Source organism: Magallana gigas, chromosome 2 (genome assembly GCF_963853765.1).
Source record: "Magallana gigas chromosome 2, xbMagGiga1.1, whole genome shotgun sequence".
Classification (NCBI taxonomy): Eukaryota; Metazoa; Mollusca; class Bivalvia; order Ostreida; family Ostreidae; genus Magallana; species Magallana gigas.
Genome location: NC_088854.1, coordinates 22,226,631 through 22,298,719, shown reverse-complemented (window position 1 = coordinate 22,298,719; position 72,089 = coordinate 22,226,631). Strand labels below are relative to the sequence as shown.

At 32.1% G+C, this 72,089-nt stretch overlaps 4 protein-coding genes across 9 annotated transcripts; 2 read left to right on the top strand and 2 right to left on the bottom strand.

Annotated features, from left to right (window-relative positions):
• Window positions 1–9,021: 9,021 nt before the first annotated feature.
• On the bottom strand, window positions 9,022–14,419 carry LOC105343936 (prostaglandin E2 receptor EP2 subtype). The gene is made up of 5 exons (XM_034446142.2): window positions 14,020–14,419; window positions 13,350–13,585; window positions 11,501–11,624; window positions 11,034–11,221; window positions 9,022–9,806 (listed from the first exon to the last, which is right to left on the bottom strand). Exons 1-5 carry the CDS (start codon window positions 14,207–14,209, stop codon window positions 9,582–9,584), a joined length of 963 nt encoding a protein of 320 aa, XP_034302033.2. The 5' UTR covers window positions 14,210–14,419; the 3' UTR covers window positions 9,022–9,581.
• A 7,020-nt stretch (window positions 14,420–21,439) lies between these two features.
• LOC105343929 (glycine receptor subunit alpha-2) lies at window positions 21,440–46,539 on the top strand. 6 transcript variants are annotated; one of them, XM_034446140.2, is made up of 12 exons: window positions 21,440–21,561; window positions 29,935–29,999; window positions 35,873–35,941; window positions 40,080–40,182; window positions 40,304–40,360; window positions 41,879–41,943; window positions 42,554–42,621; window positions 42,851–43,077; window positions 43,330–43,412; window positions 43,872–44,003; window positions 45,167–45,540; window positions 45,723–46,539. In XM_034446140.2, exons 4-12 carry the CDS (start codon window positions 40,088–40,090, stop codon window positions 45,891–45,893), a joined length of 1,272 nt encoding a protein of 423 aa, XP_034302031.2. In that variant the 5' UTR covers window positions 21,440–21,561; window positions 29,935–29,999; window positions 35,873–35,941; window positions 40,080–40,087; the 3' UTR covers window positions 45,894–46,539. The 6 variants fall into 6 exon arrangements, with proteins under 6 accessions (XP_034302031.2, XP_011449752.3, XP_065931695.1 ...); XM_011451450.4 differs by lacking the exon at window positions 21,440–21,561 and having other exon boundaries at window positions 29,774–29,999; XM_066075623.1 differs by lacking the exons at window positions 21,440–21,561; window positions 29,935–29,999 and adding an exon at window positions 35,406–35,582.
• Window positions 46,540–57,500: 10,961 nt separating this feature from the next.
• Window positions 57,501–63,115, bottom strand: LOC105343928 (cyclin-I). Its single transcript, XM_011451446.4, has 7 exons — window positions 62,956–63,115; window positions 62,474–62,618; window positions 60,944–61,072; window positions 60,598–60,672; window positions 60,311–60,451; window positions 59,934–60,164; window positions 57,501–59,772 (listed from the first exon to the last, which is right to left on the bottom strand). The coding sequence occupies exons 2-7, from the start codon at window positions 62,585–62,587 to the stop codon at window positions 59,482–59,484; spliced, it is 981 nt and encodes a 326-aa protein (XP_011449748.3). The 5' UTR covers window positions 62,588–62,618; window positions 62,956–63,115; the 3' UTR covers window positions 57,501–59,481.
• Window positions 63,116–63,246: 131 nt separating this feature from the next.
• LOC105343927 (cyclin-G1) lies at window positions 63,247–66,582 on the top strand. Its single transcript, XM_011451444.4, has 9 exons — window positions 63,247–63,395; window positions 63,675–63,892; window positions 64,058–64,117; window positions 64,391–64,522; window positions 64,643–64,717; window positions 64,826–65,068; window positions 65,228–65,332; window positions 65,528–65,742; window positions 65,896–66,582. Exons 2-9 carry the CDS (start codon window positions 63,773–63,775, stop codon window positions 65,996–65,998), a joined length of 1,053 nt encoding a protein of 350 aa, XP_011449746.2. The 5' UTR covers window positions 63,247–63,395; window positions 63,675–63,772; the 3' UTR covers window positions 65,999–66,582.
• The last annotated feature ends 5,507 nt before the right edge of the window (window positions 66,583–72,089 follow it).

Below are 72,089 nucleotides of genomic sequence, written 5' to 3'. Positions count from 1 at the left end.
TACGAAATAGGTACATCGACATACCTCATTATTGACATTTACATAACAAAGCTATAAGCCTACAATAATGCTATTAATTTCACTACACTTTCCTTAGTTTGAATAAACTGTGTCTCGGGAGAGGCCCTCACCACAGTTAGAATGCCTCCCTTATACCCGTAATGTAGCAGAATATTGCAGAATCGCTCCGGAACGATTTTGGAGAAAGTTAATGAAGTTGCATTGAAAATAACAGTCAAATTCATCACAACAAACCTTTTTGAGACTGCAAATACCTTTCAACTAAAAATGATAATCCATAGAATGGAAGCCAACGTACACGTATTTTCTTTGTAAAACTGGGTCCGTAGGACATTATTCATTTTTACGATAAAACATATTCTATCTTCACTCTCCTTACGAATATAATGTAACTTTTTTGCATGTAATCAAATATTTTTTGTCATCACGAAGACAAAAGTAAGTACTTAGTTGAAATGTATATTTGTTATTTATACCTTTTCTCATGAGAAATTATTAATGTATATGAACAGAATATTTAGCAAAAGTCCAATGAAAATTTACCCGTATATGTTTTATCATTTCTGAGTTTATTCATGGAGATGTGATATTGTGGAAGCATAAACTAAAGATCCCGTGAGCGTGAATGTATTGCGCAAGCGCAAGATTGTAAAATCCAAAAAATCCAGGTGATTTCCGGGATTTTTTGTGGAATTTTCGTTGATTATTAATTAGCGAAGCTTAATTGAGATAAAATAAAAACAAATTGGTAACTTCCAAGTATCAATGATGTTTATAATATATAATACAAAAGGCAGTATTCTTCCAATTTCTCGGTATTAAAGACAAAATATTCGAGTCTATTATATTAATATAGTAGTATAGATAAGATTGATTCGACCATACATCCTGTAACCCGTCATTTTAACGTCTTATCTAGATTCTAACGAAGTATCTAGCCAAGATCTAGTAACTGATTTCAGAGTGTCTTTTTGGTGCTAGAACCAGTATGACGTCATCATTGATTTGAAGAATATTTTTCCCGTACTTTACGGCTTTAAAGGAATTATGTAGGAAATTAAACAATTTCTTAACATTCTTTGTTAAATCATTGAAAAAGTAATCCCGATACCTATATTAAATTTGACATCATTTAAAAGAGAAGGTCAAAAGCTTGTTTAATTCCGTTTTTGGGGAGACTGTAGGCATTATAGATGTATTTCATTAGTCAAAAATGGACAAAACTCCGGAATTTGCTCTTATATCCTTTATATCTCATTGAAAATAATAGTTTAAAGCATGATTTTTCAATGTGTTTACCAAAAATTTTAGGCCCGGTACACCCTATCAAACAAAGCTATTGTCATGAAGCATCATTGAAAGAATTTATATCTTAAATTTTATGAACCTGTAGGCACCTTTCATTTACTAGATCTTGACCTTAAGACGCTAAGATAATTATCACAATAGCTGAGCGGTTTAAACTAGTAGGAACTTGTTTTTTATGATAACTATTGCAACAGGGTGTATTTTAAGGATATGATAATTAAAACTTTATCATACTCATCATTTTAAGATATAACTAGATGATACCACGCGCAAACTTTACACATTATTATCATATAATGCTTAATTTGTTGAACCATATTTTTGCATATACTTTGTCCGATTTTTTCCTTTAAGTTTCCTTAATCTTTAAAATTGAAATAAAAAACAAACTGCATTGTTGGATATTTAAGGGAGCGGGCAGGGATAAAAAATCTAAACTGAAATTGGTAATATATACATGTGCGTGGCCTTAATCCTGTTAGTTGCAGCTGACAAAAAATAAACTTTTTTATTGTATTTTTTCAAATTAGTGAATGGAAATTCTCGAAATTTGTTTTTTTTTGTCAATTTTCAATATAATCTGTAATACTCTCTTAAATGATTATTTCAGATAAAAGATAACAGATAACAATCTGGAGGTTAACCCATTAAACTTATAGACGTAGATTACAATAATCTGTTCAAATTAATGTCTAAGGTTCACAACCAATATGACGTGGTATAAAAAAGCATGAAATTAAAACACGCTAGGTTACGCATTATTATCCATTTGCATGCATATTTTAAACCAAAGTTGTCAGATTCAATGTATCTGGCCGATGGTTAACTCGCCCTACACTTTCTGCCATGATGTCAATTAGTCAACCCATTTCTGGACACCCCGTTCTGGAAAGTTCTTTCCATTGAAAATATCGCATTAATTATTCCATTTTATTTATAAAATATTAAATATTAATAAAGTCCGATCCAAGGTATTTGCCCGCGATACATGATGAACTCGACCTACACTGTTCGTTATTTATCTAGTCAATCCGCTTTCTTGGTTACCCCATTCTGGAAATTTCTCAAGCGAATGTTTATTTTAAAAACTAAACTCGCCCACTAAAGAAACGAATTGACTCATTTTATTTATTCAACATTTGTCAAATCTTAATTTCAATGTTTTCTTTAAATAGGCTCACTGTGAGTAAATTGATCCATTCTTTACGTAATCATTTAATATCATATCATTGCAAGTATATATTTCGATCCGCCAAAGAATGTCCACCACCTTACTTTACTGTCATTTTTGCTATTTCGGGCTTGTGTAGCGAAAATGAAAGTAGGCTTTTGATAAATTTCACAATAATAACTTATAAGTAAAAATTCAATTATACCTTACGGACATAATCACACACGTATGTTTGGTTCGGATTCAACAGGCAACATATACATATGAATGCCCCGAAAGCATCGGGGGGGGGGGGGGTATTTTGGTAAAAGACTGGATATTAAAAGTGTTCGACATCTCAGTGATAGACAAATCATTTGATGGAATTTTAGGTCTTAAAGTACGACATCGACACAGCAAATTTGAATTCTTAATTTATTCATGCTATCTGCCACCAGAAAATTCCAACAGAGGTCGATATGCTCAGACGTTTTTCAGCCACCTCCTGTCCCAAATCTATATCAATAGCGATACTGATAACAAGTTCGTTCTAGGAGACTTTAATTCTAGAATAGGGTCGCTCACTGAAAATTTGTGCGATGAGGACGATATGTGTCTTAGAGAACCGCTAGATAAATGTATCAACCAACACGGTCATGAGTTTATGGAATTTCTAAATGAAACAAAGTTTTGCGTATTGAACGGCAGATTCAAGACCGATGACAATTTCACGTCGATCTCGAGGAAGGGGAAAGCGGTGGTCGACTACATTTGCATTCCTCAAGACTCGTTTAAAAACATTTAATCATTTGCTGTGATGACGATACAATCAATTGTAGACAGGCTAAAGCTCTATACTCTTATCAATGAAAAATCAAGGCTGTCCGACCACTCTGTTCTTGTGTGTGAGCTTATGGTCACGGGTCATACCATTTTTTCTCGCTCGCCAGGGGGAAAAATTGAACAACAACAACAACAACAACAGAAAACCCGTTTCAAACTAAATTGTGTACCTGCTGATTTTATGAGCAATGAAACAAACAAACTTGCATTAATAAATATTATTGAAGAAATCGAAGCGTGCAGGGAGACACAGACCTATGATAATATATACAATAAATTATGCACTACTATCATAAACGAAATGAACAACACTGTTCCTAAATTAGAAACCAAGTCGGCAAAAAAGCGTCTCAGACACACAAAACCTTATTGGAACGACCATCTGACGGACCTATGGGAAAATATGTCATCTAAAGAGAAAGAGTTCCTTATATGCGATGGAAATCGCAATATGAGGGCAAAACTACGTTGCGAATACACCCGGGCTCGAGATTTGTTTAATAAGACATTGAGGCGAACAGAATGAGAAGACAGACGATCAAGTGCCGTAGAAATAGAAAACATGTGCACGAAAAACCCGAACGATTTCTGGGCAAAAATTCGCAATCTCGGTCCGAAAGAAAAATAAACATACCACTTGAAATCATAGACGAAACGGGAATGATTATAAAATGATGAGGAAGTTGTGCTAAACAAATGGTGTACTGATTTTAAAAACCTGTACAACGGAAGCGACAGCGATGATTTTGACCAAGGACACTTTGAACAAGTGAGGGCACATAAACACTTCATAGTCAAGAATGGACAATCCGACATATTGAAACAAATGAAACACTGAACAAAAATATTTTATTTGATGAAATAAACCGTTTAGTTTTCAAAACCAAATCGAAGTCGGCAAGTGGTTACGGCGAGAAACCTTATGTAGTGTTAAAATCTCAAAAGTCATAGAAACGTTGACGCGACTATTTCAGTTGATCCTTGATGCAAGTATTGTTCCATTAGTTTGGCGTAAAGCAATCATATGTCCGATTCTCAAAGATGCATCAACAGATCCTAGAATTCCTATGAACTATAGAGGAGTTAGTCTCCTCTCCTGTATCAGCAAGATCTACAGTGCCTTTATCAATCAGCGTATTACAAGTCACTTGGATGCACATGAAGTATTAGCTGATGAGCAAAACGGTTTCCGAAAAACAGGTCGTGTGAAGATCACGTATTCACGTTGAATTCTGTTATTCGAAACTCAAAATCACTATTCGTAGCTTTCATTGACTTACGAAAATGTTTCAATTTCATTGACAGAGAAATGATGCTGTACAAATTATTAGTACATGATATTGATGGCAAAGTGTACAACTCTGTGAAAAGTATTTATTAAAACTCAGAATCGTGTGTGCTGTTAAATGGCCAGCTTACCAATTGGTTCTCTTGTAACACTGGAGTGAAACAAGGAGATAACCGGTCTCCCACATTGTTTTCGATATTTATAAATGACCTTGTTCAAGACATTAATGAACTCGGTCTTGGTGTGGATGTAGGGGAAAAGAAGCTGTCGCTTTTACTGTATGCGGACGACATAGCAATGATAGCGAAATCCGAATCGGAACTTCAACGGATGTTAGATAAGCTTCACCACTGGTGCAAACGCTGGAGAGTTCTTATCAATACGAATAAGTCCAAGTGCGTTCACTTTAGGAAAGGCAAAATTAAAAGATCGAACTGCAATTTCACTATCGGTAGTAATGCCCTAGAAACCGTGGATTATTACAAATACCTAGGAGTGACATTCAATTACAACAGCTGCTTTGATAGCAACGCAGAACTACTTGCTAAGAGTGGCGGCCGTGCACTCGGACAAATCATCGCCAAAATACATAATAACAAATATTTTGGTTTTACGTCGTACGAAAAACTATTTTCCTCGTGTGTTGCCCCTATCCTAGACTATGGAGCTGGTTTGTGGGGCTACCGTAAGTTTCAGGCTGTAGACAATATACAGAACAGGGCAATAAGATACTTCCTGGGGGTTCACAGATTTACACCAATTTTTGTTCCTTTACGGTGACTTAGGCTGGCTCCCAAATCAATTTCGACGGTGGTTCTGCATGTTGAGGTACTGGAACAAGCTAATATGTTTTGAAGATGACCAAATAACAAAGATTACCTTAAATCTTGACTATGAACGATGCCGTGATAACTGGTGTAGTGAAGTGAAACACATTATGAACCAGATTGGAATAGGGCAATATTACGACACCAAATGCACTATTGATTTGGGCTTGGTGGTGTCACATCTTACGAATTTCTTATCGGAAATATGGAAAGACTCATTGAAAAACGTACCAAAATTGCGAACGTACAAGACCTTCAAGTCCGATTACGGCTTAGAAAATTATACATCGTTTAATCTGAGCAAAGCGGAAAGATCTCACATGGCTCAACTCAGAGCAGGGATCCTACCATTAAGAATCGAGTCAGGGCGATATGTAGGAGAACCTCCAAACAAGTAATTGAAAATGAACTACACTTTGTGTTTGACTGCCCGTTTTATAACCAATATCGCACTGAAATCCTTGGCGAACAGCTGCTATCACCTGCACTATTAAATCGTGATAGACAATATGTGTTTACCTATTTAATGAGCCATAAATTTAGACAATTTTCAAAATTCATTGTAAAAGCATTCCGAATTCGGAGACAATTTCTTTATAAATAATTTATTCACTGTATGATATACACTTTGATGTAACATTGTGATTTAATATGTACCATAACCCAAATATAAGTAAATAATTGATACACCTTGTATAACGCGTGACTTATAAGCCCACTGGGCCGGGAGCCCAATATTCATGTAAAAGTAGTTTTTTTTTTATAAAATTTGTATCATATGGCACAATTGTACAGTATATGCACATGTCACTATAATAAATAATTTACTTACTTACTTACTTACTTACTAATACCAAAGGTGCAAGTCAGTACTCTGGTGCAGGCGTTTTGAAGTTTATGTGCAAAATGCCTTAATTTATAAGTATAGATAATCAGCACGATTATGAATTGCCATAATTATACTAGTACGATCATAGAATTATTTTAAAATTCTATTTAAGAATTTGTTCGTTAAGAATTGATTTGCATTTAACATAAACTATATTTCTATCAAAGATATAAAACTGGAAATTTTATGTTCCGAATCTGAAATATTGTGCTATTGAATAAGTTTTTGATCGATTAAAAAGGCAACACATGATTTGTTGACGTTTCAGACAGATATGTTGCTCATGATCAAGCCTGAAGTCCAATGACAGCATTTCTGCCTTTATAAGTTCCAAAAACCCCAGTAGACAAGATTGTTTTTATCATATACCCTTCACTACAGATGAAAGTATAATCTATAGTTGCAACAAGACTTTCATGTCACACAGCACTTCGAGTGTCCCGCCGAGATCAAACGATCAAACCAATTTTAATTAGCTGTGACGTAGCGTTCTTACAATGATTATATTGGCCCAGCAGACCTGTCAACTTGAAGTTTGCAAGACTGATTGAATAAACACTTGTATTATTTTTACTTTTTGTGGGTAAGAGAACTAAACAGAAGAATATTTCAAGCATAAAACATCTTGTAATATTATGAATCCTGATTTCCTGTAAGACGTCATTTACCAATTTGACCAAATTTGAATAAGTTTAATGAAAATAAGCCATTTGCTAACTTTTCCGTATATTTTGTATTTACTAGCATAAAGCACCTCATGGATTCTCTACTTTCTGTCAGATATATATGTTATTGTAACGTCATTAGAAGGTTATTTCCTCTGCTCCCTGTATTTTTTTCAATAATGAAAAATGGTGAAACTGTCATTGATATTATACATCAACTGAACTCAATAAAATTCTTCAACTTGAATGTTTATGTAAATTGAATTTTAAATTCAAATCGTGTGCACTTTCATTAGACTCGGAAACAACCAAGTTTTTTTTTCAATTTTTATGTTTCATGAAGTATATAAACTTTAAATTTGTTGCTTACGTTACCATATTTTATAAATGCATTCTATAATCATATGGTATTAAATTAAAGTATATTTCTGGGTATGTAAACTGTATTACAAACTGTCCTGAGTATGCGATGCCCATCAAAAATTATGTCATAATATATTGACACGTTACATTCAATGAATTTCAAGCATAAACACTTTTAAAAACAGCTTGATTTAACTCATCGTATAAACATTTATAAGAAATTAAAATGTATCTCATACCTGTCAGAGCTACATTTTAAAACAAAAATTGTTTTGTAAGAAACATTTTTTATAACAAAATTTGGTCATTAAATGAAAAAGTTTTAATTTGTCTTATTTAGAGAACGATTTTTTGATCACAATAAATATTGATAATTTTTCATTGTATTATTTTTCATTGAAATTTTAATGACATTTATACTTAATACAAGCATCTAGGTTATACGAATAAATAAATTAACAATAGCACACAATTACCACAGATGAAATCATGTCAAATAAATATCAGATCCTCAACAATATAGTTCTGAAAATCGATATCTTACCAACTATTAAAAAAACCATGGCTAAGTCGAGATATGGGCTAATTACGAGGGTCAATCAAAAAATACGAAGACAATGTGGCTGTCTATCATATATTTTTCATGAAAGTCATACTTAACAGATTAATCTGTGCACCAACACTTATGTTATTGATATGCGAAGTTTTAGTCCATTTGATATAAACGGTATTTTTGTTAACCCTTTTTAAAAACAACATGTTTTGTCACCACAGCGCACGGTAACGTTCAAAACATGACGTCAAGATAAAACACGCACAGTTTATAGATATACCCCATCTTTATATCGCGCTTAGTCTCTTGTGCCTTTCTCCTTCCAATTTAAAATGGCACTGAACCACTTAACATCTTATTTGCACACATTTATTCAAGAATCATAAGTTAGTTCTTCAAATTTTTCATTTTCTAACCGTGTATCTCTTAGTGTACAGTAGGGATAACCCTGAACGTCGGTTGACGTTACTTATTTTAATTTTTGACCAAATATTTACAGATATTTTACTCTCTTTCGGACTGTTTTATATTCAAAATACAATTACCACCACCCCCAAAAATGTATTACAGTTAAACACAAACTTGCAAATAATTGTTGCCTTATTTTTTGGCACCATTGATCATTTTCATAGCTTGTATCGGCTTTTTTGTGAGTTAAATCTATTTTGTTTGTACTTCTCGTTGCGCCGTGACGTCCGACGACGTCGATGTTTTTAGTCAATTCTAAAGAGGACTATCTGTCTTTAGTTACTAATATCTGTTTGACAAAACAATATATCCTGTCATCATTTGGTACATAGAATACCATGACTATACTTAATTTGAGGTTTCAATGTTAATTTGTTTTAAGCCCAATTTATAGAGATATTACTTTTAACATTATATGGTTTATTGTTGACATAACACAAATCTTGACCGTGCGCCGTGACCTTATTTTTGTAGGATTAGATTCTAAAGAATTCTTAGAAATAAAAGAATTTATTTATTTTTTTTCTTGCAAATTGTTTGAAACTATTGCTAAATTATGTCTACCAAATTTAGTAATGATATGACGTTTAGTAACATAGCTATGACAAAAGTCTTCGTATTTTTTGATTGACCCTCGTATTTAAAAAAATCTGTTTGACTCTTGTTTTTTAAACGCACAGTTGAGATATTGCGAAAACTTTCCAAACAATAAAAAATACATTGTCAAGTTATAAGATACATGTACATGAAATTGATCACATTTATGTAGATAATGCTAGGTTTAAACTTTGTGATTGAGTAACACGGCGAGATAAGATGTACGTCCCCACAGGTGAGACCTCTACAGCAAAATACTTTTAACTGCTTAGAGGTCTGCGACACGGGTTTTAAGGATAGCGATGATGAAAGAGAGATATGACGAAAAGGCATATCTACGAGCGGTGTTAAGCAATAATGCATATTTCATCTCAACTTAAAGACTTCAAAAAAGATTTCTTTTTTGTATGACAAAATATACTTATCAAGCAAAACTAGGAAAAATCATTTATATAATTGTATACATTCAACAAGTTTTTTATACTGCAAACTCTAATGATAATGACATTCCAAGTTTCTCAATTAGATTCAGAACAGAGAAAAAAACATAACAATCAATTATGAACAATAAAAGTGTAGCCATCACTCTATGGTTCATTACTATGTTTGTCAGACAACTTCAGAAGACTGGGTATTTCTCGCGCTTGTTTCAATTTCTTGTTCATTCCGTCCACAGCAAGCACGAAATTTGTTTATTATTTTAGGATGGAACAAAGCTTGGATGAATAAAATAAAGTAGGAATTGGTCATGTTGTTGACTATGTACATCCTTACAGCATCAAAATCTTTGGTCACTGATAAATTGAAGCCAAACTGATTGCATGCAAGTCTTACCTGCAAAAAGGAAACATAGACAGACTAAATACACGGTCGATGTTAGTTCATATAACATGAAAACTAATCGTATCAATATTTATCCTTTTAACGAAATTGGCCGATTTCTATTTTACAACATAATTTTTACTTTAAACGAGGCATTGCATATACAACACAACTGTGCATGCGCAAGGGGGGGGGGGTACAGCAAACATTCAAAACTTGACGTTTGTGGGCTTTTAAATCCTTACTTTAAATTGCTCTTGCGATAATTTTATCTGCTTCATTAAAGCTTAATAAACTAATATCTTGTCGCCGTATAAATTTGAGTATGTAGGCTCCATTGCTTTGATAGTCCAAAATATGGAATCCATTAATCAGTTATAGGTGGAGATATTCAAACGTTTGTATTTCAATCCGAGAGGTAAAAAAATGACGATTCAATATTATTGTAAAGCTATTAAATTAAATGAATTATTTGTAGACATATTTTTACATACAAGCTGATTGGAAATTATAATTATTGAGACATTTTCTCCTCATCTTGTAGGGAAAAATAAACCCTTGAAATTTCACTATAACTTAATTCAGGATAGAGTTTATCAATGTAAAAAGTTTTTAGTCCATGACAGTATTAGATATTTCCAGGTAAGATGACCAATGGGCCTCTGTTAAGTGACTCAGAGCAACCGCAAACTTATCGCAAAGTCATTTTCACGCTTCCCATTGCTCCTGTTTTAAACACCTTACAAACTAACGAAAATAAACATAGTTAATTCGTTTTCTTTTTATCATGAACTGTAAGTCTACGGAGACTAGTACTTGTAAGAACATGTTTAGTTTATTCCTGAGCCGGGTATCCCGACCGCCGACATGTTTATCTACCGTCGTAATGTCATGTTGTAAATTTTAAATTTACCGGGTGGCAGTAAATACAAAATTTACAAATACCCGGTAAATTCAAAATTTACAACATTACAGTAAACAAAACTATCAAATATTCTTTTGGTATTTAGTGTTTAAATATTAATTTTTTGGAGTTTTCTTAATGTTTTTGCCAATTTTCACCAAAATTCATCACTTAATAAGGGAAATATTCATGTTGCCCGAATAATTTCCGAACAACCCTCGTAAGTAGACTCAAAATGGTATTTTCATAATTTGAATCACTAATAACATTCGCCACGTATAACTTTAAGAAGTTCGGGAAAAGATAATGCAATAATAACCTTGACCTCAGCTTACCAGATATGGTGTTGAACACACGATATAAGCAACGGAAACAAATGTCATGATTGCCATGAACTTGAAATGGTCGAGCTTCTCTTTGAATGATATAACTTTGGATCCAGGTCCAATTCTCCGCCTTATTGCAAGCAATTCGTGTACCACACTGATATTACAAAATACTGTATACAGCATGCAACCCATTCCTACAAAAAAACCCACAGAAGACAGGAGTGGTAAGTACACTGATCTATTAAATATAAAGTTAAAACGTCAACCCCCTTCAATTAATTGTTAATTGTGTAAATTTTACAGATTGTTTTATACCCAAAATGACTGCTTTAATGTTCAACAATAATTGTCTTCGTTAATTTATACAAGCATAACGTCAAGGTTTTAATATGTAAATGGTTTGTATTTCATATCAAAAATGCATGCCACATTGCATCTTTTTGACCTTCAGGCTGCTGAATGTGAACAATTACCTTGTAAAAGGTACAAGATGACAAAGAATCTGCCCTCGGGAGAAGTGTCGTTCCAAAAGAAGTCGCACCACGTTTGATATCCATATTTGTTCACTCCCATTAGTGGCAAGGTCGCAAGGAAGATCTGTAGAAATTTATAATTATGGTTTTTTAAAGTGCAATATCCAAAAGGTGGAAAGTTTCTGCATGTTTTTGTAGGCGAAGGCTACATTAACCGCTCATGACTTGAATGAGAGAAAGTAGAGAGAGAGAAAAAAGATAAAGGAGTGAATTATGAAAAATTATAAACTGGCAAATCTTTTACGGTCTATGTGAAATCCGGCATAAGGTAGCTAAAAATGTGCAGTGATTTTTGTTTAAAATTTATATAAATAAAATTGAATTATAATGCAGGTTGGCCCCTCCCCTTTTTTAGGGAGCATACAAGAAACGGAAGAAAAAAATAAGGAAATCAAGAGTGAGTGAAATTAAAGTAAAGGAAAACAACGTATCCTCCAAAACACCCCCCCCCCCCCCCCCCGGATTAGGATTGTCGGGGTTTGAGGAATTTTCCTTTTTTTATATTTTGCTAGTCAAGAATTTTGGATGAGGTTGCCTCCACCACTTTCAAAAGTTATGTTACATGCCTGCTGACTAAAGTAAACATCAGCATTGAACATTTTTAAAATGCAAACGAATGGTGAATAATGGTATCAGAAAGACAACACTGGCAGTAGCTTACTTGAAAATAAATTAATGGTGGACAAATTCGACATGGAATAAAGATGTGTCATACTGATTAACCATTACAAACCTTTTCTTTAAAAAAAAAAATAGTCACACCTATACTATATCAGCAAAGATACAACATGCGTTTGATTTCGGAAAACACGCCATACTGCGATTAGAATATTAAGGGAGTAGTTTCTCAAAACATTCTTTAATGTTTGATACAACGTCTTCCCTATATGTGTATAGACAGTATTGTCACAGGCGGAGTGTTGTCACCGGCGAAAGATTAAGGTGACATCAATATAGAATACAAATGTAATAAACTTTAATTTACTTGCCAATTTATAACTTTTAATAATCTGTTCATCTGCATATACATCACTTTTTATTTACCATTAACTTTTTTCTCTCTCATAGTCTGTCTCTATATACATACTGATGTATATAACAATTATTTTGATATTTTTTTCAACCTTTTATGATAGATTTAATAATTTGCTTTAAGAAAAATGTAAAACCAATAAATTGCTTTCTTTGATAGTTCATGCGACTAATGAGGTAGCGATTTCTGCAAAAATTCAGTATAAATCGCATACGACAAACAGGTACTTGATCCGACGGGAAATAATAATATCCTGTAGAAATTTTATTACCCTACGGCCATAATTATTTTCTCTTTAAAAACTTATTCAAAAGTGGAAAAAAATAATTTTTCTAAACGCATGAATCAAAGGTAAATAATAAAGCAATTTTATCAAAAGAAAAAACTAGATTTGCGCATGGCCTATCCGTTGTCTAAAACTGCACAAAGCATTGCATGACTAAGTCTTACAATGTATAAAACAGAATAAGGATGTATTTATTGTGTTTTTAGACTTTGAAGTTAACGACCAATATCAAATAAGTATACAAAGAGAGCTGGATGGTCAACAAGTTTATCTTGGGATTTGTTTTAAATTTTTAAACATTTTTTTTTCAATGAATAACCATTTAGTAAAGAAAACCTCCATATATTTATGCTTTAAAATTTAAACATTATCCTTTATCTCCTCTATAAATAGTTCTTTGTCTAAAAGAGGTAAATACATCTGTAGCTTAGCAATGGTCCCGTACGTCTAGCACTCTTAAATTAACTTACCGCATACAGGTACAAACCGACCGCCACAATCACCACCTTCTTAGGTGTCATAAGCTGCTGGTATCGAAATGGAAACCGCAAGGCAATGAATCTTTCTGTTGCCAAGAGAACCACCATAAAGTGAGAACCCACCATGGTGGAATTTCTGGCAAAACCCCGCAGGATGCATCCTTGAAAGCCTCCCATAACACAGTATCCAAGCCATGTCATTGCAACTAACTGCGAATTGCTTATTCCTGGGTTTCAGAAAATGTTTTACATAATATGTATATTATACATTATTGTTAAAACATAAAACAAAAAATGCAAGTTTGTTCATCTGTTAATTTATTTTTTATCAATATGTATAAATATGTCAAGCAAATAAATAATTTGCTCTTTCATAATACTCAGTACTTATTAAGTTAACTACTGAAATATTCATCAATGTAATAATTTCAGAATGAATCTTCAAATAATGAACATCATATATATGGAACTGATATCGAAACAAAGTTTGTTGGTTTCTCCTAAAATGAATAGTGTAGAGTGTCTTTCAGAATTTCTTGGAAATATTTATTCGTGATTAAGGAGGCAATACAGAATAAAACAAAAAAACAATTGAGCGCGGAAAAAATTATAATTCTACGTAAAGTTTCTTGGTTTTATTTTTTCGAATTAACTTTCTTACCTGAATAAATCAAATCACTGAAGCAAACAACTAAAGCAACAAATTTCGGCTGGGAAAATTGTCGTTGTTTGTACATAGATCTGCCCAGCCATATGACCGCTACTAAACTCGACACACCGGTCCAGACGCTGACAAAGGTTGCGCTGATACGACCGTTAGTCTTGTTGATGCAGGTACCATTCACAATCATCTTGCCGTCAATTTACCCACGGTATATTAGCAACTTGTCAGTTTATATATCGGATATATTCACCCTCCGGTGAATAATGATCAGCATCTCTGATTGCAACCAATGGCAAACTACGGATAACTTGTAATCTCAATACTTTGATGCGTTTTAACGAAGCTCTAATTGTAGTGTACTTTAATGAACAAGTGAAAATTACAAGGTAAGTATCGAAGGAGCACCTATGTTAAAACGAAAGAAAATTATTTTTATTCTACCTCTACATGTTATTTGATTGTACTCTTAAAATATGATAATTATTGCAAGATGTTTTACAATTTACATCAAATTCATATACGTTTATAAATGCTGCATCCACATTCAGCTTTTTGCTTCGTCAATACAATATATGCATCACAGTAACATGTCTAAATGTTCTTTAACAACTGTAACAACATTATTCAACTGGATTTTACATTTCTTCTATTTTTTTAAAGAACTGGATATCAACAACATGGCGATTTTAACGCAATGTGAAACAGTTTATATCACCATAATATGGTGTCATGCTCTGTGGCGCAATTAATTAAGCTTCGGTCTACTAACCTGCAGGTCTCGAATTCGAAGTTTTGGTCACTTTCAAGTCAAAAACATGCTTAAAATCCATTTTTTGGCATTGACATTATTGACATTTTGGTTCTATAGAGGAAGACCACGCTTATAAAATGCTATCTAATTAAAAAAACAAATACATGCAATGATTCAAATTTTACAAAATTTTTAAGAACATTGCTTCACATAAGTATGTTCCTAACCATTAATAAAAACTTCTATTCATACATGTAAAAAATTGAAGAAAAAAATGAAATCAGGAAAATAATATGTCAGTATTAAAATAATCTTCTTATAAGAATTCATAGAATAAAAATTGAAGAAAGAATAGGTTAAGGTATATCCCAAAATATTATTGAGTTTAGTTTGAAAACTTGTTTGGAGCGGAACAAAACATTTGTTGACTAAAATAATATATTCCATTTATATTAACAAAGCAAAATATATTTTGAGAATATTTTGAAATACTGGAGTAAATACAAAATTACCAACATGCCAATCGTAAATTGTGTAATTTTACTCGCCCAGTAAATTCACAATTGAAATTCAAAATTGATAACATGACAGCTACCAGTTAGATACGGAGCTTAATATTTCTTCTTTCCTTTTTATGAAAGATTCAAGTCTTAATCAAACCTCATTTTGTTCTGAATATGGTACTTTCTCTATATGTGGAATAGCCTTGTATATATACTGTTGAAAGACCTTATACCTCACTTTAAACTTGACAACTGATATTTTGCAGAGCATTTGAAATATCTTGGTAGAGCATTAAGAAATGTAGATTTTGAGAAGTTTCTTAGTCACTGTAGTCTAAACATACAATAAGCTCACAGGCCTTGACGGTCACCTGAGAACAATAGCCGTTAGATGGACCCATGTTTGCATTTTAAACTTCATTTTGGAGTCTAAACCCTAATCCGACACTTCTCTGACTGTTACCCCACTTTTATATTTTGCTGTTTGGAAACATCAATTCAATAAAAGGGACGGGGAGAGTCAATGGATTTCGGCCAAAATTGTAAACTTTTGGTAAAAAGAGACCTGCTTGCCTTAAATGGTCAATCTTATTATGTTCACAATTTCATGTATAATGTATACAACATGCAAGTTTATTCTTACAAGCATACAATGCACAGGAAATTGATTATTATGTAATAAAGTTTTTAAGATGAAGTTAAAAATGTGAAATTGTTCACGGACAACACATGACCAGCATCAATATGTTACACAATAGGCTCAAGTTACTTAAAAAATGCACAATCACTGAATGACCATGTTTGGGACACCCTCCCCATTAAAACAATTGAATACCTGCTCCATGGTTTGTGAATTTCACAATTTAAGAAGATGACATTATGAACATCATAACCATGCATTTAATTAACATGTGAAAGTACATAAGAAAATATAAAAAGTTGTACATTTTCACAATGTCCCTATATTGGCCTTACCCAAGGCCTAAACACCTAGGTTAGTTAAGGTTCCTCGACACACCAAAATTTTATTTTATGGATCGATAGAGAATCTTTTTTGAAACATGATTCCACAAAACAGAGATCAATATCGGCTTTCAGTTATTTTATACGATTTTTTCTGTATTTTTTCAGTGAAATAGGAAAAACTGTTTTGCAAACAAGCAGAATATATTAGAGCTTAAAACTTGTTGTCAATTAATGTGTAATATAATTATAAATAAATTCATGCCAAAGATCGTTTGGTCAAGTGTTTAATTTTTTAATTAAAAAAATATTTCTGAAAATCAAAATTGTAATTCTTTAATATCTTTTTAATCTATGGATAAAATTTCAAAAATAACATATAGTCACATAAACTATTTACTAAACAATGATATTTAACAAAGAAATTAAAATGAAAATGCGAAATTTTGGAAAAATTGCTATTTATCAAATTTGAACCGATCCCGATTGAAAAAAAAATGATCCCGATCAGAATTGTTTTAAAATTGAAATTTTACAAATAAACTGCAGTTTTTTCTAAGTAATTGATATAAATTATAAAGTTAGTAAATGACGAAACCATTTTACAGCTAAACAACCTGAAATTTTTGCAAAATTCTGATTCATTCTAACTTTAGGTGATTTCGTTCGGGATCAGTTTAGTTACAATCGGGATCAGTTCGATTTTAAAATTTTCCATTTATACTTTAATTTCACTATTCGGTTTCAATTTCTTGTTGAAATATGATTGTACAGCAATTGTTAAATGCGAGTAACAGTTTATCTGCAGTTTTTATCCATAGATTTAAAAAATATTTACAATCCTTTTTTTTCATTTTCATAAATATTTTTTTTACAAAAATATTTCGAAGTTTATCTGGCCGTTTTTGATATGTATTTATAGATAATTGTATTGTGCATTAATTGATAACAAATTTTTAGCTCTAATATATCTTGTTCGCAGCTAAAACGATGTTTCCGGTTTCTATAAAAAAATACAAAAAAATTCATGTAAAATAATCAGAGGCCGATACAGGTGTCATTTTTGAATAATTATTTCTCAAAGAGAATTCTTCATCGATCCATCAAATAATGCATTCGTGTGTCGAGGAACCTTAACAATAATTTTGGAAGAGGAATCATGGACATTGTATCCATGCATTTATATTGCTTCAAAATATATATGGGAATAGAGAAGAAGATTTCTGCTATTTAACACATTTTCACTTTATGGCAATATTGGCTCCACCCTAGGATCTGACCCCTCTTCCAGGGGCCATGAATTTCACGATTAAGGTACAAGACTTCATGGACATCATTTTTATGCATTTACATTTCTCAAAAATATGTGAGTGCAGAGAGTATTTTGGAAATTTAGGACTTTTTTTCAAATTTGGTACTACCCATGACGCTCCAGGTGTGGTATTTGTCGTAAATTTTACAATCCATATTCCCCTTATCCTACAGATGGTTCAAACCAAAGATGATAACAACTTGCCTTGTAGTTTTCAAGAGTTTACTAATGTAAAATTGTAAACGCACGTCAGACTCAGGTGATCTAAACATCGGGATGATTGGGGAATTTACAATACAATTTATTGTCATAGAAATGTTTACTCTAGATGTTCCTTGAAAGCGAATATTAGGGGAAACATATATAAATCACACAGGATTCTTTGTAGCTATATTAGTGTGTAGTTTAACTTTGTTACAATAAATATAACATAATCTACTGCAGGTAGATAGTGTAAGATATGGGTCTTCCAAATATCACACACTGACTATTAAGTACGCTAAATCATCCCGGTGTAATTACCTTTAACTGTTTTACTTGAAAAATCGCATGAAAGTCACATTCTAATAACAATGCAGTAGGGAAATTTTTATACAATCAAAGGTAAGGAAAGCTTTAAAACCACTGAACAATTTTTGCTTGAGATATCTGAAAAATTTTATGCATTTTCATGTCAATTCTGAGTCTAATCAGTTAGGTTCATGCATTCTCTTATTGTCATTACAATACAGATTTAGATCATCAGAAAAATCTGTCACCATCTATTTTTTCATGATTTCCAGATTTACTGTATGGGTCTGAATGGGTGCGTGGAGTGTAGTAAATAGGAGGTATGCAAGCTTCTTTTTCCCTTTAATCAAAAAACCCAATTATTTATCATGCTTTTAAAATAAGTGAAAGATTGCAAATTGGATGAAAACCTGTAAAATTGCTTATGCTAAATATGATTTGATCCAGAAGCCTTGGGTCGTCCTTGGGAACTTAAATCAATATGAGTTATCTCTCGTTATTTCTGTGGTAGAATAACTAGTTAAAGAATTTACTTGTCTTTTCCATCTTTTACACAATTTTCTGCTACTCTTACATACCTTGAAATTGTATGTAATATGCTAGTCAAAAAATCTGTATATAAATGTTTCTTTTATGTGACACATGATCTGTTCTTGCATAATGCCATGTTGCCGGGTTTGTTTTGAAGTTTTTGAAAAGAAAACGAGCTGGATATTTAGAAGAGTAGGCATGGATGAAAATCAACACTGAAATTAATTATAATTATGCCTAAATTCTTTTTGTTGCAATGGGTTTTAAATTACAAACTTTTCGACTTTTAAGTGTTTGTTTCCTATGCAATTTATTTTCAGTTTTTGCATTATCATTTGTTATCATTAAGTCACAATCGCATATACATTGTTAAGGATTTTAATTTCAAAATGATAGGGGGTAGTGTCTCGTATCTCTTTTTATTTTTTATTTTTGGACGACTGTCAATTTTAAAGTGGAGAGATATACCATATGATCAAATTACTTTAACAGGTTAAGAATTTTATAATTTTGCAATATTGGACTAAAAATATGTAATTTTGATTTTTAAAAGTTTTTCAAAATGTAATACATATTCCAGCGGGATTCGAACTCATGAGTTACAAATTCATACCGAAGTTAACGCCTTTTTTAATCTTTTATTGATCAATCATACAAATTACCCAACAACAATCATAATACTGAGTGTCACAGAATTATATATATATATATCAATAGTTTGACATTTTAATTTACAATAAAAACTCGTTAAAAAATAAACAATAAAAATATTCCATCTGTTTCTGTCAACAGCGGATTTTTTAAAAACCTTTTAAAAACACTTTTCTGTTGTTGTTCTCTCTACACTTTAAATTAAGCATTGAATGCTTGTTTCTGGATGCCATCGGTGCCAAAATACACCAAGGCTGTGCAGACACATCGAATACGACGCTTTAGCGGCATGATAAATTGTCTACACAGCCTAGGTGTATTATAGGACCGATGAAATCCAGAAACAAGCATTCAATGCTGAATTCAAAGTGTAATAAAACATAAAGTGTAGGTGTATTATAGGACCTATGACATCCAAAAATAAGCTTTCAATGCTTGAATTTATAATATATATAATTAATAGGTGCTTATTTGTATGAAATGTTTGTGTATCGTCGCTTTAAAGCCATTGTATGCGTCCTTAGTCAGAGATACTTGTATGAAACATATATGGAATAGCCATCTTAACATGTTACATGTATTTAGTTTGCTTTTGCGACTAAAATATAGTGCCAGAAACTTGTTTTATTAACAAATAGATATGATTTAACTATCATTTTTCATTCTTAAGTACATATCAATTTGGTTATGTAATTTTGAATCTTTCATTTAATCTTACAATAATTAGAGATATTCAAACTCCGTGATGACGTGAAGTGTTTTCATAGGATATTAAACGTCACATAATTATTTCCAATGCAAACATAAGGTCAATTTAAATTATAAACTGAATGTAAATATCTTCAGATAAAAGCCTGTTTTAAAAAGAAAGTGGGAGTAGTGTCGAGCCCCCCCCCCCCCCCCCCCCCCGCTACATGTTATGCATTCATCATTTATTCAGAAAGATTTTATATATACCAAGAGTGGTCAAACTCTTGTTCATGATTCACAAAAATGTTAATCCAAACAACATGCATTCATATTTATTGGTATATTCAAACCAAAGGTGTCCGATCCAAAGTATCTGCTCGATGCATGATGAACTAGCCCTACACTTTCCATCATGATGTCAATTATATTTAGCAGACGGTGCTCTCTGTTACTTCGTTCTGAACATCATTTTAAAAAAATTCAAATTTTAACATTTTTAAATCTTAACACCTATGTATATTTCTCATTTTTGCTATTTCAGGGTAATTTATCAAAAATGATAGTATGTTTTTAATTAATTTCACAGCAATTACTGATCAGGCAAAATTCAATTATGGCATTGAAATATCAAAGGTATTTAGAAAGTTACTCTGGTGCAGGCATTTCGCTATGTATTGGTAAATTATAAATATAGATGTTAAACATTAAGTTAAGTGTCAGCCCTTAAGAATAATATCAGCGCCATTTTATGGTGCAATAAAATTCACTGCAAATGCTAGATCTTGCGATAAAGAATGGTCCTCTCTGATTCTCTGCCAAGTTCTAATATTGAGACAACTATTTCGCTTTTGAAATAATACAGTTACGGCATTCGGAACACCCATTAGGAAACTGTATATCTTTTCAATCACGTAATGACTTCTTACTGAATGGAAATATTTGCTACACTAAATATGCATAGTCAGAATCCGGTGTACATGAAAGTAGTACAAAAGTCAAACATTCAACACAGCTATCGAAACATATACGAGTAAGTCCAAACGAAACATTATAGAATTGCGTCAATCCAAATTTTCTCATCTTCTTAACGCGATTTTCAATAGATTCTGACGCCAAAATAATAATTTCAAAAATTTCGATTTGTGTTCTAATCATGTTTTAAATAGGCAATTTTAAAGTGTGTGGGGGGATGGGCGGAAAATTGCCAATGACCTCTTATATGTTGATATACTCGACTCTCATGCTTGCAGGTTTTGTTCAGAATCGAAGTGTTTGAAGTTTATTTAACCAACATATTTGTATCTTCATATAATGCCAAGTATAAATACAACAGCCTCTTGTTAAGTGGTAATAAACATTTATACAGCTTTGAGTGAAGTAAATACAGATGTTTAGTTATTAACATTGTTTCTGTAATAATAATGATGATAATGATAATACCGCAATCATAGAATCGATATGCCCCGAAGCATTCTTTTACAGACTTTCCCGTCATATCGAGTTTTCGAAAATTGGATAAGGGAGCGAGCTTTCAACAGACAATCATTATTTTTTGAATGGACTCTTCTTTACGTTTTCTTACTCGTATTCCTCTAGAACTCACATAGAAAGACAAATGATATAGGAAGGTAAGACTAAGTTATTGTTTATACAGAGAAAGAATCAAGAAAACCATGTAAAGAAAACGGTATAAAAGTCCATTTTATGTTTTATTTTTGTATTTTTGGCATTTGTCATATTGATGAAATTACAGGACTGCTAATGTATTAACGAATGCATTGATTGTATACTGTTTTCAAGATTTTTCGCGATACAGTTAAGAGTTAATGATTTATTTGCTATGACCACTTTTTCTGACAGAACAATTGCAATAAGATTTATATTGATGCCAATTTTGTAAGAATCCAAACTCGGTGGCCACGGATAGTCACAGATTTTTTTCATACTTTACAATTTAGAGAAATTGGTGAGCAAATAAGCCTAACACCATATATTTGTTGCAACATGGCAACCCGTTGCCATGGTAATAGAGAGTAAAGATGTCAAAATAGCATTTTAATGCTTATTTGAGAACATATTTTGAGTAATGTAAACAGTTTGGGGTCTATAGGGTAGAATATATTATAAAAAAAAATTGTAATTTTTTTACAAGAAAGAAAAAATGAATGGAGCAATACGTATCTTTAAACTGTTGCCAGGTATCTGAACAGAATTCAAAAAATATGATTTCTTTACTTAATTTGAAATGAAAATGCAAACCTATAATTTTTTAACACACTATTATGACAGTGCAAATTAAGAATTTAAAAATGAAATTGAGAATTGCTATGGTAACAAGCTCAAAAATGAGGCAAATTCTAAAATTTTGATGCTTTTTTGAATGGGTTTTATTCACATATAAATTATAACTATTTGATATCGATTGGTGACAACAAATCAAGTATGTCCTGAACTAAGTAAAGGCGTTGATCTGGACTCTTTAAAAAGTAAGAATATCTGTGTGATTATCTATACAGTTTTAATTTCCATAGCAACAACACTTTTTTGGTTGCAAAACAAAGCTTTTCGTGTGATGTAATAAAAATTACGGCATATTTTAACAATATCAACAAAGTAATTGCTAAAATTTTCAAAATTCTGGAATTACAGCACACCGAAATCACCTTCAATTACTTCAGATTTTCCTATGCCTTGGTCTTGTTACCATAGTTGCGTAGTGATAATGTTTTTCTTAATACAATGTTCATATCGCATGGGCATTGAAAGGGATGTAAAATTGAATAATAAAGGTTTCCATGATAACATTTAAAAAGCATTGATTTCTCCGTCCATTTTTATCTTTGACATAAAAATTTCCCAAAGGACAAAGATTGTTTTATGTTTGATATTTTATATGAGTGAACAAAACTTTCTAATATGGCTTCAAATTGGGTAAGTTTTGGTATTTTTCCATCTTAACATCGGTTACTGCGGCAACGGTTGCCTCCAGCAACCAACTTTTAGTGTCTTTTAGCGTTTTACACCTATGTATGAAATATAAAGAACATTAGTGACTATGTGTAGCCAGACCCTTACATAAATCTTTGATTCTTACGTAGAATTGATATTAATGCTTTAACTTTCTTTTTTTCAAAAGTAACTTTTAAAATTCATACATTGTTTTAAGAGCTTTTTGTGTCATGTGTAAAGGGTTGCAGTTCATTACTTTTTTATGTTGGTAATACCGGTAATAATGAAAGCAAACCTTTTTTTCACAATGATAATTTAGCCGTTATTTAATTTGAAGAGAGGACCAAATTCTTTATCTATATCTTATAACTGTATCTAACTTATACAAGAGGGAATGATATGTGTCAAGCATACATATGCCTTTTTTAATATTTTCTTACCTGTACATTTTACGCACTTGATTTCAGACAAGGGTGTATTGTATACAATCTCTCGTATATGAATACTTTTAATGTGATATATTGTATGAAATATCTCGAATATGAATAATTCTAATGTGATTTGACAATCTTCTCCCAAGAGGAATGAATTTAAAATGATAAAAGCAACAGGAATATCGTTCCCTTGAAAGCTTTTTGTTGTAATTTAGCTCTAAACGATCTTATTAAATATTATAATCATACGATGGTAGTATTTTTTTCTTATCCAACATTGCCAGAGCACATTGTCATTTTAAGGAGAGCAAGGGGATTTTGTTCTAATTCACTATTTAAATCAGTGTATTTCCTAAACCCATTAAGCTGTTTTATGGAGTGAAACGTTAACATATTCATTAATTATTTAATTATTTATTCAATTTTGGTTAAAGCACTCAGATGTATTATATAACAAAACATGGATTGTAGAGAAGTGAATCAAAATCAACAAATAACCAAGGATAACTGGCAACATGAATTGTAAGAAAAAAACCCCAATTTTATTGGTCTATTTTTTGTGTGCGATAAATACTGTACGGATTGCCATGACTATCTTGCAATATATCTTTTCTGATTTTCCTTTTTTTTTTTAAATTTATCCACATTTGATCATTGTTCCACGGTGTCGCACAGACCCGATTAATAACAAATACCAGAAAGAAGATCTGTGACCCAAAAGATAGAAGACCACTAATGCTATTGCTTCACATAAAAAACATTTTTAAACTTCAAAACTTTGCAAACCAGGGCCTGTCTAATCTAAATGTTGTTAAACGGTCCTATTTTCTGTCTGTTCATATCGAAGGACCGTTTTCTCTGATGTCTTTACATTCGATGGAAACAATTATCTCACCCAGACTTCCGGAGCCCCAGGATAATTTTTTCATGTTACCAAACGTCAATAGTAGTCAGTGGAATTCCTGGCGGTCTACTTTGTTCAGTGGTCGACCTATTGATTGGATTGGTCTGGGATGACCACAGGGGCTTGTCCAGAAAGACATTCTGTATTTAGAGTACATTATGGATCAAACGCTTCCCTCTCTCTATATCACCATTATGTGTAATTGTAATGCATTAGAAGCTGTTCGCGGTAATGTCAGTTAACGATGTTTTATGTCACGACCAGGTTACCCATATATGGATTTAGTCAAGTCTGTTTAGTGAGTATTCATTAAAATATGGTCAAATAGTACGTGAGTAAACCCTTGGGCTGGCTTATTCGGTATAGGTTTGGGTCTTGAGGTCAAGCCTCATTGGTTATCCCTCTCGAAGTTTTAGAATTATTAGCTATTTTCTAAATTCCTAGAAAAATTCTTCAAAAATCTCAATTTTTGCTAATCAGCTTTATTTAACTGCTAAAAGATAAAAAAAAAAAAAAAGAGCAACCTTGCATACTGTGTAAAACCCGCATGCGTAAGTGTATCATGGAGACCTTCTGCATGTATATACTGCACACAATATGTTAATTTACTTTGGAATGGATAAAGCGGTCTGCTGCTGTACATTACATTGAATGTTATATAATCTTACAAAAATATTAATATATTCTGATGTTTGAAATATACAAAGATTGAAAAATCGAAAACTACATGTAGATTATCAGGTCTTAGCCACACTTTTATTAGTAAGGCCTTTTTGTAAGTTTATCCTACGACCTTACTTATTATAATATCTTAAAGATTTTTTTAAATCTATGTTGAATTAAATCAAGTGGTTTACATATATACTAAAAAAATAACTCAAAATACACCATATATTTTTTTTAAGTTTAAGTAATTCATCCTCAATACTTTGTGAATAATTTGTGTAACTTCTTGCAAAGTCATTCGGTTGCAATGCGATCAATTCTTGTACATATCTGACTGACAGAAAAAACCCAGTTAATTGATTAGTTAAAGTTTGTGGTTTGACTGATGGTAGAACTTAAATTTCCTGTAAATGAAAAAACTTTGGCATAAAAAATCCCAGAGTATGTGTCAGGACATAAGATATTTATATAACTGAAAGTAGCGTATGCTTTTGTGCCTTGCGGTGATACATGCATCATAAATATAAGAAAAGGCTGCTATAGTTGTAAACGGAATTATTCATAATTTTGCCGTATTCAACTTTTAAGATAAGTACGACTGTATTGATCACCTATCGCCTCGATCAAAATAATCTAGCTTTTCGCTCATTAATTATTTAGTGAGAATTGCACAACCTTGAGATTTATTGTAAATATCACAAATAAACATTTAGCTTTCGGCTCTGGCACATACATCAATACCATAACTAATTTGTAGCATCATACAAAGCGTTTAATTGGAACGTCTGAATATCTGTGCCAACAATATCTACTTTTAGGTGTCAAAGTGTTGTGGAAATGTCTATGAAGACTGAAGAGTGGGCGTCTATCGTCACTTCTTTATGGGACCATGTTTTACTTTTATGTAGACTTTAGAACTAATGACATGTGTTGACATGTGGTAATTGTTATACCCGCACTTTCTAAAGATAGTTCGGGTATATTGTTGTTACCCTGTTCCGTTCGTCCGTCCGTCTGTACGTCTGACACGTTTTACTTTCTCAAACTGCTCTTACATTTTATAAACTAGCAAACTGAACTCTTGGAGTTTGATTTGGGATGTCATGTTGATTTGTAAAAAGGTTTCAAAAATCATCTGGTAGTCCCGGGGGTCAAATAATTGGTAAAAAATGACGTTTTTTCACACAAAAAACCTCTTCCTCGAATTCCTCCTACATTTTCAACAGTAGAAAAATCATCTCTTGGAATATGTTTTAGGGTATCCTATAGATGCGCAATAAGGTTTCGGAGATTTCAATTTTGTCCTGGGGTTATTATTTTTTTTTATTAAAAAACTGGTTTCAAAAACGTCATTTTTGTTTTGCAGTAGCCAAATGATCTTCTAGAATATGATTGGGGTGTCATATTGAAGTGTGATCAGGTTCCAGATTTTTTTTTTATTAAGGGGATCAGTGGGCAAGAAAAAATGACTTTTTTTGCAAAAAAAGTATGGTTCCCAGAACTCCTCTTACAACTTTTAGAGTAGCTACGTCATCTCTTGGGATATAGTTGGGGCTGTCCTATAGATGTGCAATAAAGTTTTAAAAATTTAAATTTCATCCAGGGATGAATCATCCATATTATCATCCATCCATATTAGCAAAAAATTGATGTTTATCACTCCAAAAAAAACATAGATCATAGAACTCCTCTTATGATTTAATGGATAGACATATCTTCTCTTGGGATATGATAGGGATTGTTCTATAGATGTGCATTACGGTTTTGAAAAATTATATTTAACCCTGGGGCCCATTACCTACATACCGTTTGATGCCATTTAAGGATCCACCCCTATATGGTAAAGGGGTGGGGATCTCAACCGTTATCGAGATACCGGTATTTGTGCACTTCCTGTTCGAAGGGGGTCACGACAACCCCAGGGCTCATGGCCTACATTCTGTTTGCTGCCCCTTGACACAAGGAACAAGAATATATATGGTTTAAGGGTGGGGGATCTCAACTGTTTTGAAGATATTAAGGGACTTGCTGTTCGAGGGGGTTCAGGACCACCCACAGGGCCCATGACCTACATAACATTTGTTGCCCCTTGATATAAGGAACAAGAATATTATGGTATAGGGGTCATGCGTATAACAGTTTCTGAGATATATGGTAATTCCAATTATGGGGGGTGGGGATGACCCCTGGGGTCAGATCTAATAAACCCTTTATATTGCCAGTAACAGTCAATATATGATTATGAAAACCCTATATTATTATCTATGTCCGTTTTCAAGTTACCATTTACAACAGAGTCTACGATTCTTCCCTTAAGGTTCATTGTTAGACCCCACATCCTTTTGACCCCCCCCCCCCGAAAAGTGGTTGTCTAACCCCAAATGAGAAAAATCAAACTAAGGTGCACAACTAGTTATGCAGACCTATTGTATCCTAGAGTTTTGTACAATTCTGTTCAGCCATCTCTGAGAAACAAGTTCAGAGTGGGAAAGAAGAAAAAGAATAATAAAATAATACATGTAATAAGAACCGTACGAAAACAATGTCTCCAAGTTTCATTTGGGAGACTTAATAATAAGATTAAATAGAGATAGGATAATCAAACATCAATAATTTTAAGATAATTGACAATTTCTGATCCTAAGGAGGTCAGGATGACCCATTAGGGTCATGACTTACATACCATAATGATCTGATGCGCCAAGACCAAAGGAGGAATACTAGTAATGGATTAGGGTGGGATTCTCAATGGTTTTATGATATTTGATAACTTCAGGAAGAGCACTTTGAATCATGACCTACATACCATCTGAAATAAACAATAATATATGTACATGATATATGATTTAATTTAAAAGCCCAGATATAGATCTATCATCTATGTTTTGTAATACTTTAATACTCACTATCCATGTATTATGCTTACCTATAATGGTTAACATAATAATGATAATCCAATTAGAACACAATATGAATCCCTTTAGCTGATCATCACAAAAGAAATGTTTATGCATGTTAACTAATCCTTTTCTGCATATTGAAAACACTTACATGTAAATATACACCACGTGAAACCCATCTAATCGAAGAGCTGGGTAAAACTAGTACCCGCTAATGAGACCTGCAGACCTGTGTTGTGTACGTAACTTCAGCCAAAGATCAGTTATTTGTAACATGCATGTATTTTTATGACCTATTCTTCAAAACCCTTTGCACTATTTTATAAGGTAAATAACAGCTTTAAGGTGGTGCAGGACACCTGCATATTGTGATGTACATTAAAATATTAAATATTACTGTCTAATGACAGCATCTACTTAATATTTGTGTCTACAAAGAAGTATGATTTGAATGTAGAAATTGAACAAAATGGAATCACAATGTTTTCTCCTTTTCTTGCTAAAAATATTTTTCTCTAACACAAAATATCAATGTGATTTGTTTCGCTTACTTCTACCATCATTCACAGACAATTTTTTAGAAAATGGAATTGTCATCAAAATAAGTCGATACTTGTAACAAATATCCGAGTCCCATTTTGTATCAATTTAAAAAACCACATACTTTAAAGTTTGTGTGGTTTACTACTAATTAAACGAAAATCAACGTGTAAATTTCAACAATACATATAACTTGGATTGCAGACTGTATTCCGGTGTTTTGCAATTGGTCTATAGAGTGTACCTAATTCGTTGGCCATGAAAACATCAAAGAACGTGCATTTGAAAATTGTATTCTTCTTATATCAATATTTGGGGACCATTTTTTCTCATAGAGTGGTGATATGTCAGCTAGGCTTGCGGATGTCATACAGCAGACGGCATTGGCTTGTAATTTTATTGTCCTGCTCTATTTTCCGTATTCTTAAGTCAGATATGACTTCAAAAAATTACTTGTAATTTTTATCAATAAATAGTTTCCCAGTCCAAAGATTTAAGTCTAGTTGTATTAGTGACAAATTAAAGAATTGAATTCCATTTCATTACAGTCAATTGAAAATTAATATTTGTATAAACTCCACCAAAATACATTGATAATTTAATAAGAATTGACAAATACATTCCTGCAAAAAAAAATGTGATTTATACTTTTTTACGGGACTGTAATGCATTTAACTTTTATGCTGTAATTTGTTGGAAAGTCGCAGTGTATATTTAGTATAAGAATCAATAATAAAATTATTGGTAACCTTTTATTTCAGATTTTGATTACGTATATATATATATTAGATCAAAAACCAGCAGCAGAATCCGAGGCTTTTAACAGCTATCTTTAAGAGGACTCGATGGTCGTGGCCATTTTAAGACTGTATTGGTCTCCTTTGAATTTAAAATAGCTCTATATAAAAATGTAATATTCCTTTACAGGATAAAATATATCGATTTTCCTTCATCAAATAATGGTGTATAACTTAACAAATCATACTTTAAAAATACATGTAGATCTTTTAAATAATAAAACTTTATAAAGGGTTTTTGTTACCGAGGAAAATGGTGGGGGTTCAACGCAAACTTCTTATTTATTTAACATACGTCTACATGTGTAAATATTTACTTAATCTGCACCTCCATGGTTAGGGGGGATAGCGTATCATATCTACCTTAGATCCAATAATGCCCGTTCGCGCTCTATGGTTTGTTTAGAACTAGATTACAATGTCCGAAATCAACTAAAAAATTCTATTGTTAATAAGTTCCGATGTAATGTTCATTTCAAAATGAACAGAGGATTAGTTGAGTCATTGAACCATTGCATCTACTAGCAGCTGAGTTTAATAAGTATACACATCGGTTTGAAATAATCAAGACCAAGGCTAAAGCTTGCTCGAAAGATCGCTTCACGCAGACGTTGATAAGATCACGACAAATAGCCTGTAAATAAGTGTGTTAAAGCCCCTAACGCATGAACTACTCACTGGCTCAGCTACTTCAAAGTGATTCTGTGGCGGCAATCAAACCGAAAATATAATATATTCAATATTGATGAACCTCGTTGTATGGATTACTGTAAAAAAAAAACGTGTTGCATTAAACTGTATATACTTACAGATGTTCCAGCGACTGCTTTTAGTGCGACAGCAGTTGTTATAATGGAGGAAAAGTGACTTCATGGGGTAAGTTTCATGCTTGGTTGTATACAGGAGTTCAGACTAGTAATTATACTCACGATTTGTCGTCGGTTTTATTGACGCTTTCTGTTTTAAAAGTTATAGAAACAATTTTCAGAACAAATCTGCCTCTACCGACAAAATGCACTGAATTGTGACGAATAAGCTATTCGCAGACTTTATAATTTACAAGACTTTGTAAAAAGTAAATGATCACTGGGTCTTTGATGTCAATTTATGACAATTTAATACAAATTGGAATTAACAGTTCACCGATGGATTTTACTTCTGATATTAGATTATAGATTGAAAGCTCTGGGACATTATTCCGAAGTCTTCGATAAAAGACCTTAATGAAACCATGTTCTAAATCTACAGTCATCAAGACTACTTCACAATCAGTTGTAATTAGAGTTTGCGAGGAAATTAGGCAGAAATTTCGTTTTCCAAAATTGGTATTGGATTTGTGCATGATATTTTCCTCTAATGGAAACTCTGAATAAGTATGGTATAATAGTTGAAAGGAAAGGTCATTTTGCATGCACAAATTTTTGTTTTGGCGGGAAACAATATTATTAATGCTTTGAGGGGTTTTTCTCTCGTGAGAGTGATAAATCTGTAATTTAGAGTTAAACTGAACTTCGTGTTCTTAATCAATAAAAAAGCTTTAGAACTCCTTCTTGACCGAGGCTTAAAACCGAGGGGAGGTGGGGGTATGGAGATTGATGCATTCCTCGGCGCAACGGCAGTAAATGGCATCAGTTCTGACATTTCTCTGGGTAAATGGTCCCACAACAGACAGTGAAGGAATTGTTGGGCATTCTTTGCATTGATTCTGAGTGACTGTTGTTTACTTACCTTATCCCTGTCTGGTGAACTGTTGCAAAAACGTGTGTGTCAAAACAGTATTAACGCGCCGATTTTATAAGAATGAAAAGAGAACTGTAGAAAAAACCATGTGTCAGAACAAAATTAACGCGGTTCCGATTGGAATTGAAAGATGAATAAGTACAGAATTAAACACGTACTTAATAGTTATCGAGCAATTCGACGAAATTCATATAGTGCCAATTCTTTGACTTCCGGATAGGTATTTTTTCTTTACAATTTGAAAATCTGAAAAGTTTCAATAATTCAAAAATTATATATAGCCTTATTTTTGTTGCTTGTGATGTAATACAGGTTGTAATTCTATTAAAACGGATCTAGTTTTATATATATTTTCTATATTAATGTTTAATGATTCAACACGTATATAATTGACTTTATTCCTTTTTAAATACCCGTGCAGTAATCTCAGGATCGACTGTAATCTTACGGACATGGAGCACAACCAAACATTTAACCGGTCTTTGTCTCAAATATTCTACAAATAAAGAACACCAAATGATGGCAAACTGTACATGCATTGTAAATTAAAGATTATCAAGAGAAAGTAATAATTGTATAACAATTTCAAAATATTTGCACTTCTATACCGTGATACCCGAGGCGTGTTCAGCAGAGCGGGTTCTCGCGAGCTGTCGCCAAAATTTCATATTTCTACGACCCCTCGCAGTCACGATATCTGCAACACAAATTTTGGCGATTTCTCAAGTGCACTTCCTCTAGATACTAACATGCACGCCTCAGATATTCCTTCTCGGGTTTTGAAGAATCGAACGATCTGATAAATCTTCTGTTCGGACCGAATACACGCATTTTAACTATTGATGCACTTAAACATCCCAGATAACACAGAGAGTGAGATGGGAGCCTCTGGTATGATCCAATCTGTTCTACTATAACAAAAATTTATTGTTGGATTAAATGGGATGAAATTGTGTTTTACGAGATCAAGTTCTTTATTCATGCTGAATGCACTGAAATCGAGTCATGTTTTCTTTTTATCTACTTAGAGTTTACTTTAAGAAATTTTTATATTCATTTGTCCTTTCGATAAAAGTTTATATTTATAATTTTTAAAAAAAGTTCAATGTGTAAAAGAGAATAATTGTTTACTGTTGGCTGAAGAGGCGCACACTATTCATTGTACAGCTTTATATTGCTCAGTCTCAGTAGTGAATCTTTGTTTGTTGAAGTGACTCTGCATAAAAAAAGACAAAATTTCGATCGGCGAAACACCTGGAATCAAATGACAGAATATTTACATGTCTGTGCTTTTCAAATTATTAAAGATCTCAGTGTAATGCACCTATAATTAATCTCATGCGCCCTACATAGAAATCAAAACACGCTCAAGTAACCAAAACAATTTCCTGGTGCTAGGCATTGGCAAGCTCTCTTGATCGCGGTAGAGTTTCTGTTCCTTACTAACAAGATGAGACAGATCATCTAAAGGTTGTGTGGTATCAACATCCAATGCGCCATTATTCAATGGCATATGGATGTTTCTGCTTGAAATATATACAAAATTATTTTCAATTAAGATGTTTTTGAAAAACTCAAGTTGAATCTTAAAATTGTATCTATGATTGTTATATAAGATATTGTTTCTATGATGCATTTATATAATTAGCTAAAAAAACCTCAAGGTATGGAAGAACGAAATATTAATCATGCTTTACATTTTTGGCGCTATTTTCACACGGATTAATAATTGTCTTAATGACGATTAGCTCTGTTCAGTTCAGTATTTCACTTAAAGACTTTCTAATGGTACACAAGGTACATGAACAAAAATATCATTTTCACATTATACTTCATTGTTGTGAATGTCAAAAAAAGTAAATGGGTGAACACACAATATCTAGCTCAATACTAACTACGTAAGTAACATAATGTCTTACATTCTAAAATAAAATGTAATTCGTATCAAATTTTGTTACAATTACACAAATTACAATATTAGTTACTTCTCTGAACACTGCTTCATCTTCCTACTTCCACAGGAAGGTGATAGTTAATTTTTCTTTTAACAAATGTTTTTCTTAATTTACTTGATAACAAAAGTAAGTAATGTTCACATTCAAAATTTGTTTTATAAATTCTAAAAATGACCCCATTTATCGATTCGTGAATATCATTAAGCTCGTAAATGTAATCCATATTTGTTGCTTCACTGCCACATTTCTACTCCTAATTCCTATTTGTATTGCTGTTGTTAATTACTTCTTTCTAACCGGTGCGAAAAAATGACAGCTATTTGTTATTTCAGAAATACATGTACGTACATTCGATAAAAAAATCGAAAGTAGAGAGGGTATCCCCACTTACACTCTAACTTCGTTTTAAACGCAAGCATTTATGCGTAATTTCCTCCCTGGTATTCGAATTTCTCAGCAATTGGTAGCAATTGGATAGGTTTCTCGCACACTCTCACTAAGACATACTGATGAAAAGAACGCGATACTGCTGCGGATACGGAATGTTTTTACAGCGGAACATTCTTTACTATGCATGAATGCTCAATATGACCAGTTTTTTTAAACATACACCTGCAGCAATATTGTACTAAATCTATGTCCACGTCCATTGTCCGAGTTTTGTAATTACCTGTAGTTTTGTTCTCATAAAGCTTATATAGATTACATGAAACTTCACTCGATAAGCGACAAATATCGCCTATAGTATGTCCAAGATTACCGCTTCCCTCGCTTTTTGATGAATTTTAACGAAAATACTCACACATGTACCTGTCAAAGAAGTAAACTTGAAATCGATATAAGAGGAAAGATCGAAAAAAAATTCATTGACACCATCTATTTTTTGGTTGCGTGTGTGTTGAAACATGAAGCGATGGGGAGGGTTAATACAGTTAATTTTATCTTTATCCGTTGAAGTAAAAAAACGTAATTTGGACACAGAGGTATTTATGATTATCAAAATATTCTAGCAAAAATGTGGTGGATGAAGAAACTTAAGAGTATGAAAATTTTAATCAGGAAAAAAAGCACTTTCTCTCTGGTTTATTTTGGAAAGTATTTTGCTCGTAAACAATCGATTTACATTTTAAGAAACACGAGTGCCATTTGGCAAATCGCATCTGAAACAGGGTGACAGATGAGTTCAAAACACTGAATAACCTAAAACAAGTCGTATGTATGATTAATTGAATTTTGCCAAACCGCAGTCGTCCAACTTTTAACTTCTGGCAAAAGTGATTACTGTAATAGCTAGCATTTTCCTGTCAATCTCAAACAATACACGTGATCAATAACCAAAGGACATGGAACGGACATAAGTTTTTTTTTTTTTTCAGTGATAACACTCGATTTTCTAATGTATGTTCTAATACATTTCAAGAATGACTTTTTTAAAAAAAATCTAATCTGCAGAAAATTACATGATTATAACTGATAAGGAATCATTCTTTGAATTTTATGAGGTGATCAAATTTGGTTGGGCGTGATGAAAATTAATACTGGCTTTATTGGATTTGATCACCCCCGAGCATATTTCATTGTCTGATAATACTCAAGAAATGTTTTCTTATTCCTAAAATAAAACCCCACAGTGACTGTGTTTATTAACCCCCCCCCCCCCCCCATATGACACATGGGTGTAAAATGTTCAACTTGACAGATTTAAGCAATGCACTCAAAAAGGGGCATAGTCATGCACGATTTTGATCAAAATTATTTTTTCGATTTTAGTGTTTATGATGCCTCAGTAAGGCATATTTACATGTAGTAGGCAACCAAAATCTTAGAGTCATTCGTTGAGATATAGGCGAGTTTCAGAAGTTACAATTATTTGCATAGTAAACAAAGCTTTTGTTTACATTTTGAATGCCAGAGTGAAAATTCCAGTTTTAGACCTAAAATAAATGTGTTAAACGTTAGGAACTGTTTATTTTTACTTAGAATTAATACGAAGATAGACAAATCAGCTTGAAAAAGATTTTTAGTGGTGTATAGAACCTACGTAAACAAAAACAGGGCACGAGCCTTGTTTACATGACCAAACATTAAATTGTGAGCCTTGTATCTTGCTTATAACTTTACGACTGACTCTCAAATTTCATTTGATCACTAAAAATGAATTTTTAAAGCATTGTAAATAATAAAAACAGAAGAATAAAATTGGACTAAAATCGTGATCATGCCCCTTTAACTCTTATTTCATGAATGTTGATGCAAAATGTTGTAAACTAATCTCTTTGTGTATCTTTCAAAATGACTGAATGAATTATTTACGAGTAACTTTATTTCATTTTTTTTTATTTTGAAAGTTTCTTATTCTTTTCTCAGGGGATTTACCAATCGTACATTATCCTTTATAAACCTTATTCTATAAGCAGACTATTACATATACAGACCATTACATGTTTGGTATAACAATTCATACTGTCCATTGTGTCTCGTGAAGATTACAGATTTGCTGATAATAAAACAAAATACATGTACCTCGTTTAAAGGTTTTAAAAGATTACTGTTGTTAGCAATATCTTATATAAGTTATTAAAGAGTCAACACAAAACCCCTTTATTCCGTCTCCAGGAGCTTCAATAACGCTAATAAGAAAATGAGGCAGTGTGCTATTGCTCGTGTCTTGTGCTCGGAATTAAGTATGCGAACCGTTTTTTATTAAACAAGAAAATGCGTAAATCAGCGTGCCTTTGTGGCGATGTGTGAAGACATCTACAGGGTGACTTCATTTCTTCATTATTCACAATCAATTAACAACCTAATATATTCAGGAACCGCGGGAGAGTTAGAACATTACGAAAGGTTTTTAAGGGACCCCTTTTTTCATATGAATGTAATAATTATTGATTCCGATAGTGGGCTGATTTTCGGATGAATATGATCAGAAAGACGCTTTCACTTTCAGTCGTTTAAAGGAATCGGGTTTTAAAAAAATGAAATTGTTTACTTGAGAACACTTGTTATTTTTACCGGAGGTTGTCACCTTGATACCTTTATTTTTGTTTTCAGTGAGGTATAAATTGTATTTGAACTGATGCAATGGACTAGTTCCGACGCCGTTCACCATCAATACTAAAGGTAGGTAAAATGATCTATAATTAGGAGAAAAACCTAGGATGCTATTTCTATTCTATTAAACTGTACTACTGAGTAATTAACTATTTTTTCTCTCATTGTGTTACTCTTGAACAATTTTGACCTGCTTTTAAAATTAGGAATGATTGCAAACTCAACTGAATATTTCATGTCGTGATAAGTGTTTTTTTTTAAGAAAATATATTTTTAGATTAAACGAATCGAAAGATGAAAATTTTTACGAGAACGCTAATGTCATCAACTGAATAGTCTATATTGTGAGGTAGCTAAATTCCAGTCGAATTCATTTTATTTCTTTTAATATACCTAGGTTACGTGAAGCTAAAAAATAACAAGGGTCTGAATGAATCCGTATTTTCTTTACCTGAAGGGAAAAAATGACACGGATTTTAATCTACGAATATTTAGAGAGAAACATATAATGGAAGTAAAACATTCAGTAAATATGCTAAGCTTTTATTTGAAATACAAACAAATGCCATTGCCATAGATCTTTTATATTTTAGGTACGTCAGACAGATGTATATATCAAATGACACACCAAATACCCTCTTGGAGCAATAGCAAATATATACTTAAGCAAGCAATTTATATTACGTAATGAATATTTCCACCCATTTAATTATTAAAAAAAATGGATTGACTTGAAGCGTAAAATACATTATATAGACTATTTAAATATTAAATGAAGCCTTTAGACGGACCATAACCGAATTTTTTTTTTATACGTCAAAACTATTTTAAAAAATTGATACCGGTATATATATATAAACAAGTCCAAAGGACATATATTATTAATACATTGATAGGCATCATAAACGACTCCCTCTCAATATTTGAGTTAAATAGTTTCAGTTGTCGAACAGTTTAAAGTTCTCAAGGTTTTCTTGTTAAAAATGTCATACTAGTTTTAGAAGTACATGTGTTGATCACAAAACATTCTTTCATTCTGCTCTTCATATACACATCTTTTAAGACTCAGAATGCAAGTGTTTGACTCAATTTCAGTATTTCATGTAACTTTTCTGAATGTAGTTCTTTTTCCTCTCAAAAAATCGTATAAACCAATGTCTCAAATATGATTCTTCATTAAGGTGAAATAACACATCATCACAAAATGACTGACCTCTGATCGAAACGACCTTCCGTTTTATAAAAAGGATTCTATCGACTTTAATATGTAGTTTGCTCAATAACCTAGTATATAGAGTGTCGATGTTGTGATCAGTTCATCCCGAGTTCGAACCCGCACGGGCTTTTGTTGTTACTGTTGTTCCCCAAACTGCAAATTTTTCGCTTATTTGACATATATACACAGTTTATTTATTTATTATATCTCTTTCATAATCAAATAATTAACAGTTAATTTGAGTGACTTTTTCTAGGTGTGTTATTTCACCTTAATTGAATTCGACAGAAATTAAAGGATAACAGGGGATTGGGTAAACTTGCTCGTCCCGTTTTTTAGTTCATTGTGCACATGGTCATTATTTTTGATATAAGTAAGATGGCATTAATTTATTTTGTATACATGTAGCACATAAAGATCATTTTCTCATAATAACACAACATTCATAATGAAAGGCCATCTAAAATCAATTGCCAGGTAGTTTTTTCGAGGAATTCTTGTGCGGAAGTTTATTGGGAGGGCAATTCTGTTGAATTTCAATATTCTTTTCCTTTGAGTATTTATTAATCACCAAAACCTTAACATGTTATAGGTTTGGAACATCTACTGTAGGTCCTCTTCGCATGTAGAAATCAAAATCTAAAATATATATATATATACTTGCAGCAACCATGCAAACATTTAGAAAAAGTCTAAAATTTCACCAGCCAAATTTGCAAGAATATACATTTAAGCTTTAGAGGAAGACTTCGACAACAAAAACGTCCATGTTTTATAATGGCAATACAATATGAGACATATCTAGACAAATTGCTTTAGTTTTATACAACTATCACCGGGGAAAATAAGGTGTTTCTATATATCCGGCGACAATAAAACTAAAATGCTTTAGATGGTAAAAAGCACTTTATTTGAACTTTAGGTCGGTATGGGTGATTTCTGGGAATCCAAAAACTACACCCGAACAATCCGAAACCTAATTCCTCTCTCCCAACAATGGTGTATAACACAATATAAATAAGAATTGAAAACAATAGAAATTAGCACTTAAGCACGAGTGACATATGTCATAGAGTAAAACTTCAATATGAGTGAGTCAATTAAACCAAAGGTGAGGTGTAAGAGTTAATAAAATAATTAAGCAATTATAACTGAAGTGAATTATTGTCTTGTACAAAGAGAAAGGTATATTTATGAATAGATAACAGTTACTCAAATTTCACTCCATGATACAACTCTTGATATTCAGAAAGCTCTTTTTTTCCAAATCAAATTGTTTTTACTAACAAAAATGCCGATTTTAGGAGCAGAAATGTCACACACAAAAGTTATGCAGCTATACTAGTATACAGAATTTTTCTTAATCTTTCTCTTCATTCTGATCATCTTGATCATAACTTTATTTAATGTATTTATTTTTCGTCATTGACAGTACTGGAAATAAATCTCAATCAGGCTGAAAATGCATTTTATTGCATTTTAGTTGCAAAAGGGTCAAATCAATGCACTGTAACTCAATGATATGCTTCCTAAGAAATTCAAAGACTTGATACAACAACATTTTATATTTATCCTGATGTTGAGATCTGTTGGGTTTTTTTTTAAAATAGCAAATTGGTATTTCATAGCGTTAAAAGCCTTTGAATGTGTTAATAGAAACATATGTCATGGAGTATAAAACTGTTTACCCCATTGACGTATGTATAGTGAATGACAAAACTAAATTCTTTTTATTTACAACTTCATTATACAGGCGCATTGGTTTTTGTGTATTTTAACAGAAATCATTTGAATCAACTAAATCAAATATTTCTAAATCTAAAGAAAAACCGATTCATGTAATTTCTGAGAGAATGTTAAACTTTGTAGGAAAAAAATATTTGGTTCTTTGAGAGCCAAAAGAATGGCCAAAATTTTGTTGACAATAAAGTTAAAAAAAAATTATAAGATGCTATGCTCAAAAGTTAATAAGTGAAATGTAAGCGTATTAATTTAGTTGGAACAAAAAAAAATTAAATGAAAGAGACACTGTATGACTGAGAGCATCTATTTAATTTTTTTTTTCAATAAAAATTTATTTTTGTAATAAAGGTTGTTCACACTCGATCAAAAGAGGGGAAAGTTAGCTTTTTATAGCATTTCTGTTCAGATGATTTCAAGGAATCACGCAGTTTGTTTTATTTCATAAACAATGTACTTAGGAGAAAAGAAATCCTTTGACATCAGCGTTTATTTTGTTTCATAATGACAATGTTCAGAGGAAATGCTATTTTTAGTGCTATCTTATGTCAGTAAAACATCATGGTCTTTGTTTTTGTCACTGTGATAAAAAAAGCCTCGGTATAGTTTTAATCTTTTGAAGTTATATCTCTAAAATGACAATATACTGCAAGAGCGCAAACTGAAACCCGTCATTTTGTCTTTTTAAAAAAAAATGCCGTGGCCATAGCATCGTTTTGATCATTTGAAGTTATGTGTCAAAGTGGAGATAAAACTGCACCAATACCAAATAAAACTTCACACAACACTCCAAATTGAATTTTTCAGCATTCCTTCATATTATCAGGTTAATTTTGAAACTCTTTCAACAAGGGCTTGATGGGGATTTTCGGCTGGTTTAAATATGTTCACCCGTTACTAATTATTAATATAATTGTTTAGTTCGGTTGGTTGTAATTTTTAATAACTCACTAAGGCCTTCATGTTGGGCCAAAATTGCAGTAGTTGACATTCCGTTCGTACCATATTTTCTTTTTTCCCCAGAGTTATATTTGAGCTATTAATAGTAAAAATTGTTCATTTTAAACTAAAAATATTACAATGAAAAATATTTAAAAGCAATCAAAAAGCTGTTGTGTAATACTTAATCCAAAAAGAGTGAGAGATGATTTAACACAGTATTATTTCTTCTATGACGAAGTTTTGTTGACTGTAAAATGATTATCCGATTCATACCATATACCATAACATCTTTCAATTTTCCATTCATAGAATTTGAAATGGTACGATTGATTGCCTGCCTCGGATTGGGAGCCTTTCTCAGTGCTGTTGTACGACCTACTTATGGCGACATTACAGTTTTTAGTAACGCGCGGTAAAACGCACTTTTCTTCCTATTTTGTATATTATTACATGTATATACTTTATACTATATGCTCGTTTTAATTACTTACCTACGGTTGCCTTTTTACTTATGTGTTCAGTTCTGTTTCCAGGTCCGTTGGCATCTATTTTCTTTGCATGGTCACTATGGGTTATGCTGAAAACGCAAGGTATTTAGATGTATATATGCCCCATCTCTCTTGTTAAGTTATTGAAGTTATTAAAGCAATTTGAAAGGAGTAACAAGATGCAAACATATATACTGCTGTGATTGATTGCAATTTAACATTTTGTAGTTAACATAGTTTTTCAGTTTGTTTGCTTTGTTTTTGTATTAAAGTAATTTACAGTGTTAATGAGTTTTGTTGATTGAATGTCATGTTTGGGGAGTAGTGTTTTGTATATTTTTGTAGAAGACGTTTATTAAATAAATTATAGCTTTCTTGCTCTCTTTACTAAAATTGCTCTCCTTGTTTGTGAAGTAGAATATAATTAGGTTTTTTATTTTTGTTTTTTTTTTTTACAACCAGCGGAAAGTAAGTAGTTTGATATATTGATTTCAAACTTTATTTGTTCTAGTCTGTAGAAGATATACATGTATGTAAACACGTGTATATGCCACTAAATGCATGCATGCTTTATTTTTTATCATATCCGCTTTATCTGTAATTCTGTACTTCGACTCGGTATAAGTGTGATTAAATAATAATGATAACTTAAATTCTTTAACCATGTACAGGTTTTATTGTTAAAAATGTTCCTTATGTGTTGGGTCCGATTATTTATCAATTTTTTTGGCTAATGATTTCCAGTCATTAACCCGAACGATATATTTCTTAATCGATGTTCTTTTCAGAGCTGTTCGATTTAAGTGAAAATCTTACAGAACCCTTTGTGTTAGCGAATGAACAGTCTTACAATTATTCGATAAAATGAAATTAATGTTGTCTCTTATCTGCAAGTACCACTTGCATTTTTAAACGGCTCGTTTCTTTGTTTCAATTCTTATTTAAAATCCTATATGGATTTTAGGCCATGTAACGCATATTTTTTAGGAAATTAAAACAAACCAAACGAATGTGTAACAGCTTCTTACATAAATTTAGTCAATACAATTTCTTGTAGAAATTGCAATGCACCTAAGTGTGTTAAGTGTCACCTGAAACATATATTGATTGTTTGATCTTTCTTTTGTTTTGTTAGCTTATAAATCGTGTATGCAATTTCAAACAAGATTACGTTGTAGCTGTTTTGATTAGATACTTTCTAAAATCAAAGGTCTGTACATATAACAAGAAACGATAAAGGTTAGCAAGAGAATTATGGTCCTCTGAATCTAAGATCTCAAAGTCCTGAATATCTTTTGTTTTTTTAAGATTGTTATGTACATGTATACATTCTTTTGTAAAGACTAAAACACTTATAATACAGAGAGTGAGACATCAAAATGTACACATATCCTATAGAACGCATTGTTATCAATGTTTCTAGTATACATGTACGATGTATTTCTATCTCTCCTGCTTCTTTAATTAGATATTATTGATAGATTGTGTTGGGGTTTTTTAAAGTCCATCATTAGAATAACTTGTGTATTTTCAAAACACCTACTACTGTATAATTAGCTTCTTCTTTTTTTATATTAAAACTTACTAAAACATTACATGACATGTTTTCTCTTTTGACAGGGAAAAAATATTAACCGAGATCTTTAACGGTTATGATGGGAAAATCCCACCGAACTATGACAACGGTAACTTTTTTGTACAAAGCATGTTGCACATTTGCAATTATACTAGTGGGTCATGATTACAATTAATATTTTGGAAATTCACTCACCTAAGATATTTTCCAAAAAACTTTGCACTTAACAAAACAAATATTTTTGTAAGATTCATCAATTTAAAAAAAAAAAATAAAAGGGCTAAATAAATTCCTTTTTATCCAAAAAAGAGTTGAGTTTACCCTTTTCATAATTCTTAAATACAATTAAAATTCAATTAATTTCAGTGTAGTTCTATATATAACAAATCCCTATACTGTACTTTCACTTTCTCGACATTAAACATATTAATTAATAACCAAATGATTGTGACGTATAAGAAATATCTGTTCAGTGCGGGGCACTCGGCATTTTAATCATGCAGCAATTATTGTTATATTCCAGATACCCCTGTCAAATCTTCAGTACAGATTTATATCATTGGAATTGACTCAATTAACGAAATCCCTATACTGTACTTTCACTTTCTCGACATTAAACATATTAATTAATAACCAAATGATTGTGACGTATAAGAAATATCTGTTCAGTGCGGGGCACTCGGCATTTTAATCATGCAGCAATTATTGTTATATTCCAGATACCCCTGTCAAATCTTCAGTACAGATTTATATCATTGGAATTGACTCAATTAACGAAGCTACAATGGTATGTACTGTACCATATGTAGGAAAACTAACACAGCTGACAAGCTTTTAAAAAAAAAATCATTTTACTTCCTTGCCATTGTTTTTGCATTCTAAAAACATGACGAATAATATGTCAAAGTTGAAATCTTTTTTTACAAATAGTTTGAAAATTACCTAGCAATATTTTTACTACGCAATCTCAAAAACTTCAATGAATAACATTTTCTCGTTTGTTTTTATATTTTAAGGATTTTTCAATGTCGTTTTTTGTGAGACAAAGATGGGTGGACAACCGTTTGAACTATACTCCAACTCTCAATATGTCTCGCTTGGAACTGGACACTAAGCGAATGTCAAACGTGTGGGTGCCTGATCTTTACTTTGTAAACGAAAAGAAAGCAGACGTCCATCACGTCACAGTTCCAAACAAACTCATGCACATTTATCCAGATGGGCTCGTTGTTTACAGTATGAGGTAATTGTAGTCATTATATAACAGTCACGGTTTTTCATTTTTTGTAGTTTTATCTTTTATCCGATCTTAATCATTTCCGTTTACAATGTACGTCTAGATTTTAGATCGTTTGGAATAATTGATATTTCGGAACCAAGGAAATTGATTATACTCTAAATGATGCATTTGATTATTACCCAGATTCATGACGCGTTTACCAAATCGAAGAGGCATAATGTAACAACCTGTTACTTTTATTTTTTATCCTAACAGGGTTACTGCTGTGTTTTCGTGTACAATGGACCTTCAGAAGTATCCTTTAGACGATCAGAAGTGTTATATAGTTCTTGAAAGCTGTAAGAAAAATATTATTTTCTCGTACAACATATGGCTGTGTTTTGAAAAGAAAGATTTTCTTAAATCTTAAATAGAGTAATTTTATTAATCAAGAATTAAATAAATGTAGAATCTGAAACAAAACATTGCGATTTTTTTCATTGTTTAGGAGACATTTTCAGTGCCTGAATTAATATATAATACCAATTTATAAACACTTGTGGACCTTTTGATTATTTTTAAAAACTTACTATAATAAGTCGATTATCGCATTTTCAAAGAAACATTATTAATTTCAAAGAGGCTTATTTTTTCATATTTAATAACCACACCCCCCCCCCCCCCCCGACCAAAAAAACCCCAAAAAACCAAAAACAGTTATTGCATGAAAATTTACTTTTGGCTATATATTGTCTATATGTTGTTTTATAATGGAAGAACACCTCTGGATTAATAGTAATCATTACTTTACCATGCAGATGGTTACAGCACAGAAACCTTAGTTATGCGATGGCATCCAAATCCTGTTGAAAAAGCGGACAATCTACAATTACCACAGTTTGAACTACAGAATATTACGGATTACATTTGTGATGTGACATACGCCGGTGGTATGTAATACAATTATACAACAATACATTATATACCAAAACGACGTCATCGTAAGAAAAGGGAGCATTTTGTTTTGTTTTTGTTTGTTTGTTTGTTTGTTTGTTTTGGCAAGCATAATAGTGATTATTTAAAGTCTAGTAATTGATTTGAAATTTTCAAACTGACTATGACACGGAATTAAAACTGTCACGACTTATTGTGTAGACCGATATCCCAATCAGGATAAAATGCGATTACCATGATTATTCGGAGTTTTAATCAACTCTCCTATGCAGTTACTTTTATTAGTTAACCGGAAGTGAAAACGTGTTTAAACCTACGCACAAACATCACTGCTGACAAAACAAAATACTTGAAAATAGTATACGATGTAATGTATTCAGAAGCAATGTTTTTTAATGAAACTTATTTGTAATGACCTTAAATAGTCAACTTGACGTTTTAAGTAGTACGACAATTTCGATAATTTTGTGGTCGTATGTATTCCTACTCCAGAGTTCAATGTTGCTTGGATACGATTAGCCCGAAATATTTCGATTACTGATACAAATGTACCGTAGAATTCGATGGCATTAATTCTATCTTTCAATATTACACATCATCTTTCAAATAGGGTTTTCCGTCTATAGCTCGGATTTCTTGTTGAAAAGCTCGATAATTCGTATTGGAATAAATATTTGCGTTATTATTCAAATACTGCTAAGAAATTACTTGCCATGAGAAATTACGTATCGTTGAATTTAGAATAAATGATAATCAATAAATTCTCATCAGTACTTCAGTACTTTGATTTACATTGCTACATTCTCGGACAATTTGTGTCCTTACCTAATTCGGACTGTTAGTAAACTAAAGGACATGGCCTTTGGGAATCAAACACAAATCAGATTATTCCATTACCAAAATCTTCATCTGTACCACTTTTATTATGGGTTTAGTTCCATTACATAGTATGAATTAGAGAAAAGAGTTAGACTTCCTGCTTTGTCCGTTTGTTAAGTTAAAAATACATGTTTATCTTGTATAGTAAACATGTTTGAATAATCTTATTTTATTCTTAGATGAAAAAATTACAATTACAAACCGTCAATCATCTAAAAAAATCCACAAAACACTTACTTCTTGAACTTGATGAAACTTTATGCTGTCTCTTTTCTTTCAGTGACATACACATGTTTGAAATTAGAACTTTTTCTTCATCGAAATCTGGGTTATTACATCATTCAAGTGTACATTCCGAGCTTCCTCATCGTGATATTGTCCTGGGTGTCGTTTTGGTTAAACGTAGACTCCACTCCAGCCCGAATTTCCCTCGGACTGTTGACAGTATTGACCATGACAACTCAAAGTCAGGGAGCCAAGGCATCGCTACCACGTGTCTCCTATATAAAGGCCATTGATATATGGATGTCAACGTGTCTGTTCTTTGTGTTTGCAGCATTGATAGAGTTTGCTTATGTGAATGTTTTAGCAAGGGTTGATCAGCGAAAAGTAAATTCGGTGACTTCAAAGTTAAATGAAGCAAAAGAAGATGAGGTGAGCTATCAACCTTTCGTTTTATCAGACAGATTATTACTAACATACAAGTATACTGTTTCTAAAATAGTTAACTAGTATTTTATATATTAAACTATAGCAGTAATATAAGTCAAAGAGGAAACATATTTAAACAATAAATATAAGTACAATTTGAATGTTATATTTTCTTTTTTAAATAGGAAGAAAAGACACAGAATCAGCAGTCATGGTGTTTTACAAAACTTGAGGATAAAGAGCGTGCACGAATGCTTGATAAAATTTCACGTGCAATTTTTCCCGCCGTTTTTCTTGTATTTAATATCATTTATTGGCTTGTATATGTGTTCTGGGAACCATCGCCTGCAGCTTAAGTAGAAACCTTTTGTAACATATCTATCAGTATGGACCAGTAGTAATTAATATTATAATGAAATCTGATTTCTTCATACTAGTATTTGATATATAATTATGAATTTATGGGAATTTCTTTAAATATTTTGTCCCATATCCATTTTCAGAGGGTTGATACTATAGATTGTGAATATACATTGTACTAGTATCAAAGAACAGACACACATATATATAGTAAGTCTGAGATGAAAGTAAGCTTGTTTGTTAAAATTGATGTGACCATATAGGTATGCTTATTGAAACATGAAACATGTATATCTTGAGAATTTTTATACACAACATTAAGTGTAAATAAATCACCACTGTGTCAAAGATGCAAAACCTCAGTTTATTTGTATAGTATAACGTGAGTTGTGTTCTTATATTTATGATTATATTATACATTAATATATAACGATATGTTTAAAGAATGTGAAAAGTCTATGCAATAAAGGGTGACTAATGATTCTTACATGCTCTGCACAGCATACATTGTACATGGAGTTATTAAAAGACGAATTTAGTCCGTCTTTATAAGATTCTTAAGTATTTCTTATTGGACAAACAAAATAAACCAAAAATGAAAATAAATGACATGGGATTCATTCAACTTTTATTGAAATGAGATTCCGTCTTTTTTTTTTAATTTCTGGTGATAAATATCAGAATGACAATGCTTATATAATTCATATACATGATAAAATGGAGCAGTTGAATTCTATTTAACCTCTAAAACTTGGCGTTGCAGCAAAACATGATCTCTGATTCAAAACGAATAGCTACGTCGTGGTGGTTCAAAACAATCAAGTTGATTCTCTTTGTAGCAAGGTATTAGACAAGGTTATATCCACGTGTTAATACCTAGCATATATCTATAACCTCATCAATATAAACCAGATTTTTTGCAGTTTTACAGTCCAAACATCAGGGGTTTCAATATAAATGAGAAACTGCCCCTCACTGGCAGACGACTTATCGTTCGGAAACTATCATCCATATATCTCCAGTCTTTATTTAACGAAGAAGGAATCATTCTTTGAGTAATTGTGAGTGGTAATTTTGGTCAGGGCGTGGTCAATTCCTGTAAAGCCCGAAGGGATATATGATAGATTTGATCTAGCCCCTACTGAAAATTATCACCTTATAATATTCAAAGATTCATTTGACTGTACAGTGCAAAATCGAGTTGTAGTGTCATCACAGACAAAGACACTGGAAAATGTATATATCAATGGTTCTTACTTTATTCTCGCTCGTGGCGTTTAAAATTCATATCATCGAAATCATGGTTGTTTACATATCCAGCTAATGGCAGATATCTTGACATAAATCCTTACGTATCTCAGTCAAACTCCAGTACCACATCTGACAGAATATTCATTCGAAATGCAAACTGTCCATAAGGATCTCGGAAGCCATCTTCGCTAGCCTAGGATGACGATCCACGGTGATGCCTTGGATGCATGCAGCAGGGTAAAAAAAATCCTACTTTACACTATCTGATATTGGATCAAAATCTCAACCCTGGCCTGTGACAATACCTCATATTTATAAATGCATTGTCTTCCCGTCACAAATCTACGGATGTGAACTTTGGAGCCACAATGATCAGTCAACTTAACACACTTCAGCATTTTGTTTCAAAAATTCTCTCTATCTTCCTAAATTATTTAGATCTTCCTTCGTAGGTTGTAGAGACTGGACTGTAATCATCGGCCAAAGAAGAATTTTCGCACTCAGTTGACGTCATTTTCACTTGAATTGTCAAAAAAAGCAAAAAAGATTTATTCCTGATATCATATACATGTACTAGTTTATCTTTCAACCTTACAATTTGATGTGTTACCTGCAGAATTCGCTGGGCGAAGGAGGCTTTCCAAACTAGAGTTCTGGGGAAAATTGTTAGCGAGCAGTGGATCTTCTAACAAAATGGATGGGAGAGTGCATGTCTTATGATCCTGATTTTCTCCAAAATTTCATCTAGCTCAATATGGAAACAACCAGGAAAAACCCAACCAATTTACTTCATGTTAATTCATCGCTTAGCTCATAATATATGCATTGTTTCACAGTGAACAGCTATATGCAAGCTTGTTTTTGTTGGCGTTTTTGTCAGAGTTTTCTGACGCATTCATTTGACCCATAGATATGCGCAGTGGGCTTTTCAAGAATTATTTTAAAATGTCTATTTACTTGAGCAACTCGGCGTATGCATTTGTTTGCATGAACAACTTTCACACTTCAACCGAACTCTCCTCTGTTACTCAGGGAGACGGATTATTGCTATAAGACCATTACATTCCACTCCTACATTCTATTTGAATTCAACCAGTTTATAGATACGTGTATAATTATATGTGTTTATTTTCTCTTCATACCGTTTTGTATTTTTTTTTATTCTGAAGCAATTTATATATTTATTTTTGACGCTTGCTACTTTTCTGCAATTCTTGTATGTGTATCATATCATTAACTCTCTATAGAGAAAATAAAGCATTAATGAATGAACAACATATTAGAATAACGGCATGCATAGAAATGTGAAAATTCTATGCAATAAAAGGTGATTTACATACATCTGACATGTTGACCCATATTCTGATAGATATACATGATGTTTGTTTTTGGGGTTATATAAAAACGAATTTGGTCCGCTTCTTATTATGTTTCTTTACATTACTCAGTGAGATTAGAATATCTTTTAATATGGCGATTATAAGTTGAAAAAGGACTGTATTGTTATGCAATGGATAAGAAACTAAATTTGAATTCTATGACGCCATAGAATGCTTTTTCAAGAGCATTTAAAATCATGTGTATGCAATCTGCTCTTCTATTTTTGACCAGTTCTTTTCGTCAAGCGCAACCAAATTAATAACATCCTTCTTTTTAATTGAACTATTGTTTAAAACACTAGTACATGATCATTTGTTTTTAAAATTAGCCTTTAGTATCGATCAAAATGTAATCGGTTGTCGAAAAGTTTTCTTCAATTTCCAAATTGAATACCAAAAAAATGTTTAGAAATGGTAAGTGTTTTAGTTATACTAATTCGTATAGATTTAAATAACGAACTTTGAATTTTTTATGCATGATTCATCTTATGTAATCTTAGATGAGTTAAGTTCCCATTTGAGACAACGTGCGCGATGATTTCATGGCGGTTTTTATGTACCCTTTTGATTTTATTATTTATATACTTTTAATCGAATGGAAAATTTTAGTAGCTGCCAGCACACTACTTTTATCAAAATTATTCAAATGGTTTCTACTGATATTGTGTTTGACTCATTTTCAGATATCGCTTTTGTGGAATCTTTATTTAAAACTGAAAATACAAAAATGTTTTCATTGAACTTGAAAACAGATAATTACTGCATTGAATCGAATTTCTGATCACTCATATTTATCATTCTTAACAAACCAAACCCACAAAGACAAGCTTTTCCAGTTTATGAGTGAGTAATTTACGTTCTGAAGAACTAAACGGGCTCGAACATCAGGGAGAGAGACTTACTATAAATTGTTGTCTTAGTTTGAAGACTTTTATGATATTTTTTTTTTAAATGTGATGTTAGAAGAACATTCTATACATTGAAATGCCTCTACAAGATTTTTTTTAAATTCAGTCTGACCGTAGTATATATATATATATATATATATATATATATATATATATATATATATATACCTTTTGTTTTATAGACATGAGATGTTCAAAAATTAAGATAAATTTTAGGGGAACATTCTCGATATAGATATTAGAAAATTAAAAAAAAATGTGTTTTAAAGAATAAGAAAATCCCAAAGTCACCGGGGAGTGATAGCGTCACCGCTATTTTTAGAGTGATCTTTTTACGTACATGACACATTAATAAAATATGTATACATGGATTGTTTGGTGGTGTTTTGAAGGCTAGGAACTTTATTACTGTTTTATATTTATATTTTACAACAGTATAATTCATTGAATAAAAGTCTAAATTAGGTATACAGAATGGTTTCGGCAATTGAATCATGTCTTATAATTTCTGTTTGAAAATATTACATACAAAGACAGGATATTAACGTCTGTTTAAAAAAAAATGTCCTAATATGCTGATGATACTTTCCTCATTCTGTATACTTCTGCTTCGCATATTTTTATATTTAATGCACGTATAAGTACAAGTGTATAACTTTTTAAAAATGATAACAGGTTTATCTCAAAAGCAAAAATGATATGACCACTGAATATGTTTTACCATGTATTAATTTCTTAGTTTACTAGTATTGGGAAATAATAAAACCAGACTTTAAACGCTCGATGGTTGTTGCCATTTCGAAACTGTTATGATATCTATCTTCTTGACAAAAAAGAGATCTACAATACAAAAATATAAGAAGATATTCAACTTTTACAGCTAAGATATTTGAACTTTTTCTGTTATAGATGACGGTTTATGCCTAGATATATGTTAAATTTAAGATAGATCTCATAGATAATTCATTTTCTGAGAATAAGACATCCTTAAATGATGATATTCGTTGAGTAATCTATTTCAACGTTTTAAATGAAGTGTATGCACTTTCAAAATGTTATTGTGTACAAATGTTTCTATAAGGTTTTGAATAAAATATGAATTAAACAATATGTTTCGGAATGTGCATGACATTTGATGAGAGGTAAATGATAATCAGTTAAATAGATTTCAAAGATTGTTTGAATATATCCATTTTCTATTCATAGAATTGGTTCCATTGATTGCATGCCTTGGATTTGGAGCAATTTGACAGCAACCTAACAGTTTTCAGTAACGCACGATAAAAAGAAATAATTCCAACATACTTTTTGCAAATAATCATATATATTATAGCTTTAATCAGTTTTGATGTTTTTGCTAATCCCCCAAATTTTGTTTCTAGGCCCATTGGCAACCATTATTTAAGTACATGGTCACTATAGGTTATGCTGATAATATGTCCTATCAACATATCACTTCTATAATTTGTCAATAAGAAAGGAATTAAAGGAAACCAAATTCGAAACTTGTAGGCGATTCCCTAAAAGTTTAGGCTAATGTTACAAACTAACTACAAATTGGTCTGTTGTATTTGTTTAAGAAATGTTTAGAGTGTTATCTTATGGATTTTTGGAAGTTGCTTTTATTTCAGCTAACTTTTCTATAAATCACACGCATCGGAAATGACATGCGGATGACAAAATATCACCCGCAGCAAATTGTCGCAAATTCCTCGGTTTTCGTGTTTTATTAATCTTATTTTTTCTTAGGCAATAGACTAAAATATCGGAAAATATCATTAGACTTTACCAGAGGCTTCCTCTTCAGATAAGTCGTAACAACATTCACCAAATCAGTAAAGTTCAGACATTGGTCAAACAATAATCTTACACAAAACCAACTCTCAGGCCTGGGTTTTACTTCAGAATTTTTTATTTAACGTCAATGTTGGGGTGCAAAATAAAAAACATTATGTAGGATGTTGAATTTAACGTTCATATTCTCAAATCTACGTGTACATGATATCTGTTTGAAAAAAAAAATGTTTGAAAAGTCAGATATGTTTTGGCTTTTCATATTGAACTTATTTTGCAAACGGCGGTTAGGAAGTAGCTTTATGTTGGAAGAATTGTTTTTAAGTCTGTAAAACATATGATTATATACTAGTATATTGTATAATTACGATAAACCACTTTATATATAAATAAAAAGCTGCTTTTGTCTTTTCTAAAATTTGAAACTGATACATTCATGTAATCAATGTGTAACTCCAGAGTCATCCAATATTTTCAAAGGGCTCCGACATTACTTGTTTTGAAAACGTTTATGTCATACATGTAACACCTAAGTAAATTTTAAAATCATATCGTAAAATGTAAAAACAAATTTAAAGAACATCCATAAATCATTATAGCTCAGTAGGTGTTAATTTGATGGCCTAACTTAATTGCAAAAAAATCCTCAAAACCTATTGTGAAAGACTTTGAAAAGTCGAATGATTACCGTCAGGTCTAAACGTTACCAAGTACATGGGTTTTTTTTATCTGTCTGCAATCTGTACCAGTTAACATTTCTTTGTTTTCTTTCTGTGTTCGAGATTAGCATTATAATCAAAACCATCTTCTCTCTTTGCAAACACACAAAGAAAAAATGCTTTAAGGTTAATCAATATGAATTTTCTTGTTCAAACTGCAATGCACAAATTAGTGTTTATTGTTGCCTGAAACTTACAATGGTTTTGATCGATTATTTGTTAAACTTGCGTCTGAGATATTATTGCACGAATTTTTTGAAAACATTTTCACTTTCAATAAAGAATGTATAATTGGGTGCCCGAGTCTTTCAGACTCACAGTACAGCAAGACATATTACTTGTATCATCAAAGCTATCATACACCATGTAAATGCTGAATACTAATGATGGTCACACAAGAAATTGACTTCCCCTAAAAAAGAATTTTGTTGACCACAGCGAAAAATCTTGTGAAAGTGGAACAAATATGATTACCATGGGTTTTTTTTTTGGAAAGTTTTTTATGAAGACAAAAACATAAGGGACGGAAACAGTAAAACTTTCAAACAATATTCTTATAGAAAGCATACGCGTAAGGATCAATGTTACAATTATGTTTTGCATATGTATGTCTTAAACTTTTTTTCATAAATAATTTCATTGATTTGTTCTTTAATATATGTATGTTGTAATCTGTTTGGATATAACACAAGACCTTGGACTTTCTAACTATTAACGATTTCTTGTGGAAAAACAAGTTTAAAATGGCGCTTGTTTCAAGCGAAATATACACAAATTGCGCAGTTTTAGTTTTGTTGATTTCAAAGAACTATGTCTGGTTGCCAGAAATGAAATTGTCAGGTCTATGCCACATTGTGGTTTTGACACAACTGCCCAAAGTCCAAACTCATGTTAAAATGGTTCTATGCTTGTATTGTTGAAGCCTCTGTAACAAATGTGCCCTTCAACATTGAAACTTCCTAATTTGACAGGGAAAAGATATTAACGGTAATATTTACCGACTACGATGAGAAAATTACACCCTACTACAACATGAATTTGAGTTTTCATAAAGCATAATACAAGACTTCTTAGATTTATAAGACTTTTTTCATTTTGTTTACAATATACATTATCGGATACATACACCAGGTAAAGATTCAAACTGATAAAACTTTATTATCTTAATTTATCTCTTCGTAATAAACAGAGGAAATCTTTCTTGTAAAGAAGAATTATAAGTAAAGCCGTATCTTAAGTATATTTCTTGTACTAGAAATCATCAACTTCAGCTGAGCCCAATGTACGTTTGATATAAAAGAAAATGGCATAATTTGGAATATGTGCATTGATATTTTATGTTCAATTTTGAAAAGTTCAAACAAAAATCCTTACAATATATTTAATGGCACCATGTTTAAAATAAATGCATGCTTTGTTGTTTTGGTGACATATTTGTACTATAGCAGTATAGTAGACAATGGTAGCAACAGAAACCAAAACTGTATGCTTCTTCTTTTTCTTGCCAATGTTGTATACATATTTAAAACTAGAACTTGATCTCCATCGAAATTTGGGTCATTCCATCATACAAGTTTAATATTCCAAGCTTCCTCGTCGTGATATTGCCCTGGGTTTCGTTTTGGTTAAACGTAGACTCCACTCCAGCCCGAATTTCCCTCGGACTGTTGACAGTATTGACCATGACAACCCAGAGTCAGGGAGCCAAGGCATCGCTAACACGTGTCTCCTATGTTAAGGCCGTTGATATATGGATATCAACGTGTCTGTTCTTTGTGTTTCTGTGAATGTTTTAGCAAGGGTCGACTAACGAAAAGGTAATTCCTCTGCGACTTCAAAACTGAATGATGCAGACTGTGATGAGGTGGGTAAACAACCACACAGATATTTTGAAATTATTCCAGTCAATATGCCAACCAATCTTCATGTCAAATTATATTCATTACATATGTCAAAAACCAGACTTGAGACACTATTTTACACACTGAATTGCAATTAAACATGTAATGTTTTCTCTTTCCATACAGGGCAAAAGGAAACGAAAAGGAAAGTTGGAGTGTTTCTCATAACTTGGGGGTAAAGAACGTGCACGTTTACTTGATAAAATGTCACGTGCAATCTTTCCCGCCTCTTTCCTAGTATTTAATATGATTGATTGTCTTGTATATATGCTTATGGAACCATCACCTATAGTTTGAATAAAAACTATTTAACATACACAATACTCAGTAAATGACGTCATCATGAAACTCTATTGCAAATATTGTTATGTTGATTTGTTCATACATTTTGAAAAGGAAATATGATTGACGGAACATGTTCCTGAACAGAAATTAATTTTTCAATAAATTTGATGACCCAATCTTCGGTGACATGCAAAAGTATATTTTGCGGAATCGGCTTCTCAAAATTTAATGGTTATGTATTGTTTTTGAAATTGTGTAACATCCACTAAAATGGTTTTCAAGTGTCTCTTTTTGCCCTACAACTCGTGAATCGTGTTTACAGAAAACAAGCTTTTTCTGGGTATTATGTTCAATACTATGGATCAACTCGGTAAAAGAGGTCCAGCTGAAAATTGATGTCTCGAACTTCAAAGGATCTTAATAAAAGTTTGAGATAACCAGAGTTCGAAAGATATATAAACGGTTATTTATTGTTATATCATGATATAAAAAATAGTAATTAAAAAGTTATATTCATAGCATGGAAGTAAATTGACAAACTGAAACCCTACGTCTTTTTGCACTAAATTCAACGACACAATTTCAATTATTAATGCTTTCCCATTATTCTATCGAATGCAATCATACACAATAACATTTTGAATATATGAAATAATAAATGTTATATGTTTTTTTACAATAAAATATGCTTTTTGGTTATCCGTTAGATATATTGGATTAAAAAATTTTGGCTACAATGTAAGTTATACAGCAGATAAAATTTAAACGAATGAAAGTTTCCCAGAAAAGGCAAATCATAAAATAGGGTAGTTTCATTAAACCCGTGGGCAGTTCCAAGAATATGTTAATCCATAGTCTATAAATATCAAAACAGTATATGTTCATAGATAGTGCACTTCACCAAAACTAATATCGTGGATCAGCTCGACAACGAAATCAACATCTTTTTCTTCAACAGATATTGATAAAACCGCGTTATGAGATAAAATTCGTCAAAGCAACACCCTGTTTCCCTTCTTCCTGCTTGGAGTGAGTCTCATTTATTGGGTGAGTAGCTACCAGGATTAATATCTAGACCAGCCTTACGACATTGACCAACCATCGGTTGTAGAGAAACATGACGTCATTGACAAACGGAAACAATTTATCAATATGCACGTACATGTACATCAACAATTGTTGAATAACAGTGATGTTGACAATTAAACTTGGTTGTTGATATTTCCTTTCACCAGCAGGACTCGAAAGTATGTAATTGTTGGCAGATATTTTTTCTTCCTTAATCATAATTTTCATTACGCATGTAAGGTTCAATTTGGATTAAATAACAGAAAAAGGCCATCAAAAATGTTGATTTAAAGTATAAGTTAGGTAGTGAGATAACACACAATTATGATTTTCCCATTATAATTTCATAGTATTTCTACAAGGTAAATATATAACGCTTAACATCAAGAATTATTTCATTCTTCATAAATAGTTCAAAAATTCAATTTTGTTCAATTCAACCTTTTTTCATTTAAAAGTTCGATTTAAAAAGTTGAGTTCAAAAATTCAATTTTGTTCAATTCAAACTTTTTTCATTTAAAAGTTCGATTTAAAAAGTTGACTAGAAAATGAGACAGTAAGAATCTTTCTCACTGATTCAACATGAGACAACATATACATGTATGTGTTGAGTATAAGTTGCATGAGGAGTAGTTACATGGAATCTGCATGGCAGATCACAGCGCACCTGCTATTGTTTTTCATGTACTAACGCAAGGACGTGCAAGTACGTCGGAAATACGTATGGTTAGAAGGATATCTTCTGTAACTTAATTACAGAAAGACTCAAGTGTAAGTACATAACAATAGGATATATCAAAGATTAAGTAACCCACACCTGAATAACGATAAAGGTGTATGCGTACTAATCGCTGATTACTGTTACACTACTTGTAAAGGTCTCATGGTGCATCGAGTGCTTTAATTTAAAATAACCCTTCAATGTTTATATTTGTTTAAATTGGTGTGCCTGTTTCTAACGCCAATAATTGCAGATTTAAATAGTTTTAAACAATTCAATTGATAACGTAAGCTCGTTGCATAAATGCGATTGGATAAATCTCTTTGGGCACAAACAAATTGGAAATGTCTCAGAAAATAATAAAGTATATTAAATGATAATATATATTTATGCTTCTTGGTCCTGGGTATAGGCTCATGTGAGCTAAAGATGGTGCCTATTTTAACATTTTTGCCTTTAAACTCAAAGAACGATGCCAAAAACACTGTTCCTTTGTTAAGACCATATAAACTTTTAAGATTGATGTATGTCAGTTGATTTATAGTAGATATACAAAAGATTACGTGATGAATTGTGTCAAAAACCACAAATTTCATCGTGATATGCAGTTTAACAATCGACCTTTCTAGGAGAAAACCGATGGTATTTGCAAACTGCTCTCAATGCAGATGTACCTTGCCGTGTCTTGTCCTTAATAATGCCGCGCTTGAAGGCCATTCCCCCACCGCGTTTTATGCATTTTCACCTTAGTCAGTTTAAAGGTGAGAGGGACAGTTCGTGCTATAACGTGTATGAACTGTTTATAAGATAATGCCCGGACATACATGAATAACATCGGCGCCTCCCTGTAAATTGAATGTTACCTTGCCTTGTTCAAAAGTAATAGAAAAATTTTCCTTGGACAGTTAGACTATGACATTTTTCTTTAAAAACTATGATAGATAAATTTACGGTTCGAGGTTATAAGCAATTTTGACCCACATATGAAATGTGTGCACTTTAAAGTACTCGATCTTTGCCACAGTACTAACCTAGAAATTCAAATGAAATATCTGTCGGACATCGACCTAAATTCAGTCCCCTTTTAAACTTGGCACACGAGAAAACAAGTCCTCTCAGTAAATCCGGGTGGAAGGAGTGCCTGTTCATGCACATTGTAACTAAAAACAAAGGTTGCATTTAATTTGGTATTTTGTCCAAACAAAACCTGTTTGTTTTGCATCAAATACTGCAGGTTAACATGCCCAAAAAAGCGTGCACCTTGCCAAACTTGCGTGCACGTTACAGGTAAGTCACGTGGCTTCGTGCATTCCAATAGATACCCTGTGTTGCACAATGAGATAAGCACCGCAATTATACCTGGATTCGCAATACGAATACAGGTATAATTCCGGTGCATATCTCATTGTGCAATAATTTGCAGGTAATCGTGCACACAGTCTGGTACTGATACGCTTATCGACTACATCTGTATGGTCGGGTCAACTACCTATTGTTCGCAAATAGTTCAAGGCTCACTGACGCCCACAGGTAAAAATAGCAATAGTAACCTCAATATCATAACAGAGACAAGAAAAGCCACCAAAAATCATTTATAGCCATTCAAATCATACACTATACATTACACAGCCATCAATGAATACAACATTGTGTTGTCATTTACATTCAGAAGTTACCAAACTTGACAAGTCTAGAAAGTGTGAAATATAGAGAAGAAAACGAAAAGTGTTAAAGAGGGGAAAATATTCTGTCATTGACAATCAAGTTTGGTAACTTCATATACACAGCCTTACGGGACTAAAATGAAAACTATAACACAGATTTAACAACAATGAAATGAATTTTGAATTTTTCAATGTGACACCCTTTTCTCAATTCACACCGACTCTCTCAATAAATGTGGATTTCTGACTTTCTCTTTCTTACTTTATGTAAAAACAATCTTAAACAGATCTTGTTGGAATGGAAGTTGTACAGTTTAAAATCTAACGCAATGTTTGATGTTTGTTTTTTCTTTCACAAGTAAGATCAATTCCTCCCAGTATAATATCAATCTCCCTCCTCCTTTGATTCTAACATACATTGGCAAGTACAAATCACAATCGTCTCATAATATACAAGAGTATTCTATATTCTTATAACTTTACAGTATAAAACATCATTTACAATGCTGACCTGCACATTTTGCAAATGTTTGTTCTTTTGTATAACAGCTGGTATACATGGCCATTATAATATAAAAATTGGAGAAAAAAATTCTTGCTCTTTAAAATAAATATATAACAAGTTATAACTAAACGATTTTTCAACAAAACAAAATAACAAATAATTGGATCGTTCACACTTATTTTCTGACTAACATTGCGATTTTCATACATGGTCCAGTTATCATCTCTACATACAATCGCTTCAATGTCATTGGAATTATGCTGCCTGAGACTTTTCCCTTCCCTTGCTTGGGTGGAAATTCTTGAAATACCATTATCATACTCATTACAAAATCAAATATAAACAAGATCTCTTTGTACATTCAAATAAAAGGACAAAAAAATTATGTACAATCTAAGTTATAATGTTTGTTTATGAGAGTAACTGAAGAGATTTTTTTCATAAGTTTTTTTTATAACATTTTTTTGGTTCTTGTTAATCTTTAACAAGAATTTTGATAAATAAAACAAACTAAGTATGGCGGTTGGTGGCATTATTTATAATTTTTTGAAATTTTTCAGTCTCTCTCTTTTTCATCTCAAGCCTGTATGGATAGTACCTGCTTTTTTATTAAAAGACAGTTATCTTTACATAGTAAAGCATGATAACATGGTACAAAAGGCCACCCTACTTCATAAAAATATTTCTCACCGGAATCTCAATAATAGCACCTGAGTTTTTGCTTTCACATATTATTATTTTAAATAATTCATTTTTACAATTTTCTTCTCATGTATATTCTGGAGATCTATTCTTTTATCAAATCATACACCAAGGGAGAGAATCAAGCAATGTAAATAAAGTGGCCCTTGTACTCCTTGTAATGCAATAAATATAAATAAAAATCTACAGAAAATAAAACATAACAAACTATAACAACTCAAGAAGACTGTTAACACAATTTCCATACAGGCTTGAGAGAAAACTGTTTCAGCACTGAAAAGCCTGATATCAAAACAACTTTGTGTTGTTTGTAGAATTTGTCCAGCAACTGATTTTAACAAAGCCTACCTTTTAATCTTCTTTACCCTATTATTGCTCTTAAGCTTCAAAATATCAATTCCCACAATTGAAAGTTTTCAATTCATGTATTGTTATTTAATATATCGTTCTGCAAAATTAAAAAATCTGATCATTACTTACATAGGTTTCAGAGTAGTTGCAATTGACAAAAGATTATTTTTGATTGTCAAGTGTAATTTGCAATTATGAACAATTTTTTACCTCTTAAAATCATTACACTTTATTTAAAATAGGGACTATTATTAAATATGTTAGCCTGAATCTAGTTTAAATTAGTAAACTTGAAGAGAGATAGCTTTGTCAGTCATATAGAACACAGGTTGTGTTCTACATGGCGCTGACAGCTGGAATTAGGAAACTACTTCTGTCATCAGTGTCTTGGTGCTGAACAAACTCTGAGCTACATGACTTCCTCACAGCCGATGTCTCCATGCTGTCTTCGCTGTACAGGCGTTTGATGCCATCATACAGGTCTTCCTCTTCATCATCCACCGCCTTCCTTTTGATGGATTTGGAGCGCTTGACCACACGAAACTGATATCCAGAGGGCAGAAAACCATGCTTTGTCAGGTGCTGACCAATCATTTCTCTGCATTGAATGAAGGTCTGGTTGTTGATCTGAAAGCACAATGAATTTGTTCCCAAAAGGTGTCTTCAAAAGGCATTTTTTTAAAAAGAGACTTTTTTCCTTCAATTCTTAAAATTATATTAAATAATTTTTTAACATTTTTTCACCTTAACCAAATTAAAAGGACGAATTGAGAAATCTGATTTCTTACATCTGCCACTTGCTGGACCATGCTAATGATGGAGAACCAGTTAGGGGTGATCTGTTCCAGTTCCAGGCTGACTATGGATAGCACAAGATTGATGGGGCTGAAGACCGCCAGCTGGTGGTTTCCCAAACAATGGAAGATCTTCCGCATCATCAAACTCAGGTGCTGGGAAGGAGTCAGGTGGCTCAGTCCATCGAGCAGTTTGGGGTAACAACTCATAAGCAAACCATGGATCTGCAATCAAGCCAGACAAATTCAATCTTTAGTTCAATACTGACACTCAATATATACCAAAAAAATTCTACTTCATAATTTAAATACACAGAATTTGAAATCCGTTTTCATTATTTTACATAAGTGTGCATAAAGCTCCAACTTACAATGTGAAGAAGATCAACTGCTGTGGCTTGTTTAACGTTCCAGGACAGTTTGTTGAGAATAATGGCCTCCATCCTCAGAACTTCTGCCACGGAGCAGGCACACTTGATAGTCTTCACAAGATCCTTGGTACTTGGTATTACCTAGGAAAATAACAATAATAATTTTAACTAAATTAAACACATAAGATGCGTTACCAACTTCTCTTTATAACAAGGAGCAACATGCGTTGTTTGTTATATAGCAATCAACACATGTAAATCATGTCATCTAAAAATATTGTTCATACCTCATCCTCTTCTAGGGTTTTAGCTGCTATGTACAAGCAGCAGATGGCTACACAGGGAAGATACTTGGGGCGGACCTAGAAAATCAAATAATTTTTATTCAGTCAGAGACACAGCATAAGAATGTAAACAGGTAAAATAATCAAAACACATCCACTGAAGCGAATCATTTCTACTAAGTTCTGCTGTAAATTCTTCACATTTCAAAATGACTTTGAAGTTCATGAATATTCATAAAAATTCTGCTGTTTAACATTCTTTGATTGTAATTTTGTAAAGTTATGCACTTGCCTAATAATTGAACATGCATGAATGATCAGTGAAGGAGTAAACAATCAAGGTGTTTACCTTTACAAGATTCAGAAAGCGGTCAATGAGGGAAATGGCCAGTCCCAGAGTTTCCGGGGAAAATCTGAACTCTGCGTTCAATGACAAAACCCAGCCAACAATTCTGTCTCTTTGGAAACCAAGGACCTCCTATTAAAAAAAAGAATTTTTACATAAGAAAATGTGCTTGATAAAGAAAATAAAAGAAATCTACCATAACATGAATATACCATATCATAACTCGATTGGAAGCTTAAACCAGTACATACATGTCATTGATATTTTTTGCCAGCCAGTTGTGTCACTTAATCTTTATTAAATTATTCACTTTAATTATGAAGTTTGGAGTTTTGCAAAAATTAAGAATTGCTAAATTGAAAAGAAAAATAGAACACACTGTTCAAATATTTTGAACAAATAAAGAAGGATAAGAGAGAAACCATTGTTATTTAATGTGTTTATAAGTTTAAAGTTGAAAGCTATACATTTAGAATAGAATGAGTGAAATAACTCTAACATGACTTCATAATTGAAATAAATGCTTGCATGAATAGCTCCAATAAAACATTAGTTCCCAAAATAAATAACTGATTGAGTCAGTGACAAGACAAAAGACATAGAAATGACAATAAATTAAATAACCAACGGTTGTTAGAACAACAATAATGTTAAACACGAGCACCTGCCAACAATCACTGTTCACTGTTTACTGGTCTCATGATCAATGACCTTGAAAAGCTGGGGTTTAAATGGAGTTATAAATAACTCCTGTCATACAGATAGAAATTAGGTCAAAACAATGAAACCTGTATTATAAATTCATATTAATTCAAATAAATGCAAATTATTCCATTGTGTTGTCATACATGTAACAAAGGAATGATGCAAAAATTCATCTTGCTTTGTTTTCAATGTTATCTTTTTTTTTTTTTTAAAGATATAAATAGGTACACCTTATTGTAAATCTATTTTCACTTTGGATTTTCAGTCTTACCATTACAAATACAAGCCAAAACTACTGTAAATTGAGAATTTTTTAAATTGTTCAATAAACATCAAGGAATAAATGGGGTATTGAGTTTAGAGGAAAGGTTTGGTTTACAGGAAAACACTTAAAGGGATACTGGTCATGGAGGACAGTTTGTAGTACATGTAACAACTAAAGAATGCATCATCTTACTCAACATCCTACACATTTGTCGTCAATGGAATGTTTACAACAATAATCTACACATACTTCCTTATTCTGATAGAAATCATTGATATTGTATGAAATACGTCATCCAATATTTAAGTAGTGTATGCAATTTTTAGTAGTCTTATTTTGTAGTATAAAACATTAAGACCAGTCAAATCACTCTAAATGAGAAAACTTTTGATGGGGGAAAAAAAATCAAAGTCTCAAGACTATAGTCAACTTCAATTCAAGGAGTCATAGTAAAAATTTAAGGATTTGACAGTTTTATAAAAGCCTATATCTACACAGTGCTTCTTTTAAACGAAATAAACTGTTTAATGAGATCATGAAACAGATCCTGTAAGTAGTCTTACATCAGGGGATCCTGTAGATTTGTACAAGAAGGGTGACCACTGACTGCTCTTTGCAAGGTGCTCCCCAAGCATCTTCATCAGATGCTTAGCATCGAATCTCTTGTGTGACTCCATCCTTTAAACCCCAAACTGCTGCACCAAAACACTGAAAAAAAAGAGTCCATTCTTAGTAGATACTTACAACAATTCGATTAAAACACAGAATATTCATTCTGGAATGTTCAATGACAACAATCAGATAATCATATAATACTAGAATGTTATAAAACAGCTGATATAGTAACCAGTGGTTTCAGGTAAATTAATAATATCAAGTATTAAATCTATTCAATTCAATGTTTCTTTCAACTTTGGTCCCTTATACCAATATTTTCTCTCGAAATTATTTATTATATTCATCTTTTACCAATGTCAAAATGGCTTCCATGATTCAGCTGATGCAAACTCAACATCGAATGTGAAACATACGAATATTCACTCACCTGATAAGAAAAATGGAACGAGAGTTGAACTAGGATGTTCCCCTGTTCCATTAACACTATCCTGCTTACATTGATGTTTTTAAACCTCCATCTTCTGTCGAATAAACGAAAACTAAAAGAGCTGTGTATAATAGTTGCGTTCCAAGGAAATTCCTTGTTGGTAAGGGTCAAAATTAGTTCCCAGTGTCTATATCAGTATTCATCCGCAGAGTAAAAACTTAAAATAATTGTAAAAAATTTTGTATGATTTTTGTTTGCATAGACTAAACACAAAATACGACAAATTTTCAGTTTGCATCAAATAAATAAACTAATATTTAACCCACTTTTTTAAAGAATTAACGGAGTAGCTAACGCGGAGGGAGAACTACGCCCTTAGCTGCGAACAAGTGTTGTTTTCATCATTTTGGGTCAGAGCTGTCAAACAAGGAAACTATGAGGTAAAGGGACATTTCACAGACAAGCTTATGTACAGTTTATTTATTTAATAGTTAAAAAGTATATTCTAGTTGCAGGTGGAAAGCTAGTGTCTAGTTTCTGTTTTTTATCCATCACAATTTTTATGCTGATGTTTACAAAACAAACTATTTTTAGTCCACATTTGAATAGACAAATACGACCAATCAAAATAGAGGTTACAAATCTTAGATGTACGGAGAAAGGGTTTTACAAAAGCGGTTTTGAATATGCGCCAAATTTTAAAAATTTTGTGTTGACAGCTGCCGTCTGCAAGTAGCGTAATGACAAGCGGAGAAGATCAGACGCAAATTGCTGCGAGGATTTAATTGAAGGACTTTACACAGTCTCAGCAGCAAAAATGGTCCAAGGAACGATTGACTGCAGTGAACAAGTGATAAAAAAGCTCTTCGACAACATTATGGATCAAAATCAGCTGAGCGTGTTGAACCAAATCACTTCCAGGGAATCCTCAGAAAAAGTACTTTTTCTTATAGGCCTACAATACATGTATAAAAATTTAAATATCAGGCCTGGAGCTTGATTTGATAAACTTGTAAAATTATCAATTGCATTATAAAACATTGAATAATTGCTTATTGAAATATATGATATAAATTTAATCTAAAAAAATTTTTTTGGGCAGTTTGCAGACTTAATAACTAGTCTAGAAGAAAAATTGAAAAGATGTGGACACCTAAAAAAGGTATAAAAATCATAGATGATTTAACAACAGATTAAGATGATTAATGTATTAATTACTTGCATGTACTTGTGAGAGAAATTTTTTTTTTATATATATATATAATAGACACGATAACACAAGTTTTCAATTATTGTAAATATATGAAACACTTTAAGATGTAATTTAAGAATACACTGTTATTCTAATTTATTTTATATACTGAATAACTGATATCATAAATTTAAAACTTCAGTGATAGTGCTATATTTGTAAACTTATCTATATTTATAACAGGGTAACATTATATGTGCTCAAAGAGACAGAGCTGTTTCAACAATCCGGTGTTTGACACACTTCTACACTTGTACTTCTGTTACTTTCGCCACTGCAGTTAGCTCTCTGGATCGATTTCTATCCAAAGTCAAGGTATTTCATATATCCAAGAAAATTTGAATGTCTTTTTAAAATATTCACTCAAATCTTTTAATAATCAAAAGCTAGGGTGGGGAAATCTAAATTGTAAAACTTTGACATTTTAAATTGCAGGTACAACCAAAGTATTATTCCTGTGTGGCAACAGCTTGTTTTTATCTATCCATTAAATTTCTAGACGAGGACGAGGTAAATTTGATTTAAAATTCCTTCTCTTCATACATGAAATTTTACATTTCCTTTTTATATCATTTGGATCATTTTAAGATAAACATGTTCAAATAAACCTTTCACCAGAATGCACCATCAGCAACGCAGTTGTCTAACTTGATGCAGCATGCATGGAAATCCTCAGATTTAAAACGAATGGAAATGGTCATCCTCCAAAAATTGGATTGGAATCTCTGGGTTGAAACCTGTCCGTCTCTACTTAAAACTTTATGTGATATCATTCAAAATTTTACCACATCTCCAATGCTGGACCAACTTATACAAAAGTTTGAGACCTGCATCAACTACAGCTCATGTGCAATCTATTCTGTAAGTTAAAATGTTAATAATTCAAAATTGTAATACATTTTAATTGTATATTTTCTCAAAGCCAGCATATTCCCAAAGATTAATTGTCAGCATGCTATACAAATTTTGAGTATCATACTTTTTTACTCCATTTAACCACTGTGTCTCTTTTCTTGATAGACTGCTACCTTGGCTCTTGCCCTGATTCATCACAGTCTCAAAGAGAGTAATTTGATGAACGATGCTGTAAGACAGTGTGTTTTAGATCTTCACAACATCTGCCAGGTAACATTTATAGTTTAAATTCAAATGTTGGGATTATAAACATACGGTACAAGCTGTGAATTATAATTGTATTCATTTCAAATTTCACTCAGTGACACTTGTAGTACAGAAAAGAAGCAGATATTCAGAACGATTTAATCAATCTAAGAGTATGTGTATTTTTATTATGAATTAAATAAATTTATATCATTCCAGGTGTCAGATGCTGAGTTTTATGAATGTCAAGCAGCAGTAGGTCAGGTGCTTGATAACTACAAGAACAGTCCAAAAACCCATCCACGCTGTCTTCCAACACCCAAACCTTTCCTCCGGCCAAACCTGGTATCACGTCCCAGTCTGTATGGAGATTCAGAGTTACCTGCCATTGAAGAAAATCCTTCGTTGGAAGTGGTAGTCAGTGAATCAGAGAGGTGAGAAAATCTTCCTTGTTGAAAGGTGTTTTTTTTCTTTTCAGTCATCCCATTTCTTATGATATTAGAACTGTGTTAATTTTTTCTATGATTCCTCTTTTTTGGGTTAATTGTGGAAAGTGTAATAATTTCTCAATTTTTATTTTCTTCTAGTGATATATTTATAAAGTATGTGGACCAAAAGTATGTGTATGGAGGTCAAAGTTGGAGCCGGTGTATTCTACCTCAGAAAAGTGCCACATGTAGTTTGGAGTAATCTTTGAAGTGCAATATTACAAACATTTAGAATGCCAAGTTTAAGCATATCCTGTTATAAATCAAAATTATTTATTTTTACAGTTTTACATTGAATATTGTTTTATTAATAGTAAGCAAATTACTTACAGAAAGTTAAATGTAAAGCTGTTTTAATTGAAATTTTATGTTTTAATGATGTGTTATTTTAATGCTCCCTTATTTATTTAAATCTTAATGACATTGTACAGTGAGAGACAAAGAAAAGTCTTAAATGCTGGGTCATAGACATCTTATTTTGTTTATTTACACAAAATGTCTCTAGCATAACACAGTAAATGAGTATTCTGTAACATATATAGAAAAGTTTATCTAGTATAAAAAAAATTTCCGTTGGAAAAAAAAATATTCAGAAATCCATTGTTGTATAGGTAGCTATAATAATTATTATTTTGTATTTAGTGTTTTAAATGTTGTGTGTGTGTGGAGTAAATCTGTATTGTGTGTGAATTCTATGAAAGGTTTTGTGTATGAATAGAAGTTAAACTTATTTAGAGACTGTATTAAAATTGGTGCAAATAAATTATTTTTTATACAAATCAAGAATTGTTTTACCCATACCCAAAATGCAAAATTAGTAATCTTTTTTACAATGAATATTGAACTTCGTTGTACTTTATCATACAATAATCACATTGTTGACTGGCCTTTGTCTTGTATTTTTGGGTTGTAAATATTAACAGTGAAATGGTTTACCTTATTAATAGGGATTAACCAACCTCATGACCCCTCATTAATTTGGTAATAAATCAAGGTTCATTGACCTACTACTTGCGTATGTAAAAGCTGGGTTAATGGTCTATTAGGTTATTACACGGACTGAATCTCTCACTTTTAAACAAGTAATCATCGAAGCATTTTAATACACAAATAACGCACTCCATACTTCAAAATACAAGTGTTGACATCAAAATTAATGTCGCCAAATGCATCGCACGTCTCAAAAGCGCTGTATTATTGAAAATGAAGTTTCAAAATTTGGATTATCACTTGCATTGCTTGTTTATATATATCTCAACAATTTTGTATTTCTACGGTTCTACGGGCAGTTTTTAATGTGAATACTATCATCCGTTGTGTTCTAGAGGTCTTTCAAATTCACTTCTCCCTATTTTACCACATACCATGCGATGACTTATCAAAATTTAGATAAAAAAGTCAATTATGATAAATAAAGATATATATATATACTAGTATATATGTACAGTGTGCATTTCTCAGTTTTCGAATGTTACGTGTAGATCAAACGTGTAACTTTCACGTACATGTGCAGGTACCCGTTAGTTTGCTTTTAAAACCTCTTTATTTTTTTCTGAATTCTCAGATTGTAATAAATGTTATTGTTAAAACATGTGTATGTCCATTTACCGATACAAGGTTAAATGTAACCTATTAATTTAAAGCAATATATTTACATCTACCAAGCATAATTTCCTCTATTTTTTACGGAAACTTATAGTTAATTCATAGCTCTATAGAAACATCCAGGATGAAATCTACACGCCGTATTTATCGATTGGTCGAAATCTACAGCGGCTGAAAGTGACAGGACTGAAATTGACACGCCCTGTTTATCGATTGGTCTGAACCTACAGCGACCTTAGTAAAATCCCGGACTGCACGAAATAATCATGACGATGCCAGACTGTTTCTTTAAGCTAACGTACTTTTGTACATCAACAGTAATTTAGTGAATTTTACTAACTTTTCATAATCAGTTTATTAATTAGTTAAAGAAAGATGTTAATATAAACAATAAAATGCTTTCTTTGATGATTCATGCGGGTTATGAAGGTAGCAATCATTGCAGGAAAAATTTACATAACCCGGTAACGCGGGTTATGTATTTTTGTCTGCAGTGTCGCTACTTTTATATCCCGAATGAATCGCCAAAGAAAGCATTTTATTGTTTAAATGAGCTGTATTGTTTGGATTATTATTTTGCTGCAAAATCGTGCTAGTGTGTTAAGTCTGCATATAATTTAAACTTTTATGATAAATAAGATTTGAAAATATTATTAATTTTTGTCAGAGGAAAGATTTGTCTTCTAAGGAAAATATAGCAAATCTATTTTTATACAGGACGAGGAATGAATTCAATATATATTTATTAGTTTTATACGATTCAAAATGGTTTGGGACAGTATGTTTTATGAACCTTTTGAATCCTTTTCCGTACTTTACGGCTTTAATGAAATTATGTAGAAAATGAATTAGTTTCTTGATATACTATATTAAAACACGGGAAAAGTAATCCCGATACATATGTTCAATTTGACATTATTTCAAAGGGGAGTCAAGAACTTGTTTGATACCGTTTTTGGAAAGACTGTATGCATTCTCGATATTTTTCATTAAGCAAAAATGGACAAAACTCTGAGATTTGTTTCTTAATTCCTTCATATATTACATATATAAATGTCAGTTTAAACCATGAATTTTCGTTGTGTTTACCAAATAATGGAGACCCGGCACACCTTTTCAAACAACACTACTGTTATGAAGCATCGTTAAAAGATTTCAATAAACTTGTAGGCACCTTTCATTTACAAGATCTTGACCTTTAAGTTTACATGATTGTACACATTTAATGAGTATAATGACTTTGGCGCAAACTCCGCACACAATTACTTTGATACTTAGGCACTGTCATTGCACAAGGCGTCAGAGCTAAAAGTATATTTCTTTAGCTTGTAAATAAATGATTTTGCTAATGTCTCGAAACGCACGAAAGAAACTAAATTAAACCATTTCTGATCAAAAGTCCAATTTTTTTAAAATAGCTATGTCTTAATTAAATATGATGCGATTTCGCAAAGAAACTCTTCAATCATTTTATCTGATTTTTCGCTTCAATAACGGCTTATTACCCTGTAATACTTTTAGAATCCTCAATTATGCTTTCTCGTTACTCCTAAAATATTTAAACTATGAACTACGGCTATTTCCTTAAAAAAAAATAATACAAAGCGTATACATGTGTATGTGTATATACATTATGTATATATACATAATGATTGGACTATGGATTGGATCGTTAAGTTCTAGAACTTTGTTTTTATATTCATTCCATGATGTTTTATTAGATAGTCCGCCGTTCTGTACGTATTCTTTGTGTCATCTGATTCACTCGGATGTGAAACACGTACTTTTATTTCCCAATGATATATCTAAAATGATATTTATACTTCAAACGATAAGTTAAAGGTTATAGTACTAAATATTGCAAACAATTGATAATAGATAAAAAGACCAAAAGACGGTATTTTTGTTTCAACATCTCCATTTCTTTTTCTGGTTTTCCATCTTTCCTCAAGCTTGGGGTACAAATTTATTAAGGTCTTCCGTTTCCAACGGAAGACCTTATAGTTTTCGTACTGTTTCTTATTATTAAGGTCTTCCGTTTCCAACGGAAGACCTTATTGTTTTCGTACTGTTTATTATTATTTTTTTTTTCCAAATTTTGTGCACGCGATTTCTCGAAAACTACTCAACCGATCTGAACAATTTTTTCACAGATGATGGGAAATTATCTGAATTTTATATGTTTTTGAATTTTTTGTCGTCGTCACTTCCGGTCCGGATTTACGGTCGATTTTGTAATTTTTGACGACCAATTTTGTGCAGAGTTGATCTCAGAAACTATAAAAGATATGACTTTGAAATTTTCAGGATAGGTAGAGCATGGTTTGAAGTTGTGCACTATTTAGTTGTTTTGCATCAGTGGCGCTATTCCTTGGAGCTCGCTTAGGCACAAAAATGGGGTACAGATTTCGAATCAAAATTTCCATATGTTTTGATCAGTATCTTTTTATCAGTTGATATTTTGACAAGACATATAGAACAAAAGTAGTAGAGAATCAAAAGTTCTATCCAATAAAATCAAGAAAAAGGGGCTGGCCCCTTTAATTAGGGACCAAGAGACTCGTAAATTCTATTACGAATAACTTGAAAACGATAAATATTTTGTTATGCATTATAAAAATTAAAGTTGTTGATCTCTACATTATCGGTTTGAAAGAGTCATCGTCAGGCCCATGTCTGACGTAATTAGGGTTTTTATTTTTTATCTTCAATTTTCTTTTTTTTTTTGGGGGGGGGGGGTAATTTTGAAATTCTATCGATATCTCATGGTATCATTTTATCTATAAAAAAAAAAATCGGACGGAAGACCTACTCGTTACTCGTAACGAGGTCGTATCTAGTTATTATTATTTTTTTCCACGAATTTTGTGCACGCGATTTCTCGAAAACTATTCGGCCGATTTCGACCATTTTTTCACAGATGATTGCCAGTGGTCATAATTCTAGAAGTTTTTTGAAATTTTGAAATCGGCACTTCCGGTTCCGATTTACGGCCGATTTTGTAAGTTTTTACGACCAACTTTGTGCAGACATAAACTCAGAGACTATCAGAGATGTGAATATAAAATTTTCAGGATAGGTAGACCATAGTTTGAAGTTGTGCACAATGCAATTTTTTTACGCCAGTAGCGCCATTTCTATGAGCTCGCCTAGGCTCGAAAATTGGGTACGAATTTCGAATCAAAATTTTCATACGTTTTGATCTGTATCTTTTTATGAGTTGATATTTTGTTAAAACATATATTATAAAAGTAGTAGATAATCAAAAGTTCTTTCCAACAAAATCAAAAAAATGGGGCTGGCCCCTTAAATAAGGGGCCAAGACACTCGTAAACTCTATTACAAATAACATAAAAACGATAACGATTTTGTTATGCATTATAGAAGCAAAGTTGTTAATCGTAACAATATCTAATAGGTAAAATCATTGCCACGCCCATTTATTACGTAATTAGGGATTTTTAGGGGCCAAAGTACTTAAACTTTGACGCAATATATCTAGAGAAGTAGACATATTTTGTTAAGCATTGTAGAAGAGAAAATGTTTGCATTGATGATTCTAATCGATTCCATTAATCAAAATAACAATGTATGTCCCCATTAAGGATCTAGAAGGCTGGCCCCTAAAATATTCAATCATTTGTATCTCAAAAATGATCAACAATTTTAGATGGGTGTAAGAACAAAAAATGTTAGAATTCTTAAGACATTTTCAAAGAAATCAAGAAATAGGGGCTGGCCCCTTTAATAAGGGGCCAAGACACTCGTAAACTCTATTACAGATAACTCAAATACGATAAAGATTTTGTAATGCATTATAGAAGCAAAGTTGTTGATCGTTACAATATCTATCAGGTAAAATCATTGCCACGCCCATTTATTACGTAATTAGGGATTTTTAGGGGCCAAAGTACTTAAACTTTGACGCAATATATTTAGAAAAGGAGACATATTTTGTTAAGCATTGTAGAAGAGAAAATGTTTGCATTGATGATTCTAATCGATTCCATTAATAAAAACACCAATGTATGTCCCCATTAGGGATCTAGAAGGCTGGCCCCTAAAATATCCAATCATTTGTATCTAAAACATGAATAACAATTCTAGATAAGTGTTCGAACAAAAAATGTTAGTATTCGTGAGACCTTTCGAATGAACTCAAGAAAAAAGGGCTGGCCCCTTAAATTAGGGGCCAAGACACTCGTAAACTCTATTACACATACCTTAAAAACGATCAAAATTTTGTAATGCATGATAGAAACAAAGTTGTTGATCGTAACATTATCAGTTTGTAAAACTCATTTCAAAACCCATTGATGACGTAATTAGGGATTTTAGGGATATAAAATCTTAAATCTTTAATGTGCTGTATGTGAAAAGGCAAAACTCTTTGATAAGCATTTTAAAGGATATTGACGATGGTATATAATATCTGAAATGGAGTGGTTATCTCAAATTTCATTGATATTTTAATCGTATCGTTTAAAAATTGAACGGAAGACCTACTCGTTACTCGTAACGAGATCGTATCTAGTTTTTTTTTTTTACAGTTTTACCTACGCTCACAATACTTGAATAAATACACTTACGCCAGTGGCGCTCTTCGAGAATTCAGTGTTAGTGCAGATTGGCTTAGTTCTCTCTTCAAATCTTTTCACACGACCATTAAACCAATTATTTCTAGAATT

Bases quoted from the DNA above. Each gene is read 5' to 3' on its own strand.
- LOC105343929 (XM_034446140.2), top strand. From the start codon at position 40,088: ATGGTACGATTGATTGCCTGCCTCGGATTGGGAGCCTTTCTCAGTGCT. The intron at 40,361-41,878 runs GTATTTAGATGT...CTCTTTTGACAG, and splicing joins GGTTATGCTGAAAACGCAAG to GGAAAAAATATTAACCGAGA. The intron at 43,078-43,329 runs GTAATTGTAGTC...TTATCCTAACAG, and splicing joins CTCGTTGTTTACAGTATGAG to GGTTACTGCTGTGTTTTCGT.
- LOC105343936 (XM_034446142.2), bottom strand. From the start codon at position 14,209: ATGATTGTGAATGGTACCTGCATCAACAAGACTAACGGTCGTATCAGC. The intron at 13,586-14,019 runs GTAAGAAAGTTA...TCTGAAACCCAG, and splicing joins CAGTGATTTGATTTATTCAG to GAATAAGCAATTCGCAGTTA. The intron at 11,625-13,349 runs GTAAGTTAATTT...AAATTTCTACAG, and splicing joins TCGGTTTGTACCTGTATGCG to ATCTTCCTTGCGACCTTGCC.
- LOC105343927 (XM_011451444.4), top strand. From the start codon at position 63,773: ATGGTCCAAGGAACGATTGACTGCAGTGAACAAGTGATAAAAAAGCTC. The intron at 64,118-64,390 runs GTATAAAAATCA...TATTTATAACAG, and splicing joins GATGTGGACACCTAAAAAAG to GGTAACATTATATGTGCTCA. The intron at 64,718-64,825 runs GTAAATTTGATT...ACCTTTCACCAG, and splicing joins AATTTCTAGACGAGGACGAG to AATGCACCATCAGCAACGCA.
- LOC105343928 (XM_011451446.4), bottom strand. From the start codon at position 62,587: ATGGAGTCACACAAGAGATTCGATGCTAAGCATCTGATGAAGATGCTT. The intron at 60,673-60,943 runs GTAAACACCTTG...TTGATTTTCTAG, and splicing joins GCTTTCTGAATCTTGTAAAG to GTCCGCCCCAAGTATCTTCC. The intron at 60,452-60,597 runs GTATGAACAATA...TTATTTTCCTAG, and splicing joins AAACCCTAGAAGAGGATGAG to GTAATACCAAGTACCAAGGA.